The sequence below is a fragment of the Rutilus rutilus genome (assembly GCF_951802725.1).
Source record: "Rutilus rutilus genome assembly, chromosome: 13".
NCBI classification, from domain to species: Eukaryota; Metazoa; Chordata; class Actinopteri; order Cypriniformes; family Leuciscidae; genus Rutilus; species Rutilus rutilus.
In genome coordinates, this window is record NC_140218.1 from 37,591,929 (window position 1) to 37,664,017 (window position 72,089).

The 72,089-nt window shown below is 41.1% G+C and overlaps 1 protein-coding gene across 1 annotated transcript; it reads left to right on the forward strand.

The window, feature by feature from the left end:
• The first annotated feature begins 20,731 nt into the window (after positions 1 to 20,731).
• Positions 20,732 to 55,939, forward strand: slc6a1a (solute carrier family 6 member 1a). The gene is made up of 15 exons (XM_084427229.1): positions 20,732 to 20,893; positions 21,223 to 21,527; positions 21,668 to 21,799; positions 22,058 to 22,158; positions 22,274 to 22,383; positions 22,488 to 22,620; positions 22,860 to 22,994; positions 23,075 to 23,178; positions 23,568 to 23,692; positions 23,816 to 23,928; positions 24,441 to 24,572; positions 24,653 to 24,755; positions 48,997 to 49,097; positions 53,966 to 54,133; positions 54,235 to 55,939. The coding sequence occupies exons 2-15, from the start codon at positions 21,293 to 21,295 to the stop codon at positions 54,814 to 54,816; spliced, it is 2,274 nt and encodes a 757-aa protein (XP_084283355.1). The 5' UTR covers positions 20,732 to 20,893; positions 21,223 to 21,292; the 3' UTR covers positions 54,817 to 55,939.
• The last annotated feature ends 16,150 nt before the right edge of the window (positions 55,940 to 72,089 follow it).

Sequence of the window (72,089 nt, forward strand, 5' to 3'; positions counted from 1 at the left end):
TAAAGGCTTTTTAACTTTTTTCCTTCTCCTCCTTGGATTTTTTTTGAGTGCCTGGGACTTGTTTTACTTTGGTAGTACAAAGGTGTTTACCAGCCATTGTGAACTTTTCCGGAAAGTTTACTTTGGCAAGCTGTTTCAAACTCCCAAAACTAAATCCAAATGAACTCCGTTTTGCCCTGATTTTGTTCTAAATTACATCATATCAGTTCGTTCTTCGATTTCACTTGAAGTTTATTAAGGCCTTAAGGCTCAGAAGACTGAAGCTAAACATGAGGAAAGTAAAACAGTGTTTTTGTTCATTGTTATGTGGGTTTACATATGCAGATGACACAGCTGCCCAGTTTAGGCACTTATGATCAAACCTTCTCATATCATCATAGGCCTGGCTCCTGGGGCTGGGGGGTGATTGCCGATCAGGGGCTTGCCCCACTCCACATAACAGCCAATCACAAAATTGGTGCGATATTCAATTCAACTCCAAATATTTTTCTTTTCTGTTTTCTTCCCAACCCCCTTTTTTTCTTTTTTTGTCGAGACAGCCGTAGCTCATTCACCTCACTACCTTTGAGGTTAACGGACGTGCTGAATAACGATGCAATGTAATAATTATATGATAAATTAACTTTATTGAACTATTAGTGAACTTTATTACCACACTTCTGTAGCCTACAAAAACATGTAAAAATTCCTTGTTCTGAAAGGACAAAAGAAAATCCCTTTAGCTCACTAGGACACAGCTAACATCTCATCCATTTGTGGCAATGAGGTCAGAGAAATAGATGAGCTGAGCTCGAGTTTATCACCAGCTGGTTATGAAATCATACCCCCAAACTCTTTTTGTAGGGGAGGGAGAGATGCTTTTCGTCCGCTTGGTATCAGTCATGACCATGGCTTGAATATTTTGTAGAGCGCAATGCATGCTTTTGTTTTCCATGTTGAGTGTCTGGTGGTGCTTTCTTCAAAAATGACACTTTCGTTTTGACAGCTTTTAGAAACTGGAAAGCATCATTAGAATGTGACCACGGTCTTCAAAAACAAGTGTGCAGCCAGGCTCATTTACAAGCCTCGACCACAAGGACAGAGTTTTGCCGGCAACAGGTGTCTGGGGAGACCATCTCATGTTTTCTGGGCACCCAACAGATAGAAAATAATGTTTTTTAAATAAAAAGCAGTGCAGGTTTTTGTGAAGTCAATGAGCTTCCCCTACGTGGGGATCGGGAAACATTTGACAATAAGGAGGATTGCATAGGCCTAGCTGCTGGGCTTTTTGCCAAGCTGTTTAAATACACGTTGGAAAAAGATAAATACCTTGCTGACATTACATCAAATATCCTACAAAAAGCAAAGTACACTTCCAAAACCATCCAGAATGAAGTGATTGAAATTTTGGCATCAATGGTTCTGAATAAATAAATAAATAAATAAATATGACACTGCTGATTCAGGTGCATTCTGTTAAAAAACTGATGGCACAAGGGATCAGTGCAACATTGAAAATGTTTTAGAAGTCCAGCAGCTTGATGCAGATTACATCATCACTGAAATCTGACAACACTTGTCTGAAACAGGATCCAGTGCTGACAGTATACTGGGCCAGTGTTATGATGGAGCATCAGTGATGAGTGGGGTGCGAGGCGGTGCTCAAGCTTTATTTCAACAAATGTTTGGCAGGCATATCCCCTACATTCACTGCTATAACCAACACCTTCACCTCTCAATCATACATGCATTTCAAAGTGAACTTATGCCAAAATATTCTTTGACTTTGACTCTTTTTTGACTCTGCTGTAAAGCCAAAACAATCTCTGTTACTTTAATTTCCTATTATCACTGTAAAGCTGCTTTGATACAATTTATATAGTTAAAAGCACTATATAAATGCAGGTGACTTGACTTGACTATAAAGCACATTTAAATCAGCCACAGGACTGACCAAAGTGCTGTAGAAACTCAAATAAACAAAGATAGAAAAGTAAACAACTAATGCCTGCGAACAGCGACTGAATGCAACTGTCTCTGACTCGGCGCGTTTGGACATGATCAGTCCTAATTATCAAATTACATTCATAATCGGCCTTACAGACGTTAAGTGTGTCCCCGGCTTAAAGGAGTCATAACCTAGTATTACATTGGATACCTACTGCTGTATTATAGTCTTTCAGGCCCTTCTAAAAAAGAAAAGTGGAAAAAAAATAAACACAGACCTACTTTTACCCTTATTTCTGAAGGCATTATTGTCTCGCGAGATCAATGCGATGTTTTGGCTGTCGTGGACGCTCTATATGGCTCTTCACGCCAGTTGAAAGGGTTGTTGGGACAGCGTCATTAAAAATGAATTTCATCCACTGGTCCCTGATAGTTTCGTCCGATTTTGGGAGATAAAACACATTTACATGTTTTTTATGGCAATCAACCACAGAGCAAGTCCGGTGTGCACTCGGTTTCTCCATCTTTCTCGACTGAACTGAATATGAGGGGGAGAGGGGAAGGGGGGCTTCCTGCTGCGGTGTCCATATATGGTATATCCTACTACCTCATGACGTCAAGAGGGAGCTGAAATCAAAATCTCGTATTTGAGTGGGCGTGCACGCGCGCTGGTTTATTTACCCTGAGGTAAACAAACGCTTCACTTTTAAATATCGGCTTCCCGGCCAGTGTATAATCGTTAGTCGATCATAACATACATTGATTCTCGTGGAAAAGTGAAAATTGCAGGTTATGACTCCTTTAAGAAGCAACATTAACAACATTTAAGAAAACAATAAAAACATACAAAGGAGGGACATTAACATGTTTTAAAAGCTAAGGAAAACAAATAGGTTTCAATAGAGATTTAAAAACTGGTTTTCTAAATATAATTTGTATTAAAGTGGAAGAAAAGACTTTTTCATTTAAGAGCGTCAAAACGCCATTAATTGTTTGAATTTCATGATAAAATGTACAGAATTCGACTGTTTCCTATCAGAAGTAACAGAGCACAAAGATCTTTGCGATTATTGGACGGGAGGCTACAAATAATGTTTGATGTAGGGAAAAACCATAGCTCTGGCAACCCTGGCTTGAACTATAGGGTCAAATAGAGCTGGCATTAACATCGCTATTTGTCAACTGTTAAAACGTTATAGTCGCATTAACTTGCCCTAAATTCAACATGAGAGACATTTTCTTCACACACACTGTGAGTTGCAGTCTGACGTTTTGATTGACAGGATATAATCGGCACTGATCATCGGCTGTTTTTAAACAGTAGGCTGATGGCCGATAGCGAAAATAATAGCTTTAATCGGCCGATACCAATTATTGGTCGATACATTGGTGCATCTCTAATTAAAAGTAGACTGAAACATTTCAAAAATTCGATTCGTATTTAAAAATGACTGAAGTTGGCACAGCACAGCCTTCTCCAGTACCTTAGAAATAGAAGGAACCACAGAGATAGGTCGATAATTATTTAAAACAGATGTATCTAAGGAAGGCTTCATCACTTTAACCTGGTATACACATAACACTTCCACATTTCTATAATTTAAATCCGTTAAAGGATTGTTAGGCTGCATAAATTAAGTCAACCGGAACTGGGAACACTTCCCATAACACCCGATGTACTTGTTACATTGTAAGAAGAATGGCATCTATGCTAATATTAGTCTCATTATATCCTGAGGTTTCCTTTGTCAGCCCGGTCCATATCCAGATCAGATGGAGGCTCTGCACAACGCAGCCCTGAATGTCAGCAGAGATCCTGTCAACTAGACTCTACCCTGTGAAGGCCTCGTCGACACGACAGCCATCGGCACTGATCCTCAGCAAAGACCACAAGAATCAGACAAGTCCTCTGCACAGACCCTATGACCAGTTTCATCTTCATACTGGCTTGATGAATCCAATCATCAAGCAAATGGTACTGAATGAAATATCTGAATGCTACCTATCCACACTCGGATCCAAACAACAGTCCCAAAATGACAGCGGCTGCATTTGTATGAAACGAGAAAGCGAGTCCACGATATTGGATGACATAATTAAATAACTGAACACAATATATTGATTTGACTTTTAATTTATTTTAATAACCATATTTATGAAATGGCAACCCGTGACATTCTACCCGGAGCTGTTTCTCTGATTTATGCGTTTCTATGTCAACACTATCAATGCCGAAATTAATCTACAGCAGTCAGGTGGTACAACTAGAGCTCTGAAAGTTGTTTATGCTCATTATTATTGTAATGTTATGTGCTTTGAGACATGAGGTAATTTATCTCATGACACTTTGCAGACTCTGCTGTGTGCGTTCATGATTTTTTTGGAGGAGGCTGGCTCTCAAAGCTAGCTATTGCTAGCCTCTTTGAAATTAAAGACACAGAACTCTCATTTGACGGTAAAACGCAATGAATGTGTGTCACTCTTTTACTTTTGTTTTCAACAACATTTATCTCTTCAGTGAGACACTCTTAAAGCTAGCTATTGCTAGCCTCTCTGAAATTGCCTACACTACCTTTAATGTGTTAGTTTTAATAAAGACACGAAACTCTCATTTCACGGTAAAACGCAATGAACGTGTGTCACTCTTTTACTTTTGTTTTCAACAACAACATCTTTCACCTTAGTGAAAACCATTCAATGAAAACATATGCCTAGAGCACCTCCTATTGGTCATTATAAAAAAAAACACTGAAAAAGCCTACACGAGATATTGATTAATTGCTCAAAAGCTTTAACAGAAATTATTCTGATGAAAGTTTTTTCCAACATAATGATGGAAATGTGAGCTCGTTGTAACACTCGTCCGAAATAAAAGACTAAATGAAAATAAGGGGGGAACCACATCCAAATATACAGTTCAAACCACATCCAAATATAGAGCCAAACACCAGTTAAAAAAACCAATATATACCAAAAAGAAAAGTTGAAATGAAATACAAAATACAACAACACCAGGAAGCAACAATACCCCACAATCACCCAAAACCAGCCCCAACAAGTCCTGCAATATTAGCTCAGTCCATAAAATGTAAACACAGAAACACGATGATAATAAGGGAATATGGATAATGTGTGTGTAGTGAATATAAGGAACCTGTAATCCAGATTGTCTGTGCACAAAAGTTCAGTTCAAAGTTAGTTCAGTCACGACCACCGTCTCGTCATAGCAAATAACTCACTCAGACAAAAATAGTAGTCCTCAAAGGCAAAGTTGGAAAAGAAAAAATATAATCCACATAACGTTAGCCTCACAGCATAATTGCCTATAAGTCATTTGTTTTAAATAGGACGTAGGCAATTATGCTATGAGGCTAACGATAAGTAATCCAAACTAAGAAAATTTGATGCTGGTCTAAAGTCCATAGTGAATGCATAGATTCTGGGTAGCACACCAAACAAACACAGTTGATGAAATATATGTTCTACATTGAGCGTTGCAAACACACTGTTCCTCAATTAGTGACCACAAGAAGACCTAAAAGTTGAGCCTTAACTCAAAACCCCTCTTTATTTAAGTGTGAGACATTTCCAAGTTGAGCCATCACATGGCTTAAAGGCTAGATCACTTGTTCTTGCTTATATGGGTTTTCTAACCCCCTCACCCGAGGCCATCACCCCCTGGTGACCAGGAATATAATTGCAAAACAGCTATAATCAGCCAGTAACAGTGAAAACACACTGGAACTGTTACAATGTTTAACTTAATTTTCATCAAGCACAAATTTTTAAACTCTCATTAAGATACGCAGTTGCGGGTTTAGCTGAAGTTAGTTTTGATTGATTGATTCACTTCCGTTGCAAAGGTCATTAGTTATATATCAAACTTTTCTTTGATATATAAAAGTTAGTTTTGATTGATTGATTCACTTCCGTTGCAAAGGTCATTAGTTATTAACTTGGCCACTAACACGACACCGTTCTAACAGAAAACCCTTAACGCTCTCCGGCCGCCCATCCGCACAAAACACTGCCTGGGGCTCGAGAACGCAAAGGTTATCTCTGCGCAAACCTCAAAAATGCACATGCGCATCACGTGTTTAGTCTATAGGTATGGCCGTTTGAATATATATATGCGCAGGCATGTAGTCCTTCTTTGCAAACCAACCCTCAACAAACTACTTGTCTGGCCTTAAAAATGTATAATACATAATTATTTATCGCCTCTGCGTAGCCACGTGAACAGGAATTATCCTGACAACATTTTATCTGTACAGAGGTAAAGGGAAGGAAGCCTTCACAGGGGAGAGACTAGTTGACACTTCAGGACTGCGTTGTCGTCGGGTTCAGGTGCAGGTCCTTCTGGGTCTGGATCTGGATACGGCCTGGATCCGGTGGACTGCGGTAAACCTCGGGATAAACAGAGAGACTACTGTCTACTGATCTACTGTCCCGCACTACTCCACCCCACCCTGCCACGCACACACACATGGACTGGGTGGAATGGGACATCTTGTCAATGGCTCACGAGGGCCACCTGGGTATTGTGAAGTTGAAACAGCGCTGCAGAGACCAGGTTTGGTGGCCAGGGACAGATAAAGACATTGAGGCCCTGGTGAAAGACTGTGCCGCCTCTCTCTTGAGCGGTAAGACTAGTCACCAGGCCCCCCCCCCACCCTTCCAACCTTTTGCTTGGCCATCGCAGCACTGGGATCACCTGCAGCCAGACATATGTGGTGAGATACAGGGAGTTCCTCATCACCAACGCTTCCTAGTGGTTGTCTATGACCTGCAATCGAAATGGCCCGAGCTCATTGCAACTGGCTCTGTGACCTCTCAGGTGATAATCAACTTTCTGGACTCTGGACTATTTTCTCCCGCTGGGGCCTTCCAAATACTATTACTACTGACAATGGCCCGCAGTTGATCTCAGCAGAGTTCACCACATACCTCAAAAACAAGGGTATTCGCCACATTCGGATGGCATACTATCATCCCCAAGCTAACGGTAGTGTCGAACGCTTCCACCAGTCGCTGAAAAACATTCTCAGAGCACTTCCTGTTGACGAATGCGCATGCGTCGCGTCTGAACACGTTGTTGTCTTTGGAGCTCCATCGATTTGATTTATAAATCTTGAATTTCTCTTTAAACTCACTTACAACGAACATTTTCTACTTTTCCTCACTGAGAAGCACTGCTGATCAAACCTCATAGTTACAACGCGGACTGTTGAGCAGACGCGTCTCAAGCCTATTAGTGATCCAACACCGGATACTCTTATAGGTTACTCCCGTGGATCACGGCTGAACGCGTCTTCTCAACACTCACTTACAAACAAAAATTGTTTTGCCTATCGTGCGTCTACTCTACACCCGTACCACTAAAAAGACGGATTATATCCAAGACTTCAGTCATAAATTAGTATTAATATTGATAGCATCACTGGTAGCGTCGTTGCTAACTTACTGTCCATCTGTTAAAATGGCGAATATATCAGATGTAAGTAGTCTACCTTTTGGTGCAGGTGATGACACATTTGAGCTGCACGCTGTGCAGTCTGAGCTGGAAGCTGTTGAGAAACAGATCCACGACCTTTTAGTGAGACAAGCCGAGCTGAGAGACCGGCGTTTAGCTCTTGAAACATCACGGGCCGATGCACACAAATCAGTGATTAACGTTACTAACCCGCTGACCCCGACCTCGTCTACTCCGTGCGTTTCTCAGCATCGGTCCCGAGCGCAGAGTTCGCGATCAGCCATGGTCTCGTTCACTCCAGCTCTAACACGCCACCACGAAGCCTGGGTGGTTCCGCAGCGGAAGACGCAGGCCAGGACCAGAGCAAGAATCTCTCCGCCCCTCCCGGTTTTCGAGATATCCACCCAAAACCGCTTCTCCCCTCTTCGCGAAACAGAACGCGATGCTGTGATCATCGGCGATTCCATCGTTCGGCACGTACACGCTACATTAGGTAAAAGTAAGGTGCACAGTCACTGCTTTCCTGGTGCTCGTGTTTCTGAAATCGCTGCTCGCGTTCCCGAGATCCTGAACGGTGACGAGCGCGTCGGAACTGTGGTCCTGCACGCGGGAGTGAAAGACATCAGGTTGCGCCAGACGGAGGTTCTGAAGAAAGACTTCAGGAATCTGATCGATACGGTACGCAGCACATCACCTGAAACAACGATCATAGTGTCAGGACCGCTTCCCACGTATCAACTAGGACATGAAAAGTTTAGCAGATTACTCGCGCTAAATGAATGGTTAATGTCATGGTGCAATGAGCAGAAACTGCTCTTTGTAAATAATTGGAATCTGTTTTGGGAGCGTCCTAGGCTTTTCCATGCTGATGGCTTACATCCAAGCAGATTCGGAGCGGATCTTCTGTCGGATAACATCTCCAAAATGTTAAATACCGTTTGACTAGTAACCAAAAGTCCAAATCATAGTCTCTGCTGCACCAATTTAACTGATATGAATACTAGTGTAGAACATTGCATAGAAACTGTGTCTATTCCTCGTTTAGTGAGATCAAATAATAATTCTACTGCAGGATCTAGGAAAAATCTAATTGTTATTAAACCAGAAAATGTTGCTATTAGTAAACAAAAACAGTTTCTAAATGTGGTGAAGTGAGTGACTCGTTGCCACGTCACCCTCATTACATATATGGCCAATAGGGTTCTGCCCCTTGGGGTATATAGACTCTTTGGATGCTCCCTGGGATACGTCATTGAAAGCCCGCCCCTTTGTCATTCATTCCAAGAGACCGCGGAGGTATGTGTGTCAGCCGTGTAGCCGGTTGTTTTGATGTTAGTATTAAGTGATGTTTCATTGTGCCTTCATCTGTATCTGTTTAGTGTGACACTCGGCCATCGAGGCTGTGCACGTTCTCGTGGCGACACCCACATTGTGGTAAGTTCTAATGTTAGTTTTTAACTTTTTGTGTAGTTTGTTTGTTTGAGCGACCTGCAATGCGTTTTAGTGTGGCGTGCCTTCGGTCTCCCATTGGTGTGACGTCTCCTCATAGCTGCGTCGGAGTATCAGCTGTTTATTGACTCACTAACATCAGATGACTGTCATATGATTTCCGTGTGCCTGTGATTGTTTGTGTGCGCGCGCCGAAATTGAATCAGGGTGAGTACATTTACGATCGTTTCTTTTAATCTGCAACTGTTTTTAATTAGATAGTTAATGAATATTTGTGTTTAGGAGTTCTCTTTTGCCCGTGTTAAAGCCAGGCTGAGCAGCTACTTTAGCAACTTGCTGTCAGCAATCCATGCTTCATTGAGCCACGTTTGCTGCTTTGTGGAAGCCGAATATCACTGCTGGACTCCACTTTATCTATTGCTCAGGCAATATGTTGTTTATGTTGTATGAATGTGGCTGGTTTTGTTACCAGTCCTTAGCCGCATGATCATCACTGTTAAATACCTGTGATTTATTACATGGAGTGATAATTAGCCTACCAAACTGGTCCCATCATTTGTGTAGGTTGGACTGATTGTGTGATTTTTGTGTTGTGACCGTTTGAATGGTTTATATTTATTTTCTTTGTCTTTATTATAGATGACCATTTATCTTATAACTTGATTTTTGTTTTCATTATTTGTCTCATTGTGATTTGGTTTATCTCTAATCATTTCTATATTTATTTCTTTTCTGTATTCTGCAGGAGCTGGGTTTTCCTGGAGGCAGGCTGGTGGTTTTAGCTGCAGGCCTTCACCCTAAGTAGGGGTTATAAGTGTGGTGTGACTTTTTATCACTATTTTGTAGTGGAGTGATTCTTCAAAGTGTGTTTGATTGCCATATGCAGCTATAGCTAGCCTGCTTCTCTGTGGTCTCAGCCCCTGCAGTGATCATATTCTTTTTGTTTTGGTTGCCTTTTTGATTACGAAATGACACAATTGATTGTGTTATTTGTTTAATTGCTTTCTTTAATAAAAATTGCCTGTTTCAATATGAACTCACGTCTCTTGCCTCTCCTGAGTAAACGGACTTGTGTCCTATTTATTAGATTATTTCCCCGGTAATTCGGGGTGGCGTAGTCACTACTAGACGGCCACGTATTGCTACATAAAGTTAGGTCTTCTAAACATTAGATCACTCACACCTAAGGCAGTTATTGTAAATGAAATAGTCACAGATAATAGCTTCGATGTACTTTGCCTTACTGAAACCTGGCTTAAACCAAATGATTATTTCGGTCTAAATGAGTCTACTCCATCAGGATACTCCTATAAGCATGAGCCCCATCTGATTGGTCGTGGCGGCGGTGTTGCGACAATCTATAGAGATATTCTCAATGTTACTCGGGTTATACGTTTATTCCGTTTGAAGTACTTGTACTAAATGTTACGCTCTTAGATGTTAGAAAAACATCCCTATTATCTCTAGCCTTGGCTACTGTATATAGACCGCCTGGGCCTTACGCTGATTTCCTAAAAGAGTTTGCAGATTTTCTCTCAGACCTATTAGTCAATGTCGATAAAGCATTAATTGTTGGAGATTTTAACATACACATAGATAATCCAAATGATGCGTTAGGGGCTGCGTTTACGGATTTATTAAACTCCTTTGGGGTCAAGCAAAACGTTACAGGACCAACTCATCGTTTTAATCATACACTCGATTTAATTATATCACATCGAACCGATCCAACCGATATAGATATCATTCCACAAGGTGATGATGTCACTGTCCATTACATGGTAACTTGCATATTACATACTGCTGTAATGTCATGCTGCGCCGCGTTATCGATCAGGCAGAACAATCCTTCCATCCACCATAGATAATTTTTCAAATTGCTTATCTGATCTGTCTCAGCTGCTCAGTGAACCCAAACAAACAGATGAACTAGAGGAATTAACTAGCACTATGAGCACCATTCTCTCTGGAACATTGGATATTGTTGCACCTATTAGATTAAAAAAGGTCAGAGAAAAAAGTAAAGCACCATGGTACAACAATACTACGCATGTTTTAAAGAGAGAAACCCGTAATTTGGAGCGTAAATGGAAACAAACTAATTTAGAGGTCTTTAGAATCGCATGGAAAGACAGTATGTCACGTTATAAAAAGGCCCTAAAAGAGGCCAGGGCTGAGCACCTCCGCAAACTAATAGAAAACAACCAAAACAATCCTAGGTTTTTATTTAACACTGTGGCTAGACTAACAAATAAACAGATGTCACCTGAACAAAATATTCCGTTACAGTTTAGTAGTAATGATTTCATGAAGTTCTTCACTGAGAAAATAGAAAACATCAGAACCACAATTGTAAACGTTCAATCTTCAATCGCGCCTTATAATTCAGCCTCAATTATCACCCCGCAAGAACAATTACAGTGCTTTACAACTATAGAACAAAAAGAGTTAAATAAACGTATTACTTCATCTAAAACAACAACATGTTTATTAGATCCTATACCCACTAAACTACTGAAAGAAGTGTTACCTATAGTGGAAGAGCCTCTCCTCAATATTATTAACTCATCTTTATCTTTAGGTCATGTTCCTAGAACATTTAAACTGGCAGTTATAAAACCTCTCATTAAGAAACCACAATTAGACCCACATAATCTAGCAAATTATAGACCCATTTCAAATCTTCCTTTTATGTCTAAAATACTAGAAAAAGCTGTGTCCGCCCAACTGGGCTCTTTCTTGCAAGAAAATGACATCTATGAAAAGTTTCAGTCTGGATTCAGACCGCATCATAGCACTGAAACTGCGCTCGTTAAAATCACAAATGATTTACTTTTAGCTTCTGACCAAGGCTGTATCTCAATATTAGTTTTACTTGATCTTAGTGCTGCGTTCGACACTATAGATCACACAATACTCTTAGATCGACTACAAAATTATACTGGTGTTCAAGGACAAGCATTAAGCTGGTTCAGATCATACTTATCTGACCGCTACCATTTTGTCTATTTAAATGAAGAAAAATCGATCATAACTCCAGTAAACTATGGAGTGCTGCAGGGATCTGTGTTAGGCCCTCTGTTATTCTCAATATACTGTATATGCTGCCACTTGGATTAGTTTCCATTGTTATGCTGATGACACTCAAATCTATATTTCATCACGGCCAGATGAAAACGCTAAATTATCCAAATTGACAGAGTGTGTTAAAGATATAAAAGATTGGATGACGCGCAATTTTCTTTTATTAAATCCAGACAAGACAGAGGTACTAATCATCGGTTCAACAAACCGCCCACAAAACCTCTCACTCTACAACTTTAACATAGTAGGATGTCCTGTTACTTTATCCTCTACAGTAAAAGACCTGGGTGTTATACTAGACTGCAACCTGTCTTTTGAAAATCATATTTCATATGTTACAAGAACAGCCTTTTTCCACCTAAGAAACATTGCTAAGCTACGTAATATGCTATCAGTTTCTGATGCAGAAAAATTAGTTCATGCATTCATGAACTCGAGACTAGATTACTGTAATGCTTTATTAGCTGGTTGTCCTGCATCCTCAATAAACAAGCTACAGTTAGTCCAAAATGCAGCCGCTAGAGTTCTTACTAGATCAAGAAAATATGATCATATAACACCAATTTTATCATCACTACATTGGTTACCTATAAAGTTCCGTATTAATTACAAGGTATTGCTACTGACTTATAAAGCCCTAAACGGCTTAGCTCCAGTCTATTTAACGGATCTTCTATCGCCCTACAATCCATCGCGCTCTTTAAGATCACTAAATTCAAGGCTTTTGGTCATACCTAGGATATCCAGATCCACCAAAGGAGGGAGAGCATTTTCACATTTGGCACCAAAACTCTGGAATAGTCTTCCTGATACTGTTCGTTGCTCAGACTCGCTCTCCCAGTTTAAAACTAGATTAAAGTCGCATCTCTTCAGCCAGGCATTCATATAATACTTTTAATCTTACAGTTAAATCCTGTCTCTAGTTCATAAACGCCAGAGGAGAACTGGCCCCCGACTGAGCCTGGGTTCTCCCAAGGTTTTTTTTTTCTCCATTAGGTCACCTGATGGAGTTTTTCGGTTCCTTGCCACTGTTGCCTTTGGCTTGCTCAGTTGGGGATATTTGGCTATATTTAATTTAATTAATCAATCAACAATACTATTGATCAGCATTACCAAACGTGGACGTTTTCCACTAGAAACAAACATTGATGTATTATTTTAATTTAATACTGTGAAGCTGCTTTGATACAATCTGTATTGTGAAAAGCGCTATATAAATAAACTTGACTTGACTTGACTTGACCTGTTCCAGGGATGGACCTTCTCACAGGCCATCCGTCACACACTGCTGCACTACAGGGCCACCCAACACTCTACAACGGGGGTCTCTCCAGCTTTCCTCATTCTTGGCCGTGAGCTCCACCTTCCCCTCGACAGGCTCAGCCCAGCACTGCCTCAGGGACCACTACCAAGGGTCAGGGCCTCTGTTGAACGCCAGCAGAGGCGGATGAAGGAGAACTTCGATTTCTCAGCACACGCAAAGGTCCCTGACATACAGGCCGCAGATAGGGTCAGGGTTCGCAGGCCCCACAGAGACCACAAACTCGCTTCGTATTCCCCTCTCCAAGTTATTCATCAGCTGGGCCCAGTCACCTTCTTGCTCAGTGACGACACGCGATGGATGCAAGCCGCCTCCGCAAAGTACCGGCCCCGGCACATACAACAGGTGTCACATCTCAAGCCACACCCTCAGCTTGGCAGGACACCCCAGCGCTTCAGCCAACACCTCAGATAGCTCCCGCACAGGCTCCAGACATCCCTATCAACCTGCCTGCTGAGCCCATCACACACTCGTTCTCGCCCGGGGCACTTACAGGACTTTGTGTCAACATTTCATATTTAAAAACCCACTGGAGGGGGGGAAATGTTGTGTTCTCTTAAGTGGGGTTTAACAATGCATTGAGTTAGTGTTCAGTGATGCATAGAGTTTGATTGTGCTTTAAGCATTCTGTTATGCCTGATGAATGTATACGTTCATTTACTTGGGTCTGAAAGGACAGTGAGATTGAAGTAAAAGTTACAATAATTTGATGCTCTCTGTGTCAGTGTGATCCTTACCAAACACAACAGACTCGCCTGAAGATTCAGTCACTCTAAACCCCTCCTTTCCATGAGCCTGCTGATTGGTCAACCGCTTACAGCTTAGTCGGAAAATAAATTTCCATTACCATAACTGAATTTCAGCTCCGGAGGCTTCGTAAATCTTCAGCATATGTGCACCAAAGCCACTTGAAGGCAAGCCCACATAAAAAGCGTAAATGCCTGCTAACAAATTACAAGAGGAATTTTTTAATGGGTGTCAATGGTGGAGAGGCTTCTCTACGCTGAATAAACCACTTTTGTGAGGAAATAGCTTATTTAATGAATCGACAGCCCATCGGCTAATCTTCAACATGTCTGCTCTTAAACATTTGTTTTGGATTGCTCTATTTTTTGGGTTTAAAACAAAAAAAATGCTGTTTTATTAGAGAACTCAGAAAATTGCACGACAGGTTTGATTCAGTATACGGCACTTCTCATTCATTTCTATGTTATCCGCAAATAGTGATTGACTGTCGCACAACTCAAGGCGACGTCAATGCTATAATGGGATCAAGGCACACAGGATCTAAGTTAGCCGTTACCCTTTTTCCAATGGTAGAGCCACAGACCCTTGCGTCTCCCTATAAAAAGACCATCTCTGTTGTACACACTGTAAGGACAGTAACGATGGTGTCGATTATCAATTCGAGCACTAGTCCGATCAATGGAAGAACTAGTTATTCAACCTGAACCTCCATCGCAAGTACGACTTGAGCAGGACGTTTCTCAGTGATACATTTTTACTCTGCTTGTCATACATTATGAGATGCCTCTAACACTATTACCAGAGTATGTCCATCAACAAAACCATGTGTATATCTATAATTTATTGTGGTGCACATGTGGGAACTGTATCATTAAAGGAACACGCCGACTTTTTGGGACTTTAGCTTATTCACCGTATCCCCCAGAGTTAGATAAGGCCATACATACCCTTCTCATCTCCGTGCGTGCCGTAACTCTGTCTGACGCACCCACCACTAGCCTAGCTTAGCACAAAGACTGGAGGTAAACGGCTCCAGCTAGCATACTGCTTCCAATAAGTGACAAAATAACACCAATTGTGGCAATTTTAACCAATGACCATTCATATCCTCATCCTTTGTAAGTTTATACAAAGAGAATTTGCTTTTGCCGATCAGAAAACAGCGTCTTCTTGAGATACACAACACAAGCGTTTCTGTCATGGAACAGAAGATGGCAAACACAGGTCAATTCCAAACAGAGTTTATTGAGTGACATAAGGGACTTGAGCAGGAGAGTAACTGGATTGCAGATCAATATGGTGATACCGGCAGGAAAGTGACAGTTCTTATCTGTTGCAGGCGGTGATGAAGAACGAGAGGAAACCCGGAAGACAAGATGATCCCAGAAGATGGATGAAGACTGGACAGTGTGGTGGATTTTTCCTAAATCTGACTATCTAGAATAAAACTGTTGCGTCTACTCATCGACACAGAGCGTCTACAAATCGACACTTAATAACCTTTATACTCCAGCTCTTGCGTCTTCAGTCGACAACTGGCCGAGTCTACTAACCTAACTTCTTTGCTGCGCAGCATAAAAACAAATGAGACAGACTTCAGTAAATGTCCCTTTACTGTCCCGGTTTATTCAAAACGGCCGGGAGTTCTTGAGCAATACTCAGAGATTCTCGGCCCAACATAAGAATACAATAGGCTTTATAGGACAGACACATCAAAATAGAATCATCATGACTAACATGTCATGCGCTATCAATATGATTGGTTAAATTGTTTAAAGCAAGCCCCCCCCTGTCATTACCCTTTGTTAGCTACATCAGCAAAATATCAAAAACATTGTAAGGGGTTAATATTTCAGTCAATCATTTCACAATACAGTCAAAATAAACAGAACATTGAGTCCTTTCTCAAAGTTCCATTCGACCAAGGTTACATTGAGTCAAAAGTTTGTTAGAAGGTTAGATCATATCGAAAGTTCGTCTGGTGGCTACATCCTAAATAAAAGGAAGTAAAAGTTATCCTGTTTTATTGTTAGATCTGGAATGGAAAGTTAGTCACCATCAGACATAGAAAATGGGAAGTGTAATAAAAAGTTTATCATAAGATGAAAATCTAAGTTCAGATTTTCATGGTTAGTAACATAATTAATCTTATCTAATTAATTCCACTGCAACAGTTTGGGACAGGTGAGTAGTCAGGTAGGTGTTCAGCGTTTAACAACGAGACCAGACAACTGTGAAGTGGAGCGTGCCTGCTTATGTGTGAGACTTGAAAAGGTGATCAAACGTGGCAGGTATGATGATGGCGGACTGTGTGCAGGTGGGGACCAGAAGGGATGCTGGGAAGTTCTGTGGTGACTGGGCTGGTGACTTAGAATCAATTCTTTCTTTTAGGAGACAATAGATTTAATTGATTGTGCAATGCACTTTGATATTTATAACTTTGCAGATCTTTTACATTCACAAACAACTGTATTACACACTGCATAAAAGGGAATATCTGAAACAGCATAAATAAATGTTCATTTAAAAGCTGCCTACTTAAGTGTATTATATTGTCATATCATCACACTTAACACTGAGAATTATAATAATTGTTATGTGACGATCGGGTGCAGATTTCTAAGTCAGAGAAATCATAGGTTCGGGTGGATGATTTATTTTTAACAGCGGATTCAGGTGACGTTAAAGCTGATCTGCACATCTCTAATCCCAAAATTCAACATATCTAACAAAATAGTAACTGCCATGTGTTGCTGCCTGGATTCCAGTTGTTTCTGCGAACTGCAGCGATCCATTTGCTTCTCTTTTCTGTAGCTTTTGCAGTCTGTAAAAAGATGGCTCTGATTTCTTTTTGAGTGTATTTGTACAGTCAATCTCAAAGCTTTTTCTCATTTTAGATGTTTTTTTTCAGCATTCAAGCTGAATACCAATGCTGCCACTCAGTCCTTTTGCCACTCAGTGGGTGTAACCGCAGTGGCCCCGCCTACTGTGATGTCATGTGCTTACCCACGATATAAAATGTGTCTGTTTCTTTATTAACCGGAGCTTCTAGCAGCAGCTGCAGTGATGAGATGACTTTAATAATTCACGGAAAATCTCGTTTTGTGTGTGAAGACAGATTACACTGTATCATGCCATGTCACACCACACCATTGACTTTGCCATTGGTTCCCAGCAGTCTTTGTGCAATTTGTACATTGAAAAAATGTGAAACACTAATGAGATTAAAGCTATAGTGAGGGGAAGATTTGTAGTTAATAATGATTGAAGATTATTCTTCTCAGTGCATCCCAGTACCCCCATTTACCCCCAGAATTATCATCTCCTTGTCTGCCAAGTGAGAAGTGCAACTAGCTCTCTAATTTGGTTACACCATATTTTTAAAAAGCAAGATGAAGCTTGAGCTCTAAAATTAGAGATACCTTCACAGGCTTGTTTTTTCTGTCTGAGACGCCAGAGGAGAGAGCGCAGCTCAGCGATGCACCTCAGGCAGCAGCGAACGCAATGATGAGTGCATTGACTGAAACTACTGATAGACATTTGGCACAAATCCAGCCTTATAATGTAGAAGAATCCCTAATTAAGCATCATGTGATGTTGGAAAGCGCCGCTGGCCTCTCTGTGGGCACAGATTCCACTCATCAGCCTAATTCAAATGCGAGGCACGCAAGTGGCGGTTTTATGAAAAGATCCAGGGTGACAGCAACATGCACAAAGAGGGAAGGATCATTTTCTCTTCAGATTTAGGATGCTTCCCTTGTGTTTTTACTCCACAAATCCGAATGCAGCAATTATGCACACATGCCATTTTATAACCAATCAGAATGATCTATCAGCAGTCAATTGTAAACCCCCCCCCCTCGGGCTTTTTGCATTAAGCATTTCTTTGCTTTGATGCATTACACTACAATCATGAATCAATATCATGATCACAAATACAGCAATGCTTTTTTTAAATGCATGCTAAATTTAAATGCATGCTATATCTCTGGCAGACTCAAGTGGAAAATGCCTTATTTTTGAAAATGTTTTTTGGGAGGGGGGAGGGGGGAAGGGGGAGGTGGTGTGCAGAATTAGAGCTGACATCATCAGCGCGTGTAAATTTGCCTTATGTAAAAAGCGAAAAAAAGGGAAGCCTGTCTCCTGAATGAGGACTGAGCTCAGAAACTTGTCCGAAGGCTTGAGCGCATTCTCTCTGGGGCTGGAGGACTGCACGGTCAGAGCCGTGCCTTTGAAGCACATAAACCCTTTACAACCATGAAGAGCATTTTCATACACTTTAGCCAGAGGCAGGTGGTTAGATTAAAAGGGTTTCAATGTGTTAGCTAAAGTACGCCTTTTGTCCAAACCTCTGTATGTTAACAAAAAAAAAAAAGGTCTTGCGGTTTTGTGTCAAATTTGCTGTGTGGATCTAGTTTAGAATTTGCAGAGTAATTTGAGAGTTGAGACTCATTTCAGCCTTAAAATATGCTACACTACTGAAGTACTGAAGGATTTCTTCTTAAGTCCTGTAGTTAGAACTACAGAAGAGACATGCTAATGTTGCTGTTGTCTACAAGAAACACTGATTCAGACCTCCATGTAAACATGCGTCACTGGACAATTGCTGACAGCATTTGCTGCATGTCTGTTCCAGTAGCGGCTGTGTGGCAAAAGTCAGTTTCCATAGTGATTGCGGTGAATGCAGTAGATTAGTAGCACAGTGTAGTGAGGAGAGAGTGCAGACGTTGTGACGTGCCCATAGTGTTCTGTGCATGACGAACCCTTAAAAACAGAAGTCCGCATTTCAATGATTCATTCAAAACGATTGATCTCTAATGTTAGCAAACACACCATATGTTGGTGTGTGTGCGTAGATGTTTATTAACAATGAAGGGGGAAGTATTGCAATTTTTTGAAGAATAAATGATGAAGCTTATTAAATTCTGGCTTAAACGTTTAGTCCTTTCTGCAACTCGAGTGCAATTTTGAAGCCAATTTTTGAAAAATGAAACAAATGAAAGTTTACTATTTGCTAATGAAAGGAGACAAAAAACCTGAAGATATCAATGGGAGCAAACCCCAGCAGAAACACCAATATAACAAGGAGGCTGAGACCATTTTGCTGTTGCCTAGCAACACTTGAACAAAAATTTAAAATGATTTCGATGTATATTTTTATATAACCCTCCTGAATGGTCTGCAGTGCTCACACAGAACCTGGTTCACTTAGATCCCACTGCACTTATAACCGACAATATATTGGTCAAGATTGGCAAACTCAGGTCAGAGACGCTGGACACGAGCATTCTCAGATACTAGCGGCACTAGAAGGATTGATCACTCTCTTACAGCCAATGGGATTTGCATATTTCATTAGAACAAAAGTCATTATGGGTTAAACAAATCAATTGTGTCTTTTTTTTTTTCTGCAATTGCGCAAACTATGAAGACTTCCTCAGTTTACAGATTAACTAAATAATCCACTTAAGATGATCTATACATAAGTCTGATAAACAATAAATGGATATCATAGTTATTTTAGATCGTACAATTTAAATGTATTTGTCGGTTTATAATTTACATAATATGAAAGTGTATTTGTTTTTTATGCTTTGTATGATGGCATCCAAATGAACAGTATTTTTTTTTACACCAAAATGATATGATTTCATTTGACTGCATACACCTGACTGCATTAGGTTACGTCACAGAAAGTCAAATCAGTTTTTTCTTTTCAAAAACACAAAACAACAGACTCCAAACTACAGTAAAGTTCATTTTAAATCATTACTTTGAAGATCCTTGATAGGCAGCACTAAGATGATGATCACATATATCTCTCTCTAAATGAGTCCGTCTGGGAATATCATGGGTGTCACCAGCAAGCCAAAAGTACTCAAGCATCCACAGCAGGTGCATAAATATGTCATGTTTTCTCAGCCCATAACCGAAGGGAGATGCAGCCAGATGGAGTGCAAATACTAAATTTCATGTAGTATCATTAGTAGGTTAGTTCACCCCTCATTGGTTCACCATCTGCTTCCAATTGAGTTCTCCAGTCTGAGCCAAGCTCCGAGAGAGGAGGTGAAATCTATACCACTCTGACCCAAATCCCACATGGAGTTCATTCACTTTTCATTAACCAATGTTTACTGACATTCACAATTCTGTCCTTTATGGTTTTAGAATAAATCAAAAACCTAACTAAAAAGTAAGGTCATGACATATATTCTGGACGGACTGAAAATGTTGAAAATGCTTACCACATATTTCTGGTCAAGACTGCGCTGTGTGCCAGGACATTTATGCGTCCGATAAAAGATAGTGTCCAAGACTTTCTTCCTCTGAAGTGTCCTCAGTTTCAGATGAGGAACGATATTTCCCTGCTCACCTGTTCTGCTCCTCATCTGCCATATTTATGATAATATATTTTGATATGAAGTGGGCTGGGTTTGAGGATTGCAATTCTTCTTCAGAATGAGCAATGAATGCATGAGTTCATTTGTACCTCGTGGCAGCCCCAGATGTGTGTGAGCAAATTAATGAAACATGAATTTTGCATTAAATTCCAAAATGTTGGTAATATTCTACTGAGATCAGAATCATTTTCTTTGTGTACGAAGTTAACATATGCACATAAAGGTAAAGACTTGCGTGCCTGACCTGAATATGTGTGTGTGTATCCGTTGGGGGGTGTTGACTTTCACATGACATTGACGCTCTGTAAATGTTGAGTAGCTGCTGATCTCAGACAGGATTCAGCACCAGTGGCGTGTGGACAGCTCCCGCAGGACCGCTTTACATGGACACAACACTCATCTCTGGAAGTTTACAACTCAGAGAGCAATCCACGGACACCTCGCTGCATGACACACGGGCACATTTCCTTTGGAAAACAGTCATAATTCACTGTAAGTAGATGGAAATGATTTTCAATGTTTCACTGATTTGAAAATGTTCAAGTGTGTGTGTTTATGTGCATGCATTACAATAGTAAATACATCAAAAGATAGACGAAAAAAACATAATTGAGAAGCTAAATCGTTCTATCGAAAAAATATATATTTAAATTGACTGTCATGAAAGACAGTTCTGTCTCAGAGACGGCAGATCTCTTAGTGTGTGTGTGTGTGTGTGTGTGTGTGTGTGTCGCCTTCGAATTCAAACCGCGGACTGCGTTTGCAGGGGGAAAAAACAACAACAAAAAACACAATGATTTCGTGTGATTCGGTGTCTTCAGGTTAACCGAAACTGTGTCGAGTTCGATCGGGGGTTTGTGTGGATCTCTACTGCTGTCTGAAATCAGAGACATGGCGACAAACAACACCAAAAACACCGATGGACAAGTTGTGACGGAACTCAACGAGATCACAACTAACGACAAACCCAAATCAGAGGACGCCAAACCAGAGAAGAAGAAGAAAGACATTCCAGTCAGAGAAACTTGGGGTGGGAAATTTGATTTTCTGCTGTCATGTGTGGGCTACGCCATCGGCCTGGGGAACGTGTGGAGATTTCCTTATCTGTGCGGGAAAAACGGCGGAGGTAAGAGACGCTTCTCCAAGAGAGTCTGAGTCTGAGATGTTGTGCCAGGGTGTGTGTGTGTGTGTGTGTGTGTGTGTGTGCTTTGTGTTGCTGTGCACAGCCCCACTTGGTGCTTTCATGTATTTCTGTGTTGATTCCAGGGGCTTTCTTGATTCCTTATTTTTTGACGCTATTTTTTGCGGGAGTTCCTCTGTTTTTTCTTGAATGCGCTCTTGGACAGTACACATCCATTGGCGGCCTTGGGGTTTGGAAACTAGCTCCAATGTTCAAAGGTATATCATTTCTATTCAGCAAAATACGAGCTGGTTTCTTGAAGTGTGTGAGACCTTCAGTAAATGCAGTAGATGAGTAGATTTAAATGCATGAGTCATGTGTTGTAAGATGCTCGCAGATCTTCCAGTTTGAAAACAAATGATCTAATAAGGCATCTATAATGCTGGATAAAAGCCGTACTGTACATGCTGGCTTTGACCAGGTGGTTCACATTCTGCTTTGAATGTAAGTTATAACACAATCTGTCATAACTACAGGTGTTGGTCTTGCTGCCGCTGTTCTCTCATTCTGGCTGAACATTTACTACATTGTCATCATTGCCTGGGCCATTTACTACTTATACAACTCCTTTACCACTGTAAGCATTCCTCGTCACGTGTGCTTCCATATATATACATATATATATTGGCATGTTTAGGTCTGGGGTATTTATTAAATAAAAAAGATGTAAAGCATTGTTCTACTCTTTGTAGGAGCTTCCATGGAAAACTTGTAACAATCCATGGAACACAGACAGATGTTATACAAACTACAGCATAGTAGACACCACCAATCTCACCAGTGCTGTCATGGAGTTTTGGGAGTAAGATTTGATGAAAAAATGGATGTGCATGACCTTCTTTGACCTTTGTACATTAATCTGTCTTGTTGTCAAGTGTAATTGTGTTGCATGATGTGCTTATACAGACGCAATGTGCATCAAATGACTGATGGCTTAGAAAAACCTGGTGAAATTCGTGCTCCACTTGCAATAACACTGGCCATTGCCTGGGTCCTCGTGTACTTCTGTATCTGGAAAGGTGTTAGCTGGACAGGAAAGGTGAGATGTCTTTGTTGGTCTGTCTTCAGGGCTTCGGTCTGGAATTTGAGTGAGTTCGTAATAATTTCACTGCATTAACTGTAAAGCACACATGGTTGCATTAAACTGTGTGGATCTATGAGTTTCTTGTCCCGTGAAAGCAATGCACAATATTTCCTGCAGTTCCTTTTTTTACAAGCATTTACATGCTGAACAAATACACTTTGGGAATATCTGATAGAGAAATCAATGTTTTGCAGGTGGTTTACTTCTCTTCCACCTACCCGTACTTCATGTTGTTCATTCTGTTCATCCGTGGAGTGTCCCTGCCTGGGGCTAAAGAGGGAATCTTGTTCTATATCACTCCTGACTTTGAGAAGCTGAAGGAGTCTGAGGTAATTTCACACGTTTAATCATTCAAACGAGATCCAACAGACCCAGTCTAGCTGATAAATAGCTTGATTTTCCGTCTTAGGTTTGGCTGGATGCTGCAACACAGATTTTCTTCTCCTATGGTTTGGGTTTAGGCTCCCTTATTGCTCTGGGCAGCTACAACCCTTTCAATAACAATGTGTACAGGTATGAATGACGCAGTGACATGATCTTTTTAAAATTCAGTTAGTATAACTTGACCCTGTTTCAGGCAGGCCCCTAAACTTTGATTTGACCTCGAGCATTTCTTTTTTGATGCTGTGAATAATGTTTGCTTGAAAATGTGAACAAGCCAGCCTTCTAACTGTGACTGACTGTCACGATGTTCCCTGTCTTCAGGGAATTTGAGTGAGTTTGTATGAATAGTGAGAATTAATGTCAAATTAAACAGTTGATTCTGGATTTGGCTATATGTCGTTTACATAATCCATCTTCTCCTTAAATGCCAAACTGATGTGCGGTTTCCAGGTCAGGTGTGTTTTATAGATGCTTATAGCACATTTGAAGACCAAATCCTTTCCCCCTTTTTTCTGCAGGGATTCTATCATTGTGTGCTGTATAAATTCCTTCACTAGTATGTTTGCTGGATTTGTGATTTTCTCTATTGTGGGCTTCATGGCACATGTCACAAAGAGACCAATAGCTGATGTAGCTGCATCCGGTAATCAATTTTACATAATTTTTTACAATATTTCACTTTAAAGTAGTGCTATTTAAAAAAAGTTCAAATCTAGACATTTCTTTCCGATAACTGAAATGCTTTGTTTTTTCATGGCTTACACAGGTCCCGGTTTGGCATTTTTAGCTTATCCAGAAGCTGTGACGCAGTTGCCCGTCTCCCCGTTGTGGGCTATTCTCTTCTTCTCCATGCTGCTGATGCTGGGAATCGACAGTCAGGTGAGAATATCTCATATTCAAGCTCTGACCTAGAAACAGAAGTGAACGGGATCTGTTTGGTACTCCAGCATATCCGTGGCGGTGTCCCTGGTGGCCACACAAGGAAACATAAGGAGCATTAAAAGACTTAATTAGCCCTCAGCCCAATCGAATCTTTTGATGCTGATTTCTGCCTTTATGGCTACAAGATTTTAAACTGATGTTCTTTATCCCTTAAGCTGGAGTTTTGGTATTGTTCAGTGGCAATGTTCAAATAAAACCAAACTGAATCCCGACCCTGTGGCATAAAAAAAAAAAAAAGTTGTGTTTTATTGTTTTTAGGTTTTTTTTCTTTGTTTTTGGGAAGTCATAAAAAAGCTACAATCTGATTGGATAAGCCATGTTCAAAGTGTAATAGCTAATACACACACACCTGTGCTCATAGGTTTATTGAATGCAACAACAAAGAGCCATGAAAAAAGTTTGCCATATAAACGCAATATAACATCCTCATTGTTGACACTGTCCTGCAGTTCTGCACAGTGGAGGGCTTCATCACGGCTCTGGTGGACGAGTTCCCACGGGTGCTCAGGAAGAGGAGAGAGATTTTCATTGCATGTGTTTGCGTTGTGTCCTACGCCATCGGGCTGTCCAATATCACACAGGTAATCAGTCTTGAATATGATGAGGAGTGATTGCAGGATACAGGGACTTAAATGACACGCTTGTGTTTTTCCTGTGTTAGGGTGGCCTCTATGTGTTTAAACTCTTCGACTATTACTCAGCCAGTGGGATGTGTCTGCTCTTCCTGGTGTTCTTTGAGTGCATCTCAATCTCCTGGTGCTATGGTGAGTCCTTTTTCCGTCCTGTTACACTGTGTCTGTGTTTTGCATTGTGCTCAACCTTTGCACTGTACAGCATTATAAAGCTGGACACAAAGGCTTTGGTCGTCAGTCATTAATAATTCTGTCATGACAAAAGTGCACCCAGTGGGACAGGACCACTCTGATTGCAAAATTATGGTACATCAACGCCATTACTGTGACAAAAAATACTTTTGTATACATTTGCATATTGTATATTTTTGTTAATTGCGTGTGATGTGTGCAAATGTATGTGTATGTATGTATGAATGTATGTGCAAAGTTTTATTTTACCATGACAATAAATCTTGAATTTTGAATAGACCAGCCAATTAATGTGTACAGTTGGTACTCAACCAGAATAATACTTTTACCGCCGCCGTTCCCGCGGCCGTAAAATTGCGGGTGTGCATTTGCTGCCTTTTACCGCTAAGAGGCGCTACAACCACAGAGTTTATTCCCTTTGCGATGCAAAATAAGAAATACAGAATCTTATTCTTGCGACATTTTAAATTTGTATTGCCAAAGATATTGCAGCTAAGTTAAACAATTAAAACAGTACAAAATGAAAATATTTCAAAGCAAGAACAGGCGCTTTTCTTTGCCTCTCTCTCGCAGACGCGCTGGATCTCTTTTTAGGAAGTTTCTTTTGTCTGCGCGCGGGTCTCTCTCGAAATGAAACACTTCAGGGTAAAAACCCCTCATACAGCTGATAATACTGTATATGTCGCTGCGTGTCGTCCACACAAATCACGAAAGAAAAACTGTAACAAATTATTTAGCTTTTGTTGCCTCAAAGACACAGAATGCCTAGTTGAATTCACCTTACAGTAATACGAGGTTGATCGTGAATTAAAGCGCTCTGTGTCTGCTGATCACTCACATTCTTTTGTCAACAGTTCATGTTTAGATAATGCCAGATTGTTAACAATCACACACACTGCTCAAACACTAATACTCTACAAAACCAGTTGAAACAACTGGATTGAACACTTCACTTGAAATTTTGTGTAAAAAACTTTAAATACAATAAAGAAAACTACAATATTTAGGCTATAATTTAATAAGATTGAGAGATTTATCCTTAAAATAATTTTGCCTTTGCCTGCTCATCAGACTATCCGATCAAAATAATTCAGCAGAAGCTGGGATGTTTAGACCAGAAGGAAATCCCCGTCCACCCCTGGCAAATCGCCTTGCTTAAAACCATGTTTTTAAAAACTCTTTCTGTAGCCTATAGGAACCCCAATATATATATATATATATATATATATATATATATATATATATATATATATATATAACAGAAATGCTTTTGAAATTACGATTGGAATTATTATACAGATCTAAATTCAGTCATTCTTTTGGATAATATTTGTTCCTTAGTGTAAAATGGAAATGCATGCTAATTTTATTTTATATATATATAAGCAAAAACCGATATAGGGTAACAGAGTTTTAGAACTAGACAAATATCTCTGCTTTAATAATATAAAATGCATTAATAATATAAAAATGACTGTAGTCCATGTTTGAACCCGTGTCATCTAAATGATCGAAACCTTGTTCTACCACTCGGCTACGAATTTACTCACTGAGAAGTGCCCAAAAGTTCGTTTCTCCACCAGAGTGTGTTCGCTCACACGAGCGAGAAACACTCTTCATTCGTCTCATTCCTCATTAGAATACTAAAAATAATCAGCTTCACTGCACCTAATTTATTTTTGTTTGTTATTTTTGTTATTTTTTGTTTTTTGTTATGGCGCTGCTCCCCCGGGGAATAGGCTTCTGTTGCCCACCGACGTCTACAATATGAAATATAGGCTATATTATTGTCGTCTCTATTTTGAACTTTTTTCTATTCTGTTTACCATAGTTGTAGTATTTCATCCTCACTGTTAACTTGACATTAACCCCACTTACATTTCAAAATGCGGCAATTGCTGCTGTTTTGCACAATATCCCTTTGCGCCCCCTGGCGGTCATTTCGCGAATGACTTTGAAATGCGACTGGTTTATTTTTACCGCGGTGGTTTTGCCGCGCCGGCTGGTGTTCTGGTTGACTACATACTGTATGTAAGGAAACAGAATTGAATTACAAACTGAAGTTGGTAACCATCATAAATTCAAAGTTGTGACAAGTATGACAAAAATATTGCTTAAGATTGTCGTTTTCATTGATATTGACATGTCATTCATTGAAATTGATTTGTCATTCATTCATTTAGTCCCTCTCCTTCAGCACTACATTGGCCTTGGTTTGTCTGTAGCTTCTATTTCTCAAGCTCTTTTTTCCTGTTTATGGCACGGTCATTTGGGACTGCTACATCCCCACTTCCTTTTTTCTGCCAGTTTCTTGCCATTACTTGGTTATGAATTAGTGTTTGATGCTTCTGCCTGCAGGTGCTGAATAGTCTCATGAGCTTTCTTCTAGAGTCTCTGTACCTTGAGTTACTGACATTGTTAACTCTGTATATGTCCCCCGATATGTCTATTGGCATCATTAGTGCTTTTGCTTTCCCTCTGTCCTCAACTAAGGCCATTGGTAGGATTTCTCAGTGTTTGCTTCCTTTGCTGTCTGCTAGTTTGACATTTCAGGGAGGGGCCTATTTTTCCATGGATCTTCCTGGCATTTTTCCCATTAATCCAATCTGTCAATCAGCAGCTGCCTGGGAAATTGTATTAGCTCCTCATCTTTGAGAGTAACGTGTCTGATATGCAATGAAGCCTTCACAATTTTGAATCCAGTTCAACCCTTTCTGTCCTTATCATGTTTTGTTTTTTTTTTTTTTTACCTTTATTTTACCAGGTAGGCCGATTGAGAACAAATCCTCATTTGCAACGGCGACCTAGCCAAGATAAGGCGAAAAATGTGCTAGACAACATAGAGTTACATAATAAATACACAGAACACAGGAGTGCAAATTTACAAATTACAGTGAAACAAAATAAGGCAATACAAAATCAAGAAAAAGGATAAGATAAATGTGGTTCTGTTGAGCAACATAAATAAGGCACAAGCAAATGTATTTTAAGATTTAAAAAAAAATGTTTGCCCTCTTTACAACCATCCTATCACACGTTTGTTTTAGTTTTTTTTTTGGTTGAATGACATTTCCATGTCTTTGCTCTTGATCAGAGGAACTCAAATTTAAATCTTTGTTGTCCATTCAACAATTTTCCACTGAGCTGAGGGTCCGCAGACTCCACAGGACTATATTACCTCTAGATTCTCAATATGAATCTCTCGTCTCGTTAAGGTTTTTTTTTTTTTTTTACTTCCATGTTTAATGGGTAATTTTGCTCAAAATACATTTGCTTTGATGATTTATAGTGGTGCTTATTGTTAGCACTCTTAACAATCGCCACCATCTTGGTGCAAATAAAGCACATGCTGTAGGTTTGGTGCTTCTTTTGGTAAGAATGTCTTCCAATCTTTTGCGAATGCACAATTTTCCTTGTCAAGTCAAGTCACCTTACATTTACATTTAGTCATTTAGCAGACGCTTTTGTCCAAAGCGACTTACAAATTAGGACTAAATTAAGCGAGTCATAGTGAAGAGGCAAAAACAATGCAAGAAGTGCTCAAAATACGAAGTTCAGGCATTATTCAGAGTAGCATCAGCCCGATAAGCGACGATTTAAAAGAAAAGGAATTTTTCTAGCCAGTGCAGAGAGATGAACAGAAGAGTGACGTGGGCCCTCTTGGGCTCATTGAAGACAAGACGAGCTGTAGCATTCTGAATCATTTCTAGAGGTTTAGTTGCACATGATGGAAGTCCAGCCAGAAGAGCATTGCAGTAATCAAGCCTAGCGATAACCAGGGCCTGGACGAGAAGTTGTGTTGCATGCTCAGTTAGGAAAGGCCTGATCTTCCTGATGTTGTGCAATGCAAACCTGCATGATCGAGCTGTCTTTGAAATGTGGTCTGTGAAGGTCAGCTGGTCATCAAATGTTACTCCAAGATTTCTGACCGACCTTGATGGGGTGATTGATGATGAATCAGGCTGGATGGTGAAGTCATGCTGTAGAGATGGATTGGCAGGGAGGACGAGAAGCTCAGTCTTTGCCAGGTTGAGCTGCAGGTGATGTTCCTTCATCCATGTCGAGATGTCCGCCAGACAGCTTGAGATACGTGGAGCTACTGTGGGATCATCTGGTTGAAATGAGAGGAAGAGCTGTGTGTCATCAGCATAGCAGTAGTAGGAGAAACCATGTGCCTGTATGATGTGTCCCAGTGATGTGGTGTAGACGGAAAAGAGGAGGGGACCAAGAACTGAACCCTGAGGAACCCCTGTGGTCAGTTGATGTGCTCTGGATACCTCGCCTCTCCATGCGACCCCTGAAGGACCTACCTGTGAGATAGGACTCAAACCATTGGAGTGAAGTTCCTGTGATGCCCAGTGATGAGAGGCTGGACAGAAGGATCTGATGATTCACAGTGTCGAAGGCAGCAGATCCAGGAGAATGAGAACTGAAGATTTGGAAGCAGCTTTTGCGATCTGTAGGGCTTCTGTGACCGACAGTAATGCAGTCTCAGTTGAATGCCCTTTCTTGAAGCCAGATTGGTTGACATCCAGCTGGTTGTTCAGAGACAAGTAGGATGTTACTTGGTTGAAAACAGCTCTTTCAAGTGTTTTCGCAATGAATGGTAGGAGAGATATAGGTCTGTAATTCTCTACTGTGGAGTTACCCGAGCCTGCTTGAATGCAGTAGGGAAAGTGCCAGTATGGAGGGATGAGTTGATGATGTGTGTGAGTGATGGTAGAAGTGTGGGAGAGATGGCTTGTAGAAGGTGTGAGGGGATGGGGTCTAGAGGGCAGGTGGTAGGATGACTGGAGAGGAGAAGTGTAGATACTTCTTCCTCGGTTAGCGAGGAGAAGGAGAACAGCGGGATATTGGCTGTGGAAGGGGTCGGTCTGGGTTCCTGTGTGTGTGGAGCTGAGAACTGACTGCTGATAGTTGTTGTTTTGTAGGTGAAGAAGTTCGCAAAATCGTCAGCAGTTAAAGAGGAGGCGGGTGGTGGTGGAGGTGGACAGAGGAGAGAGTTGAATGTCTTGAAGAGTGATCGTGTGTTGGAGGAGCTGTTGATCTTGTTGTGGAAGTATAAAGATTTTGCAGCATGAACATCCACAGAAAAGGAAGAGAGGAGAGATTTATACATACTCAGGTCAGATGTGTCATTTGATTTGCGCCATTTCCTCTCCGCTGCCCTGAGTTCGGTCCGGTGTTCACGAAGAACCTCAGATAACCAGAGGTTAGAGGGAGTAGCGCGTGCTGGCCTGGAGGAGAGAGGGCAGATATTGTCTAGAGAAGAGGTTAGAGTGGAGCATAAGGTATCTGTTGCGGTATTCACATCCAGAGATGAGAATTGTGAGGGTGAGGGAAGAGAAGATGACACGGCAGAGGAAAGATGGGTGGGAGAAAGTGAGCGCAGGTTTCGTCTGAAATAGAGGTCTTCACGGGTCCAAAAATTCATGCCCGAACCCGAAAGAGACCCGTAATGTGCTACACCGAACCGACCCGGACCCGTCTATTTTTTCAAAAGCTGGACCCGGACCCGTGCAAAACCGAGAAATGCTTAACCGGACCCGACCTGGACCCGTCTATTATTTCAAAAGCTGGACCCGAAACCGCCGGGAAGACACAGACCCGACTGGACCCGATTGTCACATATTCCACCTTAAACTGCTATTACAAGTCAATAAACCTGTTGCGAAAAATACAACTTTTTGTCTTACCTTTAGTTTGTCAGATTCAGACTCGATGCAGAGCAGAGAGCACGGAGATGATAGCAAATAAATAACGTCAGCGGCCATGCCATGGCACTGAAAGAGCAATCGTTATTATAGTTCAAAAGGGCAAATAGTCAAAGTTATAAACAAGACGGTTAATTTATATTGTAAAATCTAAAGCGAATTTATATTGTCCCTCACTGAAGCTCTGGTAACTGGTTGCCATAGAAACATGGCACGCGCTTGAGACTGCACATGCGCGCTAGCTGGATCAACCTAAAATATGCTTTTTAACGCAATTTATTTTGAGCGTCAAAGTAAATATTCATGTGACAGTTCACCTCAGATTATGTTGCTGATTTGAAATATATTAAATATGAGTGTGTCTAGACTCAAGTCTGCAAGCATTTTTGAGATTTGAACTTTTATTTACTACTGTCACGTAATAGGAACAGAAACTCAAAATGACACTTAGCTACATAGTAGTAGCCTAGTACATATATCAATAATTACTGCCAAAAATAAAACATATAAATAAAATAAACTAATATAACAAAATAATGATCTGATTCCCCACTGCACACAAAACCATGCATGGCAACAAACCATTTAATGATGGCTATATGACTTAATTAAACAAACATGAAACATCTTGAACTGTGCATTCTGTGCAATCAACGTGCATTCAATTATTTGCTTGCGAGTTTATATTTATATTCAACATAAATGTTCTTGAAGCCTTGCCCTAAAAAAATTTTAAATTAAATATTCAATGCTAATATGCAATGCAACAAAAAATAACATCAGCTCTCTAAGCTGTGCTTGTCTTATCTTTAATAAAGTGGTGCATAGACAGAGGTCTAGTAGGGCTGCTTTAATTTTCATGTTTGGCCTACATGTTGCTATTCAGAAACAGCAAAGCATTTACACTAGCAGTGCTGAGGCAGGTCCGACGATTCTCCAACGTGCGACCAGAGATGCTGAAGGCTGACTCACGACTCACACTAGATGCAGGCACACAGAGTATTTTTCTTGCCAGTTGTGCCATTGATGGAAACATATTTTGGTTGTGTTTCCAAAAACTAAGAATGTCTCTATCATTTTCCATTGTGGGCTTGTGCTTTAAATATTGTTCTAGTTCATCAACCCCGGTATCCAGTTACGCATCCTCGACGTCAGCCCACTGGCTAAAGTGTTGCACTGGTCCTGGTCCTGGTGCTGACCCAGCCATCTCCTCTATATCCTCCTCTTGCATCTGCTGGGCATTCACCTCAGTTGTAGCTTTTTAGGGAAGCTGGCCAACTCTCCACGTGCACTTTCATATATTTCCTCCCTCTCTTTTGCGGTGAACATCCGAAGCTGCTTGAATTTTGGCCAGAGCAGCTTTTCATGTTGTCCCAGAACTATCCGTTCAGCCAAAAGTCCCATGCACCTATTAAATAGAATAGAATTAGTTGAATAATCCATCAAAAAACACACTAAAAAATATAGCAAACAGTGAAAAAATTAAATGCATAATAATAATTATTATTTTATTTTATTTTAGCACATGTACATATACAGGCAATCTGTTAGAAAATTAGAAGAGTAATTATTAGACACTTACCTGTGTTTCAGTATCCTGAGCGGCACTGGATCAGCTTGGGACTGTGATATTTGGCAGTGTGTCATCAGCGTGGTTTTCCAGAGGGCCACTAAGTTAATTGTACAATATTTTGAGCCACTGAGCTCTTCAGTTGCCTGCTTAAAAGGCTGCAGGAATTGGACAAGCATCTGAAGAATGTCTTTGGATATGTGACTCATGCGATGCATCTCTCCTCGTTCAAGCAGAATGGACTGAATATCTTCAAATGCATTAAGCACAGATTTGACCATCTCCAGTTTAGTATTCCATCTTGTTTCACATTCTTGTTTCAAAGACTGCTTAAGTCGTAGTTGTAATCCAGAGTGTTTAAAAAATTGTGTCAGGGTCTTGCATTGCTCAATGCGACTTCTTACTTTTTTCAGTTCTTCCTCATCTCCATCATGCTCTTCATCACCTTCCTTAGACTTCATAAAGGTGTGCTTCAGCACTGTATTCAGTACGTGTGCTATACAGCTTTTGTGCACCCATCGGGAGAGCGCTGCCTGCACATTTGCACCTTGGTCACTGACAAACACAAGTCTGTCGATCTCATCTGGGACCAGACCAAATTCACCTAGTTGCTTGAGCAGTTCTGTCTTCAGGTTTAAAGCTGTTTTCTTTGCCCCGGATGGAAATGCACATGTACATATGATCCTGGTATTAAACTCCCAGGCATCATCTATATAATGCAGTGTGATGCAGGTGTAACTGACCTTCCTATGGTCATCTGTCCACATATATGTGGATGCTCCGCATGCCAGTCCTTCAGCTATGGCTTTCCTAACTGTTGGCAGGAGCTCTGCTCTGAGACTTTCGTATTTTTTCTGTGTGAAACGAGATACCGTCACACCAGAAGGAAGTAAGTCCTTCACATTACATGTGTTGCTCCCGTGTCTAATATTGTCTGCGCCAAGTCGGTGAACGCGGGAGTTTCAAACATGCTAAAGGCCCTTAAATCCTTTGCGCAGACTTTAGTGCATTTTTCCAAAATCGCATCCTTTGCTTTTTTTGGAACTACACCCAATCTAAGAAAAGGCGCCACTGAAGATTGGGTCAAAACAGTTTTACCACACGACCTGGTGTGCTTTAAAAGATGCGATGTGCCAGTTTTTGTTGAATCAAACTTCAACAGTGCGTCACACGTTTTACACTTAACTGCACTTACTTTTTTCTGATGTTCGTCTACAATATGCATGAAGGATGCCCAGACAGAAGAGGTGCCCGTAGGTTTTACTTCTTTATATTCGTTGTTTTTTAGCTTTTTTCGCACATCGCTCATGAAGGTATCCATTATTACCGTGCGTGCCGTGCACTTGCATTAACTCTGAGTCTGCGCGCTCTGCTTCTAACGGCAGGGAGAGAGAGAGAGAGAGAGAGAGAGAGAGAGAGAGAGAGAGAGAGAGATCGCCTTGCACTCACAGGTACAGCTCACAGTTTTCTTTTCCTAATTTTACAAGTTGCAAGTTACAAAAAACACAAGCAGTGTGATCTGACTCCGATCGCACGGGTATTACACAGAATGTTAAACAGACCCGGGACCCGAAGTAATAGATTCGGACCCGACCCGGACCCGGCTGATCATTTAAAATATAGACCCGAACCCGTACGGGGCCCGGGTCGGGTCCCGGGTCGACGGGTCTCGGGTTCACTGTGAAGACCTCTAGTCTGAAAGTGACTGGTGGGGGGGATGGTGGTGCAGGGGTAGAGAGTTGTAGACTGAAAGTTATGAGGAAATGATCTGAAACATGGAGTTACCCAGCTGACCTGGGGGGCGATAAATGACTACAATATGGATCTTATTGGGATCTGTAAGTGTAATAGCATGATATTCAAATGAGTTGTTGTTGCATAGACAAGAGAGCGCTGAGTATTTCCAGTTGTTAGAAATGAGAAACCCTGTACCCCCACCCCTCCCAGACTGGCGAGGGGAGTGAGAGAAAGAGAAATTGCTAGAGAGAGCAGCGGGGGTTGCTGAGTCTTCTGGACGAATCCAGGTCTCAGTCAAGCCCAGGATACTAAGAGTAGAATGAGATGCAAAGGCTGGAATAAAGTCAGCTTTATTGACTGCTGACTGACAATTCCATAGACCCACGGAAAGAGAGAGAGGTGTGTGTGAGGATGAGAGAATGGGACGCAGATTAGCAGTATTGCGCTGCCTTTTGCGCGTGATGAAAGGGCGTTGCCGAGAGATAACAGGAATGTATTGAAAGCACAGGTTGCGTAAGGTGAAAATACGATAAAAGAGGGAAAGGAAATGGAGAAGAAGATACTTAAGTGCCTTCCTGGTGTCCTTGCTCAGTGGAGTCGCACAGTTAGAGTCGATGGTCTTTACACGAGTCGGTCTTCACACGAGGAGGCTGAACATGAGAGCTGAACGCTTCCGCGACAGCGCGCAAATTGCATAGATATAATGCTTTTACAGCTTGAGTGAGGACAGCTGTCTCGGCCGAGCAATTAAGTAAATAAAGCGAAAATGGGCCAAATCGAAACTAGCTGCTAGGAGCCAATACTTAAGTGCAATTAAACTGCAATCATTTTCACACACGGCTGTTATTTAATGTAGCAACGCGTCTAAATAAAATACAGATTTGTGTGAAGTTAAAAATGAAAAATAAGCAGAGAATCGAAGATAGGCTTACCTTGAGTCAAATAGAACATTGAATAACAGGAGAACTGAGTATTCAGATAAAACCACTAGCGCGCTCTTGCCGTGTCCACTATACTGACCGCTTGTCCTGAAGCTATTTATATAGCGCTTTTAACAATATGAATTGTTTCAAAGCATCTTTACAAGCATCTTTCCTATTACCTGATAATAGGAAATTACAGTAACAGAGATTGTTTAGGCTTTACAGCAGCTCTAGAATAAAGTTATTGTCCAGCTAAAGTTAGTTTTGATTGATTGATTCACTTCCGTTGCAAAGATCATTAGATATTAACTTAGGGGCCGCTAACACGACACCGTTCTAACAGAAAACACTCAACGCGCTCCGGCCCGCTCATCCGCACAACAACAGTGCCTGGTGGCTCGAGAACGCACTCCCTGAAATAGGTTCCAAGGTGCAAACAATTATCAGTTATCTCTGCGCAAACCTACGCAACCTGTGCGCAAACACAGATGTCGCACACATACGCATCACGTGTTCAGTCCATAGGTATGCGCGTTTGAATGTATATGTGCGCAGGCGTGTAGTCCTTCTTTACAAATCAACCCTCAACAAACTACTTGTCTGGCCGCGTCCGTTTTATCTGTACAGAGGTAAAGGAAAGGGAAGGAGGCCTTCACAGGGGAGAGTCTAGTTGACACTTCAGGACTGCGTTGTCGTCGTATTCAGGCGCAGATCCTTCGTCAGATCTGGATACAGCCTGGATCCGGCGAACTGCGGTAAACCTCGGGATAAACAAAGACACTAATATTAGCATAGACGCCATCCTTCTTATGATGTAGCAAGTACATCAGGATTTATGGGAAGTGTTCCCGGTTCCGGCTGACCTAATCTATGCAGCCTAACATTGAATTATAGAAGTCTATAATGTGTTATGTGTATGCTAGGTCAAAGAGATGTGTTTTTAGTCTAGTTTTGAACTGAAAGAGTGTGTCTACGTGCAGACTAAGTATCACTTCTTTAGCTGCCCATTTCGCTACTTCATCTGCAAGTCTGTTTTCATTAGCCTCATCCGATTCACCTGTTTTATGACCAGCTACTTTAATGACAGCAAAGTTTCGATGGTTGCTGTGCTGCACTAATGAGCTTGGCTACAGTGTTATGGTGTGAAATTGGTTTTCCGTCTTAGGTTTTGAAATTTCTTTCCTCCCACAATTTAGCAAAGTCATGGACTACGCCGTACGCGTATTTAGAGTCAGTGTATATGTTGATGCACTGACCTTTTGCCAATTGACAAGCTCTCATTAGAGCAATTAAGTCTGCAACTTGTGCTGATTTATATGGCAAAGGATACGCCTCAATTACACGATCAGGTAATTCAACAATAGCATAACCACACAAGTATAAATTGTCATTTGGCTTGAAACAGGATCCATCGATATACCAATGCTTCCCCTCCACCCGGACAGATGTAGACACATCTGGCCTGCAGGCAGTTGAAGTTTGGATTCTGGTCAGGCAGTCGTGGTCATCACTCTGAAATTCACCTTGTGTCAGCAACCTGTGCAAATGTACAGTAGGGCCATGAATAACAGATGTTACTTTCAACGTTAAATTAGCAGTAGCTAACAATATAGCCTCATAGCCTGAACGGCGTTGGGCAGTCATGTGTTGAGTAGAAATGTTATGCATAATGGCTCCTACCTAGTGAGAATTGTGAACTGTGAGTGGATGCGATAAAACAACCTTTTCAGTGTCCTGTACCATGATCGCTGTAGCAGCCACTGCACGCAAACAGGCAGGGAGTCCCCTAGCCACTGAATCAAGGGTTTTAGACAAATAAGCTATTGGACGAAAGGTGCCCCCATGCTCTTGGGCCAGGATTGCAGCGGCTGTGCCTCCACCTTCATGCACGTACAGGTGAAACTCTTGTGTGTAACAAGGAAAGCCAAGGGGAGGAGGTCTTAAGAGGGAGGATTTCAAATGTCTGAATGCTTGATCCATCTCAGTTGTCCATGTAATGTCCTTTTTATCATCCAGCGTAGCTTCTCGCAGGATTTTGTCATACATGGAGCAATAAGGCACCCATAATTGACAGTAATTGACCAGTCCCAGAAAGCTTTGCATTTGCTTCCGTGTTGATGGATGCTTGAACGTAGCGATGGCTTTGACCCTGTCAGCCTTGAAACCAGCCTCTGCTAGAATGTTGCAGACAACTGTAGAGGCAGCAGCACACATGTCCTCAGAGGCACCAGTGACTAGAATGTCATCAGCGTATTGGAGCAGGCAGGTGTCTGGAGGGAGTTTGACATCTTTCAGCGTTGCATGCACTACAGCGGAGAAAACAGCCGGAGAATCTCTGAACCCTTGTGGGAGTCTCGTCCACATGTATTGACAATTCTGAAAGCAAAATGCAAAAAGCGCCTGAGTTTGGCAATCCACAGGAATAGTGAAGAAGGCGGAGCTTAAATCAATGACAGAATAGAATGCATGTTCTGAAGGGATAGAATTTATTATAGTTTGTACATCTGGTACAATAGGAACAAGTGGTTTTATCAAATCCTTCATTTTTCTCAGGTCCTGCGTTAAACGGCAAGAACCATTTGTTTTCTTAATTGGATTGATTGGTGTGATATAAGGTGAATGAGTGTGAACCAGAATGCCTTGAGCCAGTAATTGATCAATGAGGGGTCGAATTCCCTCCCCTTTTTCCTTTGAAAGTGGATATTGCTTTTGAAACACAGGCCAATTTGTTGTCAAATTGGCCACGTATGGATTTACATCAATGAGTCCTACTTCATCCTTATGGGCCGCCCACAACTTGGGATTGACATCAGCTATGTCCTGTCTGAGCTCAGTTGCAGGCACATCCTCAAAGAGAGCACTTCCTGTGTCGGTCGTGAGGGAAAAGGCTGCAGGAAACATGAGTTATAGAGTTAAGAAATAGAGTTTTTTCTTCAAAATGATGTGAAAATCATCCTGCCTAATCATTCACATAAAACAATACATTGATTACAATTTTGTAAGACACTTTGAGGTGTCACATACATGATGAGCCATTCAGTGAGGTGTGTCACTGAGCCACAAGAAAGAATGCTAGGACAATATATATATAAAATTGGTTCACAGTTGGAAACACAGTTGTTGTTGTTGTTTTTTCACAAATTGTGCTTGCAAATTGTATAATATCCAAGGTAAACATTTCTAGTAATTGTGCAGTTAATTGTTCTCATATTGTATTTTCAGTAAGTTTTGGAATATATTCTCTACCCAAATGTGTCACTAATAAAACACAATAAAAATGATTTAAAGAGAAGGCTTATATTGACCTTTTAAGATTTTGTTGACATCTATCCTTATATATATATATTTTTTTTTTTGCTATTTTATTAGAAAGGTTATACAATTACAACAACAATTAAAAAAACAAAACATAATATATATATATTATGTAACATATGAGCAGAAATTGACAACATTATAAACTTATTTGATGTGGCAGTATTTTACAGTAAAAACTTTATAATCTATCCGATTTTTGTAGTCGATTTTTACTCATCTCAGTATAGCAATAGAGTTTGGTAAAAGCTGTTCATTCATTCACACACAAAAACACGATTCATTTTAAACAGTATTTTTGCCAGCTGTAGTAGCTATACAACAGCGCGCATCTGTGCATTCATTCACACACAGAAACGCGATTCATATTTAAACAGTCTTTTTGCGTGTACAGACACTATTGCGATTAGAACAAAGCAAATATATAACTGACCTATTCCTCAGCCGGATCCGTTGCTCCTTGAAATGAAACTCCCAGCACTTCTAAGGTAAATTTTCCAGGATTATTATTAAGATCGTTTTATTCCTCACATCGTGGTAAAGTACATGAGTCTGAAAGTGAACTTGCGGTGTGTGTTATCCAGCTGATGTGGGCGTTCACAGGTTTGCCTGGATTGGCTCAGATCATTTGCGTTTGAATAGCGCACGCTCTCCGTGGGCGGGGTCACATTAAAACATAATGAGCTGAGATGAGAATGACTGACATCTCTCTCTTTTCATACATATTACATAAACTGAGAATATTTGTTTTTTATAAAAAATACTTCATTTAAAAGAAGAGAATTCAAGCTTCATGCCTGTGAGTATTCGCTGAGTTATGGTTCATTTTCGGACGCGTTTCAGAATTGACTTCACTGACAGAGAGAAAGCAGAACTCGCATCATGTTTATTTTGCTTTATTTGGCAAAAAGCACAACACTTTGTTTTTATTGTGAGTATACACAAAAATAATGCACACTTAACAGGATCGATTGATGTATGAAACTTGTTTGTAATATCAAAGTCAACAGAGTATTTTGAGTCTCTTTTGAACTGATAAGAAAAAAGCGAGCCAATCCAGCCGGCGCGATTGTCGACCCCAGGGGGTTAAGCTATGAAACTTGTTGGAAGTTTTAATGGTACAAAGACCTCTTATATACCAAAAGATCAAGGCAAATTTGGTTTCTCATGTCATGACCCCTTTAAAAGGGTTCTATAATGGGGTTACTGTAGCTTAATCCACAAGGAAGATGCGTGATGCTTGATATACTATTTTTATTAAACACAGAGATAACTCAAACACAAAAATCCATAAACGTTAAAGTGTTAGTTCACCCAAAAATGAAAATTCTTTATTCAACAATTTCCTCTCTTCTGTGTCAGATCTCCTACGCTATTTGCGTAGTAAACACAGTACAGCGCTTCCGGGTTCTACACCAGAATGTCGGCTAATTATTGGCCCACGCTGTTCACATAAGCATAACAACACGTGTGTGATGCTGATGCAGGAGCCGGCCAATACTGAGCCAGCGTTCTGTTGAGAACCCGGAAGTGCTGTACTGTGTTAACTACGTGAATGGCATAAGAGATCTGATAAAGAAGACAAGAAATTGTTGAATAAAGTCATTATTTTGGGGCTTTTATGTGCACAAAAAGTATTCTCGTCACTTCATAACATTAAAGTTGAACAACTGTAGTCACATGGACTATTTAAACGACGTCTTTACTACCTTTCTGGGCCTTGAAAGTTGCAAAGACGTTGCTGTCTCTGGAGGGATCAGAAAGCTCTCGGATTTCATCAAAAATATCTTACTTTGTGTTCTGAAGATTAACGAAGGTTTTACATGACTTGAGGGTAAGTAATTAATTACAGAATTTTCATTTTTGGGTGAACTAACCCTTTAACACAAGACAAAGAACCAGTGGCGTAGGCAGAAATTGTATTTTGGGCGGGCCATTGAAAAAGTGAGTGGGCCTATAGTTTTTCCTAGAAAAAATATTACTTAAATAATAATTAAACCTTAGAGAGTATAAAAAATAATAGAGAAACTGCAAAAACAGTTACACCTTTAATTTGCAATATTCGGCAAAGGCAATAACAAAACACTGTCTAATCGTCATGTTCAACCAACAGATATCAATAAAGGCTGGACAAACCACCAGCATAGACAATAACCTGTCTATTTTATTCAGAATGAATGAAAACTCTCAGCAGAGCACGGTTTGAAATAAATAACAACACACTCCCTAATTTCTGTTAAATCAACCATATACAATTCAATCAGCCTGGTGGAAATTAAACTTTTGTGCCAAAAAAAATAGCAACACATTTAAACAATGTGTTGAAAACAGAAATCATCTCATCATAGTCCAAAGAGTCACAGAGTTCTTTTTCAAAGGACAAAAGGCACAGGTTGTTGAGGCGGGTAGTACTCATGGATGCTCTGAGGTCCGTTTTTATCCTACCTGCAGTGGAGAACAGTCTCTCAACACTACAAGATGTCATGGGAAGGGTGATGATGACTTGAAGTAGTTTGTTGAGGTTTGGAAATATGTCAGGAGCACAAATGTCCAATACTTCCATGAGGGACGGAAATTCCAGGCTATTGGCTACTTTCCGACGCAGTTGCTCAATGAATACTGTTAGTTCAGCATCCTCAACCAATATATGAAAGTGATCACATGGGGCCCACAGAGAATCCTTCTCTGCAAAAAAGTCTTAGACTGTGGGAGAAAAGTTGCTGCTGCCTTCATTATTCCATACTGATCCTCTTGGAAACGATTGTCCAGCTCTGTCAGCTGTCTGTCAAGGATGTTGTTCCATATGTGTCTTAGGTCATCATCATTTCTCACACTTGTTGCTTTCCGCAAACTAGTTGTGACCACTGATCCTGCAAACCTTGCCGGGACTTTTCTCACTCTGGTCCCAGATGTGATGTCCCAGCTCGTGATTTCATTTTTCTGCATCAACTCTTCTGTTAGCTTAATTACTTGCTCAAAATCACACACTGAACTGTCTCTAAACCGAGCAAAGCTCTCTTTTAGTCCCTCAATTAGGTCGATGCACTCAGGAACTGACAATGTTGGGCTTTGTAAACCTTGTGTGGCAAAATCGCTCGTCTGAAATAATTTTCCAAACGTGACGAGTAAAAATAAGAACTTTTTTGTTTGTATTTGTTGCAGCAGGGACTGTGCCTCAACCTTCGATTGGCCGCGGCTTTGAGCAAACTCAGCAAGCACTTCTAATATTACGTCGAGTAACGTCGGTACTTTGCTCACTGCTCCGGATTTGGAGCTCCAGCGCGTGTCTGCGGATCGCTCAAGTTCCAAGCACCGGCGTCCTGGATGAAGCTCCTTTTGCGCTGTCGCAAACTTTGCGTGTCTGCTACTGCCTGTCATGAAACTGTGAATATTGTTGAGTGTATCAAAAAATGTGCTGATGTGCCCAGACACCTTTGATGCTGCACAGAGTACCAGATTCAATCGGTGAGAATTGCAGTGGACATACAACGCTTGAGGAAAAGTTCGTTTCAAAATCACATGCACACCTCCCTTGTTTCCTGACATAACAGAGGCTCCATCGAAACCGAAGCCAACGCACAGAGATGGGTCAAGTTGCAGTGGTTCAATCACCTGTAGTATCTTTTCTGAAATACCACTTGCCCTCAGGTCACTTGTGTCCATGAACCCGTTTGCCCGTTCTTTTATTTTCCCTGAGTGAACATATCTCACACAAACAGCCACCAGTTCACATTTTGACTCATCCTTATATTCATCTGCCATAAGAGCATAATAGGTGCCCGGTGTTTCACAGACTTCTGCTTTGATTTTACGCAACAGCAAGGACTCCAGCAGCTCATTTTGTATATCTGGGCTCATCAATGTTCCGTTTCTGGGCAGCTGCTCTAGACGATTTCGGATCTGTGGATCATATTTGCACATGAACTTGAACAGTTCTATAAAGTTTCCTTTATTGAGAGAATCTTCATTTTCCCTGTGTCCACGTAGGGGGATGTCCTGCTTGGCACAAAACAGCACAATGTCTAAAACAACCTTTAGATGGTCCCGATTCCTTTCAATAAATGAATAGTCCATGGCATCACGGTTCATTTGATTTAACACATTTCCCCGGCCTGCAGTTTGGTTGGCCCTGTAGCCTTGAAACGTATCCAGTGAAACGGAGTGGGGTTTGCTCATCTGGTGTTTTTCACATGCTCAGGACTAGATATATAGGATAAGTGGCATTAAGCGTCAGGAGCAGTGGTTAAATTGGGCCGGGGCTCTCCGGGGCTCAGCCCCGGCACATAAGCCTGCTCGTTTGCAGTCAGTTGCCTATAGGAAATTATGTCACATAAAATTTGATAAAAGTGATGCTTTTGAAAACATATTTATGATTATAAATGAAAGATTTTGAAATGGCATGTCTATTTTGTCTCGGCGGAGCTGAGATGAGAACAATCGGAACACGGCCGTGCCCGTACTCTTGTTCAGCTGCTTAATCTCGTTGTCAGTCGACCATGATCGCGCACCGCTCGCGCATGCCATGCGCATCTAGGTAGGCTCAGAACTCCGACATGGATAAATGTACGCAGCAATAATGAATGTTCCTGGGAGATCCGTAGTTGTGCGGGATGTGGAAGCGCGCAAAAGTTCCAGAACCTTCTACTGCCTTGAAAAAAAAAAAAAAAAAAAACCCGAGCTGCTGGCCGCCGCTGCAGCAACAGATCAGTTTTGTCAAGTTCAGCACAACGTTGGTTGTACAAAAAGTGCCCTGGCCTTGAATAACAAGGTAAGGAAAAAATGTTTGGCACATTGTATGGGTCACTATATCATAACAAGGTAATACAATGTGTAATCAAGCGTTTTATATTTAATATGAGGGAAATAGGCTACACATGCCGTGGACGTGACACAAAAAATCTTTAACTTTTAGGTGGCAAAATATTTTTTTGTAATTCTGTGAATTACACAAAGTACTACCCACCGGATGAAGAAGGGTTGGCTCTCCACAGAACATAACATATTCATTTTATTTTATTTTTCATGTTCGCATTTATGAGGAAAAAAACATGTTACGGACGGGACCGCTCTGAATGTGGCACTAAAAGACTGTTTAAAATTTTCACTGAGACCTCAAACAGAAAGCACAAAGCCTTTCTTTAAAATTAATTTCGTTTTGTATTAATTGTTTCTTAATTTTAATCAATGTTTCATTTCAAAAATAAGAAGTAGGCTAAATATAGTATATAGACAATAGATAGGCTAATCACGACACGGACGCGCCGGCGAGTGAACTGGACTCTCGTCTCATAAATGAACCGAAACTCAGCGTATAAGGGAGCCTACTTGCCTGACAGACCTGATAAATATATCTATAGAAAGCTTGGAAGGTCTTCTTTTCAAAACGAAAGAAAACAGACCGCTGCTTGTGTAGCCTAATCCGTATGAAATGTGCATTTCTCTCTGGCGAGTTTACTACTGCGAAGATTGCATCGTCAACTTCATCTATGCAGGGCACTGACACAGAAAACACTTGTTTATTAATAAACAATTAAAATGTCTCCTTGCTATATTTTACATATTCATAATCATTACTTTTGATGGTTCTTTGTGACAGCTTTTAGGTGCTTTATTGGCAGCGCCACCCTTACATGAACGCGTCACCACCGCATCAGCACCGAAAACAGGACATTTTTTTCAATCCCTGTTTTGGCAGGGGGAAAACTGATCAGAAAATGTAACGAAACGTTGTAGAAATGTAGTTGAGTAGAAAGTATAATAATTGCTGCAAAATGTAACGAAGTAAAAGTCAAACGTATGCACTATTGATTCTACTTAAGTAAAGCCTACAGAAACGAAGTATTTGTACTTCGTTACATTCCACCACTGCTGATTAACAGTAATGTAAATGCTAAATGTCCTAATACCTGTTGATACTACAACAATGCAAATATGCTCTTAACCTTGCAGTTTTTCACATATCATGTAAGACTCAATTTCTCCATTTCTTTGCACAAAACTCTCCAGAAAATGCCATTTAATAGTTTATTTTTCAAAAAAAAATTCCGGGGGGGCATACCCCCGGACCCCCCTAGGGAGAGCCCCCCCACATAATAAATCCCAATTTAACCCCTGGTCAGGAGGTTACAGTTTTTTTGCTAAGGAGGTGTTTGTTTAGTCTCTTCTTGAAGGCCTGAACATTCTTTGAGGTGATTTCACCTACTACAGTACAGGGGGGGAGGCAGTTCCAAGTTGTTACAGCCGAATGAAGAAAACTCCTCCCCAAGCATTTGGTGTTGGACTTGGGGAGTTTTAGGGCATGACTTGGTCGTGCTCTCCGAGTGGTTCGGCAAAGGAGATCAGGTGGGGGTAGCAGAGCTTTGAGATCTTCTGGACAGTTTTCAGTGTGCATTTTGAAAAGCACAGTTGTTGCTGCAACAGTTCTACGATGGCTGAGCTGGCTGATCGCAGATGCTTCCAGTCCACAAACCCCTCTCTTGCAAATGGGCTGTCAGCTCCGCTGGGAAAATGTCTGCACATTTTACAGAAAATCGTGTCCTTAATTACACTGTACTCCAACCAAGAAAACTGTCCATAACACTTTGATGAGAAGCTCCTTGATTTTCCATTCTTGACAGTGCAGGGAAATACCTTCAGATTGGGTTGTGAAGGTGGTTCATCTATTGCAGTTAGATCGGCGGGTAAACCCACGTCAGGCTGACCGGGAGAGATCACTGGCACTGCCGCCAGGGAGCAAGCGGCGGCCGCCACCAGCGCCTGACTAGCCTTCTTGTGAGTTAATGAGTCTGAAGAACTGGGCTGGGTGGACTCGGCAGATGAAGGCAGTGGCGTGTCTTCTTCCTCAACTCTTAAAAAAAAAACAAAAAAAACATTAACCCTCTGGGGACCAAAAACGCGCCCGCGCGTTTTGCTCGTTTTTTTTTTTAGCAATGAAAAATAAACACAAAATGCTCTGTTAATTTTGATCTTTCATTTTCGTGTAATACCTCAATCGATCCTGTTCAGTTTCTATTTTTTTTCTGTATACTCACAATAAAAATAAAGTGTTTTGCTTTTTGACAAATAAAGAAAAACTAACATGATGCGATTTCTGCCTTCTCTCTGTCAGTAAACTCCCATTTGAAACGCGTTCGAAAATGATCTATAACTCCGCGAAAATTCAGTCAAACAGGGAAACAGACCCACGGGCATAAAGCTTGAGATCGCAGCTTTTAAATGAAGTAATTTATATAAAAAACAAATATTATCAGCTTCTGTAATCTGTATAAAAAGAGAGCGACTCCAGTCGAGCTCATTACGAGCCATTCAAAAGTAATTTGACCACGCCCCGGAGAGCGCGCGCTATTCAAACGCAAATTCTGAGAACCATTTCAGTCTGTGAAACGCCCCCACATCAGCTGTAAACAAAGAGGCATAATGTAGCCTAAGTTACCTTATGGAGAAAAGTTTCCGTGCTGATATGAGGAGCAGATCCCGCTGAGGAGTGAGGTAGGCTAAGTTATCCTTTCTCAAGTGTTAATGTGGAATAACGTTATGGAATAACGTTAGTGTAGGCCTATGTAAACAAAAAGATGAATCGCGTTTCTATAATATGACTCGCGTTTCTGTGAGATGAATGAAGGGTACATATTTGTAAAGACTGTTTAGCCTAAATATGAATCGCGCGTCTGTGTGTGAAAGAATAAACTACTTTGCTATAGCCTACTGAGATGAGTAAAAATCGACTGAAATATGTTGAAATAAAATGTATTTGTATAAGCAACGTATTAAACTGCAAATGAACATTTATAGGCTATGCCCTAATATTTCATAAAAACAACGTTACAGTCAGGCGAAGTATGAAAGACAATATTTTGTTGACTAGATTTGGGTACAGTTTTTACTGTAGAATATACTGTCACATCAAATAAGCTTTTCTGCTCATATATATAAAATACTATTTTGTCAAAAATAAAGTCATAGACTAAGATGTTCCAATGTTGGCTATATTCAAACTAATGAATACATATGATAAAATGTAGGCCTATAATCTTTTTTTTTTTTTACAAAGAAAGAGTACTTTTTTGCAGAAATATTGCTGAAATTGTAATTATTGTTGTAATTGTAACCTTTTTAATAAAATAGCAAAACATATTTACAAGATAGATGTAAGCAAAATCTTAAATGGTCAATATAAGTCTTCTTCAAAATATATATTTTGTCCTTGCATTGTGGCTCAGTCAGTGTCACACCTGAATGAATGGCTAATTATGCAGAGTCATTATGCAGAGTGGGTGGGACTAAGGTGTAAACTACTCCTCCCCCTCGCATATTGGCTTTCCAAGCAAAACCTGTTTTACACCATTTAAATCAATGTATTTTTTTTTGTGAACGATAAAGCAAGACTATTTTCACATAATTTTGAAGCTAGAACTCGAAGAGAAAACATCCATTAGTCAAAAGTCTTGTGGGCACATATTTTGTATGAGTTTTGTGGTCTTATTTCAGCAACTTTCATTTTTATTTTTTTAAATAACCACGCATAAACATTATTCTCTTAAAAATACAAACATCTACATACATGTTGCTCGCATATTATGGTAGGCCTGTTTGTGCTAAATAGAGTGAATTTACACCTTTGCCATTAACATGTTTATAAATAACTGAAAAAAGCACAAATGTCAGAGCATGTCAGAACATCTCAAGGGCCCCAAAAACAGCTTGGTCCCCAGAGGGTTAAAGAATTTGCACAGTATTGTATTGTGGCGATGTTAATACATTGGCTAAAGGCCGCCAGAGCCTGTCGTGCAGAGAGTCTTCCTGTCGCCCTAGCAACCATAACAACCAATTAGGCCTACGTTCCGGAGGGAGGCTTTCTACAACTTGCTTCAACAATTCCATTTTATTCGGAAATGAATAAATAAATCAGGTTTATATGAATATATTTTCTTAAATACATTTGAATAATAAAAATAAACTAAAAATGTATTTTGATCAAACTTGCCTGGGCGGGCCAGTGAGTAATGTGGGCGGGCCAGTGCCGCCCTGGCCCATTACTGGCTACGCGCCTGCAAAGAACTGAGGAAGACTGAAGGCTGAATACAAAGAGGAAGGTAATCAACAGAACGGGGAACAGGTGTGGACTAATTAGGGACCATGGCAACTAATGAATGACTAAACAATAGACTGTAAAAAAAGATGGACGACGCACCTTCACTTCTTCCATTGTGGAAAAGTGAAGCTGCCAATGTCCCAATATGGTGCTGACATCTTGTGCTGATTACGCAGACTCTGAGCCAGAGTAGTGAGTGTGAAGTGGAGCCGCGGTATGAAGGCCGCACTCCCGCTGAATTGGTTAGTAGAGTTTACTACAGAACAACCGTAATTTGATTGTTTAGTTTGTCTCACGTCCCATTAGATTACATCACTTCTCAGGACTTGTGCTGCACACTTGGACTAAACAGTAATAATAAATTACAATAATAAACTCAGACAAGCTCAGTACCGACTTGTTTTCCGTCAGCTTATTTTCATGAAGTGGAATGTGTGCAAAGGATTGTGGGTGATTTAAGGCCGCGAAGGATACATCTGATGCATCCTTTAAAACAGGCCGAAAGAAAGGCGTGAAACAAAGGCTGCCTTCCTAGATCCTTCAAATTGAGATGGCCTTCAGCGATGTTTGATTACGTGGCAGCCAAGAGACTTTCACAAATACTACGTATTCGGAAATACTACTTTGTCGGCATACTGTTTTTTTTCGCATAATATAGTCCGTGTTAAGCTTGTAACTCAATTTTTTTTATTAATTACTCATTACTCATAATATTATTACTTTACTTATTACTTTCTGGCAACAGTTATTCATTACACTACTTGTTAGTTACACCCCACAGAAGTGGTAATTGTCCATTTTCTCCTCAAAATTCTGACTGAAAAGTATGTGTGCCTCTTTGTGTATGTTAGGGTATATTCAAATTATTTAGTTTGTATTTCTTTAGACAGAATCATCATTTTGGGATCTGCTGTTATGACTTAGAGGAAAATCATTCGTTGCTCATATCTCACATATTACGTGTTCATCATAACCTGCCCTGTCTCTTCCTATGACGAAGTTCCTCTACACTTCTGCGTTCTTTTCCGTGAAAAAAACTTTTCCTAGCTCAGAGAAACATTTCTATACATGAAACATTAAGCAAATAAACACACGATTATGACAGCAAATCATCATTTGTCATATGATTTGGATTCTAAAAAACAGCATAATTCACCTGTTGCCCAGATACGATTATATTTCATGATGTATCAAAAGTATTCACGTAAGGTCGTAAGAAAATGTTTTGTTTTCTAGATTTTTGAGAACAGGTGGATATATTGTATATCAGGATAAAAGCGATATGGATGGGCAAGCCATGTAATGCTAGAGTAAATTAATGCCACAACTTACTTTTGATGATGGTGTTCTTGTCATCTTTTCTCCTGACAAAATCAAAGTAATGTCAATATTTCCAGCTGCTGAATGTAAGCTTTTACATATTCCAAGCTTGCTTGCAGCAATGGTGACATTACGTGCACCCGCAAGTCGTGAAGATTACAAAATGAATCTAGGAATTATGAGTTATTTTATGGACTGTAACTGTAATATTATTTCTGAAATCTTATTAGAAACTAGTTACTACTAGTTGTTGCAAAAAGTAATCTTATTACTGTAACCCATTGATAGTAACACATTACTGCCCAACACTGTATGTTTCGAGTGTTCGATTTCGGACACAACAAATGTCTTGGTTTGGATTGTATTGAGTACCCCTGAATCCTCAGCACTGCTACAGATAAAGATGAATGGATTGGTAGATGGCTGTATTCCAGTCTATCCGTCAATCCAGTTGCTGCAATATAGTTGCAGTGAATTGATCTAATCCCTATTAAATGTTATGTTTTTTCAGGTGTGAACAAGTTTTATGATAACATCCAGGAAATGATTGGATACAAGCCTTGTATATGGTGGAAACTGTGCTGGGTTTTCTTCACCCCTCTAATTGTTGCTGTAAGTAACCTACTTTATTCTTTTTAATGTGATATAACATTTTCTAAAAGCTCTTGCCATTTTTGTGACAAACATTAAAAGAAATGGATAAAAGTAGAGTATACTGTATAAAAGTGTATATATATACAGTAAATATATATATATATATTTTTTTTTATGTGTGGAAAATTACTGTAAGACAAAGTTAAAGTTAGTCAAGTCACATTTATTTATAGAGCACTTTATAATATACAGATTGTTTCAAAGTAGCTTCACATTAATAAGCAGGAAAATAATACTGTTAATGTTGTAAATTACGTCAATTATGTAAATTTAGTTCAATATAGCTATAAGCAGCTCTACTAAATGCAACAGTGTCATTATTCAGCTCGAGTCAGTTCAATGTTGATGCAATTCAGTTCAATAACAGTACAGATGTTGCAAGGTTATTCATTGTCCAGCTCAATTCAGTTCAAAATGAGTTGTCTTGCAATAGTTTCAGTGCCAGTTAATCAACTATTCATTATTAAAGTCTTTATTTGCACATAAAAATGAGACAAAATTCAAGCAAGCAGCGTTTCAAGATGTTTCCCTCTGATTCATTATATGCACGTTAATGAGGGACAAATAAGAATTGCCCTTGTCCTTAATCAAAACGACCAAACTTCCAAACTGTCACGTTTAGTGTTTGTCAGTTCATGGTTGGCTGTTAATTTGACCCAGTTTTTCCAGTGTGTCTCTTTGATTCAGTATCCTGTTTACCTGTGCATCGTTAGTCATGTCAACTGTGTCTTGTTTTCTTGATTTAGTCCCTGTGTATTTAAACCCTGTGTTTAGTCCTGTCTAGTTGTCTGTCGTTGTCCGTATTATATGTTGGTTGTTCTGTGCCTGAGCTGTTCTGAGTGTTTTGGTTCATTTTGAGTTTGTTCAATAAAAGCCTGCTGCATATAGATCCTGCATCCTCTCTGCTTCAACCTGCATGTGACAAAACGACAGACCTTTAAAATATGGATCTTCACTGCTTTGGCCCGGAAGGGTCTAAACTTTGGGGAATACTCTGTGGAGTTCTGCCATCTTGCCATTCTCTCCCCCTATGATGACGAAACCCTTAGAACACTATATTGGGGCCAACTACTACCACCAAATTGAACTGGATTGGTATCGGGGGTACATGTCTTCCAGACACTTGAGAGGCCTCCCTCCAGGGAGGTCCTCGGGTGTCTGGAAGACATGTACCCCCAATCCAGAAAACAGCCAGCTCCAGAGTCTTGTTCCCTCATGGCCACCGCCACGCCTGAGCTCTCGGTCAAGATGGCCGCCGCCACGCCTGAGCTCTCGGTCAAGATGGCCGCCACCACGCCAGAGCCCTCTGCCAAGATGGCCGTCGCCACGCCTGAGCTCTAGGTTAAGATGGCCACCGCCACGCCTGAGCCCTCTGCCAAGATGGCCGTCGCCACGCCTGAGCTCTAGGTTAAGATGGCCGCCGGCACGCCTGAGCCCTCTGCCAAGAGTGCCGCCGCGGCGCTTGAGTCTCCAGCAAGATGCCGCGTGCATTCCCATCCCCATCCCCATCCAGAGACGACTCCAGTCCCAGAGCTCACCCCATAATCCCTCTTGGCCTACAAACACCTAGCTCCCCCCAAGAAATTTGGGGGGCCTATATGACCACTGCCATAGTGGCCGGGCCTGGGTCCCTGGGCAAGGCCACGAAGGTGGATCATCTCAGTTCCCCCGAGTTGCCAGCTCCGCCCTGTTCTCCCAAGTTGCCGGCTCCGCCCTGGAGGCTTCCTGCTCTGAGTAAGCCACACCCTCGTCAGCCTCCAGAGCCCCCACCCGTTGATGTAATATGGCACAAGGCCGCACCTTGTGGGAGGGGTTGTGGTCTGTCACGTTTAGTGTTTGTCAGTTCATGTTTGCCTGTTAATTTGACCCAGTTTTCCCAGTGTGTCTCTTTGATTCAGTATCCTGTTCACCTGTGCCTTGTTAGTCATGTCAGCTGTGTCTTATTTCCTTGATTTAGTCCCTGTGTTTAGTCCTGTCTAATTGTCTGTCATTGTCCGTATTATATGTTGGTTGTTCTGTGCCTGAGCTGTTCTGAGTGTTTTGGTTCATTTTGAGTTTGTTCAATAAAAGCCTGCTGCATATAGATCCTGCATCCTCTCTGCTTCAACCTGCATGTGACAAAACGACAGACCTTTAAAATATGGATCTTCACTGCTTTGGCCCGTAAGGGTCTCAACTTTGGGGAATACTCTGTGGAGTTCTGCCATCTTTCCATTCTCTCCCCCTATGATGACGAAACCCTCAGAACACTATATTGGATCAGGGCCAACTACTACCACCAAATTGAACTTCCAGACACCCGAGGACCTCCCTGGAGGGAGGCCTCTCAAGTGTCTGGAAGACATGTACCCCCGATCCAGAAAACAGCCAGCTCCAGAGTCTTGTTCCCTCATGGCCACCGCCACGCCTGAGCTCTCGGTCAAGATGGCCGCCGCCACGCCTGAGCTCTCGGTCAAGATGGCCACCACCACGCCAGAGCCCTCTGCCAAGATGGCCGTCGCCACGCCTGAGCTCTAGGTTAAGATGGCCGCCGGCACGCCTGAGCCCTCTGCCAAGAGTGCCGCCGCGGCGCTTGAGTCTCCAGCAAGATGCCGCGTGCATTCCCATCCCCATCCCCATCCAGAGACGACTCCAGTCCCAGAGCTCACCCCATAATCCCTCTTGGCCTACAAACACCTAGCTCCCCCCAAGAAATTTGGGGGGCCTATATGACCACTGCCATAGTGGCCGGGCCTGGGTCCCTGGGCAAGGCCACGAAGGTGGATCATCTCAGTTCCCCCGAGTTGCCAGCTCCGCCCTGTTCTCCCAAGTTGCCGGCTCCGCCCTGGAGGCTTCCTGCTCTGAGTAAGCCACACCCTCGTCAGCCTCCAGAGCCCCCACCCGTTGATGTAATATGGCACAAGGCCGCACCTTGTGGGAGGGGTTGTGGTCTGTCACGTTTAGTGTTTGTCAGTTCATGTTTGCCTGTTAATTTGACCCAGTTTTCCCAGTGTGTCTCTTTGATTCAGTATCCTGTTCACCTGTGCCTTGTTAGTCATGTCAGCTGTGTCTTATTTCCTTGATTTAGTCCCTGTGTTTAGTCCTGTCTAATTGTCTGTCATTGTCCGTATTATATGTTGGTTGTTCTGTGCCTGAGCTGTTCTGAGTGTTTTGGTTCATTTTGAGTTTGTTCAATAAAAGCCTGCTGCATATAGATCCTGCATCCTCTCTGCTTCAACCTGCATGTGACAAAACGACAGACCTTTAAAATATGGATCTTCACTGCTTTGGCCCGTAAGGGTCTCAACTTTGGGGAATACTCTGTGGAGTTCTGCCATCTTTCCATTCTCTCCCCCTATGATGACGAAACCCTCAGAACACTATATTGGATCAGGGCCAACTACTACCACCAAATTGAACTTCCAGACACCCGAGGACCTCCCTGGAGGGAGGCCTCTCAAGTGTCTGGAAGACATGTACCCCCGATCCAGAAAACAGCCAGCTCCAGAGTCTTGTTCCCTCATGGCCACCGCCACGCCTGAGCTCTCGGTCAAGATGGCCGCCGCCACGCCTGAGCTCTCGGTCAAGATGGCCACCACCACGCCAGAGCCCTCTGCCAAGATGGCCGCCGCCACGCTGAGCTCTAGGTTAAGATGGCCGCCGCCATGCCTGAGCCCTCTGCCAAGAGTGCCGCCGTGGCGGTTGAGTCTCCAGCAAGATGCCGCGTGCATTCCCATCCCCATCCCCATCCCCATCCAGAGACGACTCCAGTCCCAGAGCTCACCCCATAATCCCTCTAGGCCTACAAACACCTAGCTCCCCCCAAGAAATTTGGGGGGCCTATATGACCACTGCCATAGCCTGGGTCCCTGGGCAAGGCCACGAAGGCGGATCATCTCAGTTCCCCCGAGTTGCCAGCTCCGTCCTGTTCTCCCAAGTTGCCGGCTCCGCCCTGGAGGCTTCCTGCTCTGAGTAAGCCACACCCTCGTCAGCCTCCAGAGCCCCCACCCGTTGATGTAATATGGCACAAGGCCGCACCTTGTGGGAGGGGTTGTGGTCTGTCACGTTTAGTGTTTGTCAGTTCATGTTTGCCTGTTAATTTGACCCAGTTTTCCCAGTGTGTCTCTTTGATTCAGTATCCTGTTCACCTGTGCCTCGTTAGTCATGTCAGCTATGTCTTATTTCCTTGATTTAGTCCCTGTGTTTAGTCCTGTCTAATTGTCTGTCATTGTCCGTATTATATGTTGGTTGTTCTGTGCCTGAGCTGTTCTGAGTGTTTTGGTTCATTTTGAGTTTGTTCAATAAAAGCCTGCTGCATATAGATCCTGCATCCTCTCTGCTTCAACCTGCATGTGACACAAACATGATCGATGGTGGTTTATGGTAAATAAAAATGTTGTTTACAGCTTGACAAACCTAAATTTGCAATAATATTTATAATAGAACAAAATCTTAAGGGTTTATTTGCCATACAACAGTGTTCATTTTACTACACAATTATTTGTCATATTGACTCAGTTTACTGGGTATCTAGTGTAATTACAACTGTAATACATTTTTGTAATGACAATTTTACTGCTGACCTTCCCCTACATTTTAACCCACCCTTAAATCTACCCATACCAGCAAACCTGCCCCTAACCTTACCCGTATCACACCTCAATAGCACTGTACATTGTACTTATTTTTTTGATGCAAGTACTTAGTAATTAAAGACACCTAATATAAAGTGGCACCATGTTTCTAAAGTCTTGTAGTCTTCACTATAAAAGTAAGAATCGTTACAGATTATGGTGTGCAGTAATTGTGTGAAAACTGCAGTATTTTTAAACAGAGCTTTCCTGCAGGGTGTGTTCATCTTCAGCGCGGTGCAAATGGTTCCTCTTAAATTGAACAACTATGTGTTCCCTAAATGGGGGCAAGGAGTGGGCTGGCTCATGGCTTTATCCTCTATGGTTCTCATTCCTGGTTATATGGTCTACATGTTCCTCACCCTGAAGGGGACATACAAGGAGGTAACTGTTTTCATTTACGTATAAAATAATGAACAAAGATAACACAGGCATTACATGGTATATCTTTGCTTACTGGTGCTGGTTCTGGGGCCTTATTTTAGCGGATCAGGATAATGCTGCAGCCTCCAGCAGTGAGGCGTGCTCAGGAGAATGGGCCAGAGCAACAGCAGCTTCAGTCACCGCCACAGCTGCCGGAGCAATCACCGCAACAACCGGACCAGGCACAGCAGCAACCGCAATCACCGCAACAACCACAAGCACCACAGCAACCACAAGCACCACAGCAACCACAAGCACCACAGCAACCACAATCACCACAGCAACCACAATCACCGCAACAACCGCAATCACCACAACAACCGGACCAGGTACAGCAGCAACCGCAATCACCGCAGCCAGAGCCACAGCCACAGTCTCAGCCTCCATCTCAGCCTCCGCCTCAGTCTCAGCCTCTGTCTCAGCCTCCGCCTCAGTCTCAGCCTCCATCTCAGTCTCAGCCTCCGCCTCAGTCTCAGCCTCCGCCTCAGTCTCAGCCTCCGCCTCAGTCTCAGCCTCCATCTCAGCCTCCGCCTCAGTCACAGCCTCCATCTCAGCCTCCGCCTCAGTCTCAACCTCCATCACAGCCGCAGGTGCAGGCTGATAGTTCATCTCCAACTAACCCTGGTAGCGATGCCAATGTCTAAAAGCAGTAGAGGTGAACCCCAGCAGAGAGCAATCAACGATTAACAGCACAGAAAACTTCCATGTTTATACAGTAATAGAATCATCTACCTCCAGGGGTCATAAATAATCAAACTAAACATAAAATAATTAAAAACACAAACAAACAAAAAACACTTGCATTTGTAAAACTTACACACCAACACAAACTCTGTAAGCTTTCCAAATGTGAAGCAACGAGTGTCAGTGTTAAAAAAAAAAAAGAATTAAACTATGTATTATGTGAATTTGTCTCTACTAAGGTTATACTGTGAGTTAGATTTAAGGACAGTGCATTGTTTTGCAATGCATAAGCTATTTATGTAAGGTATAAACAGTTTCTATGTTGCACTGGGACAAAGCAGGAGTCCATGATTATGATTATGTTGTATTGTGGGTCATTTGGAAAAACCAAGGTGCATCAAGCAAGCCCTGTGTCCGAAGCACAATGAATTTTTATTCGGTAGAGCCCTTGGATGACCCATTATATGTTGTTGAATATCTTTGTCGAGAGAGACTGTTATTATCTTTTTCTTTTTCGAGCTAAAAAAGAGAAAATACTTGTATGTGATTTTTAGAATTATTTTTAGAATGCTTTGTACTTTAATGTTGAGACCAAGGACCAAAATCATAGACTAAAGCAAAAACGAATCTATGCCTGGCAGTGTGTAGTTTGTAAAGCACAGGGTACAAAAATACAGAAAATGAGAACACCGCAAAACACAGGGTGAACATTTTTGCCGATTATTCTACAGATTACTGATGAGTGCTGTCAATTCAGTGTCCTGTTTACATGTCCCCTCAGGAAAAAAAAAATAAAATCTCAGATATGTCTCTGACCCTGAGTGCATATCAGCTCCTTAAGCCTGTGATTTATGTAGTCGCAATTTGCATGACCATTAGTTACTTCATGTGCCAAAATGTTGAATCGTTAAAACAAAGCAGAAATGCACACACGAACTGGCCACTCGATAACAATGGTTTACACTGTACTATATTGTGCCATACCTTTTTGAAAAAGGATACAAAATATTTCTTAATAGTTAATATCATATTTTAAGTAGCATATACTAAAACATAATTAGGGCTTATGTTTTATGTCCCCCCACCCCCCAAAAAAAAGAAAAGAAAGCACAAACCCTTGAGTCCAGGGCCAATGATGTGCTGACAGTTTCCGTCAAAGGCAGCTACACGTGAAAAGCATTCGGTCATGTTAAACATGTTTACTAAGAGGAGATACGTACCTACATAAAATGTGAAATGGCTATGTCCTGTGAGTTTTGTACAAAGATACTTTACTGCAGTTTTATCTGGAACTTTATTGTAAAATTGTATTGTGTAAAACATGTAACCGTGAATGTCTGTACTCCATTAAGTTTTTTGTCTAAATGTTGAAATATTTGAAAAACAATTGCTGTTTTCTGCAATAATATTTTGAGCTCTGAAGCACATACCTTATGGAAATTATGAGTGATGATTATAAAAAGGATTATAAAACAAATAAGATTTATGTCTCGTAAGAAAAAATATTGTTTTGTATATTTTTAACTGTTACACTGCCTAAAATTATAACATAGGACATGTATTTAAATGGTGTCATATGAAAAAGCACGATTGTTATGTAAAATGTATGAATAAACAGAAAATATTCGTAGTCTATAATCTGTGCGTTGATTCTCAGTCTTCACTATTAGCCATTCAGAAGTCTGTATGACAGCCCAATTGTTTCAAACAGTATCCCTTTAAAAATGCTATGAATAAAGACATCATACAGTCAGTAACCAATAAGCAGTAATTAACTGGGCTTAAAGAATGAATGATCATGACATAAAATCCAGCTCTTTCTGTGGTATTACTTTGTTTTGCAGGGAATCGTAGTCTCATGAGTAATTATCAAAGGAAAGAAACAATAGGCAGAATACAGAGTAGTGTTTGCATTTCAACAAACACACTGATCGTGCCAGCTGAACAGTTATCAAGCTTAATCAGAAACAAATGAACCAACCAGTGAATGTTAATTTTGTTACCATACATTTTTATTGTGTGGGTAGTTTGCGCTTGCTGTGCCCTCTCCTCTGGTCTCACTGTGGGCACTTCTCCATTTTAAAAATAGGGTCTTGACCAAACCAAGAAAATGCTAAATACCAAACCATGTCCTCTGTTTTCATTTTCAAATACCTTTGCTCCTGGCAGATTATTTAACATTATGCGATAGATAAAGCTAAAGGCATTTATGTCCCTTTCTAATGTCGATTTTGATGTGATTATTTGCTGTGATTATTTCCATATTACTTGAATGTGCATTGTTTTTAAATAGAAGTAAAAAAGATGGCATGTAGCTAATGGAAGTACAGTGGCAAGAATAAGTTTGTGAACCTTAAAACCAATTCACAGAAGTTTTACAGAAAATGTAAGTTTCTTCATTACAATTTAGAGTAATCTGTTATCATCTATTACTATGTCATAGAAATGTCCATATACTGTACGTCAAAAATGTACAGGTCTAAGAATACAAAATTAAGTTAGCTAATATCTGTTTTTTTTTTTTTTTTTACAGAAACATTGAGCTCATTAAAGCAATCATTATAAGTTGTGATCGTAATGATTACAATATATAGATAATTTGGCAATGGTATCTAGATTTCTACATTGATTACATTTAATTAGTGGTCGTATCTTCATCTCAAAATCACAATTATATACAAATACAATCGAACTAATCTAATAATACACAAACAGTTGTATGGGGCAGCCAGGAGGTACTCAGATGTTCCACAGGTTGAGCGTGTGATTGCGGTGCACATGTACCTGTGAAACGCTGCCACCTTGAGGAACTGTCCAAGAGCCTGTAGTTCACGTCGTCAATGATGGCAAAAGGTTGCAGGCCAGGCATTAAGAGACATGTATGAGGGTAGTCTCACCGATCTGCTGCTGCATGTTCAGCCCTTGGACAGACCTTGCATTTCTACACCCGGGAGTTCCCTTAGAACAAGTGTCTAGGCATGTTGTTGTGCACAACAGACGCATCCAAGACAGGCTGAGGTGCCGTATGCAACAGGCACGCAGCCTTGGGCTCCTGCACAGGACCTCGACTGCATTGGCATATCAACTGCCTTGAGTTGTTAGCAGTATTGCTGACCCCACGGAGGTTTCGGCCATTGATCCAGGACAAGTACATGTTGGTCTAGACGGACAACACGGTGATGGCGGCATATATAAACTACCAAGTTGGTTTACGCTTACGTTGCATGCCGTAACTCACCCGCCATCTCGACGAAGCACAGGTAGCCTTGTTCGCTTCCCAGCACAGACATGCTGGTACATAGCTCGCCCCAGGGCCTACGCAAATATGCACCCGTGCTCAGACCTCTGGCCCCTGGGCGCGACAGGGAAGAACCAAGTCGTCTTTCACCAGCGGTCAGGTGGTGACACTGTCACTCAAGCCAGAACACCCTCTACGAGGAAGCTGTATGCTTTGAAGTGGCATCTGTTCATAAATTGGTGTTCTTCCCGAGGGAAAGACCCACAGAGATGCACCATTGGGTTGGTGCTTTCCTTCCTGCAGAAGAGGTTGGAGGGACAGCTGTCCTCCTCCACCTTAAAAGTGTATGTGGCCGCCATAGCGGCACATCATGATGCAGTGGACGGTCAGTCCTTAGGGAAACATGACCTGATCATCAGGTTCCTCACAGCTGCCAGGAGGTTAAACCCTCCAAGGCAGTGCCTTTTCCCTCTTGGGACCTCTCTGTAGTCTTGCTGGGCCTTCAGAGAGCTCCTTTTGAGCCCCTGGAGTCAGTTAAGTTGAGTGTCCTCTCTTGCCCACGCTTGAAGATGGCCCTCCTGACCACGCTCTGTATTTTGGTACTGATGTGTGAATGGTTTCTTATAGGTAAAACGTAGGAAAGATTTTGCTTGTGAAAACAGCACATTTTTGTATTTACCATAAAAGTCAGTCTGGAAATTTTACAGTAATTTACCAGGATAACGTGTGAAAGGGGCTATAAAAGTAGAAGGGGACCAGAGGCTTTCAACTTCTAAACAAAACAAAAAAGCTCCATAAAGTTTCATAAAAGTGTGAAGCCCTATGATAGCTTTGTGTGAGAAACATGCTAAAACATTTGATCATTATTCACTGAAAATCTTGCTTGACATCTATGATCATGATTCACTCTTATTGCTTATATGTTCAACAATAAACAGCAACATTAGTTTTTCCATTGGTAAAAAGGTCTCATATTTTTATGTGAACCAGAGCACGTGAGAAAGGCTGCAGCGAACGATTATTTTTATTGTCGATTAATCTGTCGATTATTTTCCCGATTAGTCGACTAATCTAATGATTTTTTTGGGGGGGTTTGCTGAATCACCGCTCTTCCGTTCCGATTACCATAACAAACAGGTTCTCTCCTCTCAGTGAAATACCCACTGTGAATCCTGTTGAATGTGCCCTAGTTATTGGCGATTCTATTACACGAAACGTGAAAATAGAGACACCAGCCACCATAGTCACAGGTTTGCCGGGAGCCAGAGCGCCTGACATCAAAGCAAATTTAAAAGTGCTGGCTAATGCTAATCGTAGATTATTATTCACGTCGGCAAAAATAGTGTTCGACTCCGCCAGTCGGAGATCACCAAAATTAATGTTAAAGAGGTGTGTGAACTCGCAAGTACGATGTCAGGCACTGTAATTTGCTCTGGCCCCCTTCCTGTTCGCAGGAGTGATGAGATACTTAGTAGATTGTCCTCACTCAATGGCTGGCTGTCTAAGTGGTGTCTGCAAAATAATATAGAATTCATAGACAATTGAAAAAGTTTTTGGAGCAGACCTGACCTGTTGAAAAGAGATGGTATTCATCCCTCCTGGGATGGTGCTGCTCTTCTCTCTAGTAATATGGCACATAGTCTTAGAGCTAAAACATGACTTGGGGCTCAGGTCAGGAAGCAGACAGACTGGCTAAACCGACCGTCTGCTAGCTGTCTCACGTCACCCAGGTCAGATAAATCCCATCACATAGAGCCTCTTTCACCTAGATATCATCATTTAGAGACTGTGTCTGTTCCCTGAATTAGGACATACAAAAAACTTCCAAACCCATCTAAGGGTAAAAATATAATTGATGTTCAACTAATAAAAAACAGATAAAATACAAATGAGCAAATGATAAAGCTCAGGTTGCTGAATATTCGATCCCTACTCCAAAAGCACTTATTGTTAATGATATGATGACAGACTTTAACATAGATGTACTGTGTTTGACAGAAACCTGGCTAACCCTTTTTTCAAAATTACTAAGAAGTCTAGTTTCAAATATAATTCTTTTGAAGTGTTGGTGCTTAATGTAACACTATCTAGTGTAAATGATAAATCACGTTTGAGATTTGTGCTGGCTACTGTTTACAGGCCACCAGGGCACCATACAGACTTTATCAAAGAATTTGCTGATTTTCTATCAGAGTTAGTACTGGCTGCAGATAAAGTCCTAATTGTTGGTGATTTTAATATACATGTACATAATGAAAAATATGCATTGGGATTGGCATTTAAAGACATTCTGAACTCTATTTTTAGACAAAAGGTGTCAGGACCTACTCATTGTCGTAATCATACTCTAGATCTAATATTATCACACAGAATCAATGTTGATGCCGTTGAAATTATGCAGCAGAGCGATGACATCTCAGATCATTATCTAGTCTCGTGTAAACTTCATTTAGCCAAGGCTGCAAAGCCGACTCTGTGTTACAAATATGTTAGACCAATCACTTCTGCCACTAAAGATTGCTTTATTAATAATCTTCCTGATCAGTTTCATCATCCCAGCATCCCAGATAGCTTATAAGAACTCGATATTGCAACAGAAACTTTTAACTCTCTCTTTTCCAGCACTTTAGACACAGTTGCTCCGTTGTGCTTAAAGAAGATTAAAGAAAATAGTCCAACGCCGTGGTACAACGAGCACACTCGGGCCCTTAAGAGAGCAGCCAGAAAAATGGAGCGCAACTGGAAGAAAACAAAACTAGAGGTATTTCGCATTTCATGGAAAGAGAGTTCGATTGCATACAGAGAGGCTTTAAAAGCTGCTAGATAGAAGAAAAACAAAACCCTAGGTATTTATTTGAAACAGTGGCTAAACTAACGAAAAATAAAGCTTCAAGCCCAGAAGTTTCCAGGCAGCACAGCAGTAATGACTTTATGAACTTCTTCACTTATAAGATTGATAATATCAGGGAGACAATTATAACTATGCAACTGTCTACTACAGTATCGCATCAGGCAGTGTATTGAAGTCTCCCTAAGGAAAAATTCGATTCATTCATTGCTATAGGAGAGGAAGAATATACTAAACTCGTTAAATCATCTAAATCGACAGCATGTATGTTAGACCCTATACCGACTAAGCTATTGAAAGAGATGCTCCCAGAGGTCATAGATCCTCTTCTTAATATCATTAATTCATCTTTGTCTCTAGGATACATACCAAAAACTTTTAAGCTGGCTATGATTAAACCGCTTGTTAAAAAAACGCAACTTGATCCTACAGAATTAGTCAATTACAGGCCGATCTCGAATCTACATTTTCTGTCAAAGATACTAGGCAGTAAAAGCAGTATCCTCACAACTATGTTCCTTTTTAGAAAGAAATTATATCTGCAAGGATTTCCAGTCAGGATTTAGACTGTACCATAGTACCGAGACAGCTCTCATTAGAGTCACAAATGATTTGCTCCTATCATCCGATCGTGGTTGTATCTCTCTATTAGTGTTACTCGATCTTAGTGCTGCGTTTGACACCATTGACCACAACATTCTTTTAAATAGACTAGAAAACTATGTTGGCATTAGTGGAATTGCACTAGCATGGTTTAAATCATACTTATCTGACCGTTATCAGTTTGTAGCAGTAAATGAAGAGATGTCTTATCAATCACAAGTTCAGTATGGCGTACCACAAGGCTCAGTACTAGGACCGTTGCTGTTCACTCCAGGGGCGTAGCACCAAATTGTGGGCCCTGGGTACATACCATCTTGCTGGGCCCCCGTACCAAATACCATAGTGATACCAATGGGTGGGGTATTGCATTTTTATCATAAAAACACTTAAAATGTAAACAAAATAAGCCACACTCTGATTAATATATTTTTGTTTTATTGTCAAAAGTGCAAGTTAATTGATGATTATTTGTCTGTTTAAAATAAATGCAGACTATAGAATCACAGGGTACACTAACCGCCAAACTAGACATTCAGTCTTTGAATTACGTTTTTAAAATAAGTCATTTTCAATCATTAAGATGTGCATTAAACTGAGAACAATCCTGTACTTAATGTAAGAGCGTGCGCGAGCTAATTTGCATAACATTGCGGTAAAATAGGCGCTAACGATCTGTGTTTTCGCGGGTGTTAGATTTTGACAATGGAGGGAAATATACAGTGTTTTGATGTAAACTTCTGACTCTGGGGAGAACTGCAGCAGAAGAGGAGACAAGCTGCGCAGCTGCCTGGAGCGGCAGTGTGTTGAGCTCCCAGCTCCGCCTCCGTCTGCTTCTCACTCCGTTATTTACCCAGAAACATTGTTTGCTCGCTATGTAGGTTGTGATACTATAAAGTATTGATTTATAATTCAAATAGAGTACGAACATAAATGTATGCTATTCTACCTGGAGTAGATATTTATGTTAAAACAATGTCAATGCTCGATGATGCATTTGGAGCTCACCTTTCTTTTCAAAAAACTGAGTGAGCAACTGCTTGCCCTCATTTGCCTTTCTCTCTTTAATCTTCTTTTCTTTTCGTTTTTGAGCCCCTGATTTTCCTTTCTTAAGGAAAGACATGACTCTTCCCCTGTCTTCCTAGTTCCTATCACGGCTCACTCCAGCTCCTGTCTCATCAACTGATTCACCGACCGCAGGTCCGCAGCAGAAGCACCTGAACTGCGGGTCGTACCATTTACATTGATTCGAGAGGGGTGGTGGGGCCCTACACAGCATGAAAATGACTTTTTTTATACCAAACCAGTGCCTAACTACAAGTTTAGTTTTGCACAGGAGCTTTTTTATTTGTACATAAATGCTATACAAATGTTAGTGCATATATATGTATGTATAGAAAACTGACTTCTAAGGGAGTCCCCCCCCCCCCCCCCCCCCCCCCCCCCCCGGGTACTCGGTACCATAGATATCATAATAATAATTCGTTACATTTATATAGCGCTTTTCTAGGCACTCAAAGCGCTTTACAAGGAAGGGGGAATCTCCTCAACCACCACCAATGTGCAGCATCCACCTGGATGATGCGACGGCAGCCATATTGCGCCAGAACGCCCACCACACACCAGCTTACTGGTGGAGAGGAGACAGTGATGAAGCCAATCAGTATATGGGGATGATTAGGAGGCCATGATGGACAGAGGCCAAGGGGCAAATTTGGCCAGGATGCCGGGGTTACACCCCTACTCTTTTTCGAAGGACATCCTGGGATTTTTAATGACCACAGAGAGTCAGGACCTCGGTTTAACGTCTCATCCGAAGGACGGTGCTCTTTTGACAGTATAGTGTCCCGATCACTACACTGGGGCATTAGGTCCCACACAGACCACAGGGTGAGCACCCCCTGCTGGCCTCACTAACACCTCTTCCAGCAGCAACCTATCATATATAAAGGCTAGATGTCTCGTGCGCACTGCTGGCCAATGGAGGTCGACGTCCGCACGTGGCGGCCATCTTGCCACAGTGTACTCGCTCACTACTTCAATGGTGCATGTACTTTTAAATAACCATAACTTGCTCATTTTTCTACCGATTTTCAAACGGTTTGGTTTGTTATAAACGTCAGAGATGTAGTTATGACACTGCATACATACACTGCATACATATGAAAAATTATAACATACATGTTCAAGCATTCGTAATTATAGCCACGTTAATAACGTTTGTAAGAAACCAAACCGTTTGTAAATCCGTCAAGATTTCAGCGAGATAAGAGGATTTGTGTGCGTGCTGATCATTCACCTTAATGCACAGAGCACTGTCACAAGATGGCCGAACGATGATGCCGGAAGTGACTGCGCCATAAGACATCTAGCGTTTATATATGATATCTATGCTCGGTACCCTTTACCCCCCCCTGGTTCACTCTGTACATGCTACCCTTGGGAGATATCATTAGGAAGCATGGAATTAGTTTTTTACTGTTATGCTGATGATACTCAGCTCTATATTTCTTCACGCCCAGACGAAACTTACCAATTCACAAAATTAACGGAATGCATAGCTGATATAAAAAATTGGATGACTAGTAATTTCCTACTACTTAATTCTGAAAAAACAGAGATTCTAATTATTGGACAAAAAACGTCCTCACGTAATAACCTAGAATACTGTCTAACACTTGATGGCTCATGTCACGTCTTCATCGTCGGTTAGGAACCTGGGTGTGCTCTTTGATACCAATCTTTCATTTGAAAGTCACGTGTCTAGTATCTGTAAAACCACATTTTTCCATCTTAAAAATATATCTAAATTACGTCATATGCTCTCATTGACAAATGCGAAACAATTAGTTAATGCGTTCATGACATCAAGGCTAGATTATTGTAATGCTCTACTGGGTGGTTGCCCTGCACGCTTAAAGTAACACTAAGTAACTTTTCAACCTTCATAATATATTTCCAAAATCCTTGTGATGGTACATCGACTTAGGTTGAATGACACGTCTGCCATAGCCTGACGGGGTTTGTATAGTTTTTAATCGTACTTTTAAACTTCGGGGTTCGGGTAGTAACACCCGCGCACAGAAAGAACTACAAAATTCGACTGCTTTACGGCATAGGCTACCTCACTTCCCCCAACACGTCCTCACATGCTGTTGGACTTGTAAGTATATTGCTTATTGTATATCACTCGGACAAGCACCTGGAGTTCTTGTTGATGGATTAGTAGACATCTTCGGAGGCTAGCTGTGCTTGTTCGATGTCCGACGATTTGTAACGCGTTGTGTTTATTCCCCAATCGAACTCGTGTAACTGTCTGTCACACGTTCTACCGTCCACAGCATTACTTGATAGACAAAAATAGGACAAGAATGAGCGTCAAACAGAAACAACCCGCTTACGGGGTGTTCGAGGCGCACATACAATACAGACTGCCGACAGTTAAACAGGGCGCGCGCAGCTCTTAAAGGGGCCACACCTTATTTCCACTCGTTACAGCTTCTATCCGACTGAACGGGGACCGGTATAGGGATCTCCCAGTCACGTGACCCCTAGCCGCGTGTCAGCCATTTTGACGGAATACTTCAGCGTACCTACATGCATGAGAATGCGGATTATCACATGTTTTATGGCTGCGAATTGATTAAAATAATATAATGGTCACTGTATTAATTATCTTGAGCCTGCTGAAATGTTCCTATAAATATATTTTCTTTACAACTGTGCAATCTGAATAATAAATAGGCTAAATATCCACTAAGCTGCAGCAGTCATATGCTCGTCTTCCCATTAACAGTTTTTTTTCTCTTTCTGACATTTCATACCTGTTGGGTTTACATTTTTTTATTAAATTGACTATAAAAAGATTGCTTGTGTGTGCTGGTGTTTATTCCAGTCTTTTAAAATAGTTGAATGAATGAATGCTCGTGAGGTGCCTGTAACGATGTTAAATAGGCTAGGCTATTTAATCAATAACGTACACAGCGTAGAGGAGAATGACAGTCACCTACTTTGAATAATATAGCATTTTGGGAATAAACATGTAAATAAAGAAAAGATTGACATTGAAAAATGACACAGAATGATTAAAATGTAAGTATTTAATCCAAATAAATAAATGTTCGTGGTTCACACTGATGTTATTCATTTGTTCTCACACACTTCAGTGTCGCGGTCACTGGTTTAGACGAACACTGACCACTATCTATTACTAGCACAGCGGCCGTCAGCTAACTGTTCACGTCATGTCATCACAAAAAGAAATATACAAGAGGAAGATAAAGGAATTAGGAATCATAGATCCATATTATGCACCACAAGTTCTTTTTACAGGCATAGAAACATACATTTTATGTGTAGAAAAACTTCCTGACATTGAGTTCGGTGACATTTACAGCTACCTTATTCACTTCCCATCACGCTATAAGTTACCGGAGCTTCATTAAAAGCATACACAAGCTTAGCAGGCTATCGGTATCACAGCATCGCTCGGGCATGATAGAAGAATAGATGAATATTTCGCGACGAGCTGTATCAGGGCCCGTCTCTGGCTGTATTATCACCAGCGGTTTAGCATTTTCTATTCCGTCAAGATGGCTGCTCCAAATGGCGTGACGTCACGCGGGATGTCCCTATACAGGGGGGAGGGAATCAGGCCGTGAGTGAAGAGACTGCTCTGCGTGAGTGGTATTTACGACAGTAACGTTAAATACAAATAGTCCACAGCGACTCTAGGGGTCGTTGTTTGACCAAAACGGAAATCCTACAAAGTGGGGCTTTAATAAACAAACTACAGCTGGTCCAAAACGCAGCAGCTCGAGTTCTTACCAGAACCAGGAAGTATGACCATATTAGCCCGGTTCTGTCAACACTGCATTGGCTCCCTATTAAACATCGTATACATTTGAAAATATTTCTGATTACTTACAAAGCACTAAATGGTTTAGCTCCGCAGTACTTGAGCGAGCTCTTAACGCATTATAGTCCTTCACGTCTATTGCGATCTCAAAATTCCGGCCAGTTGATAATACCTTGAATATCAAAATCGACTGCTGGCGGTAGATCCTTCTCCTATTTAGCACCAAAACTCTGGAACAGTCTTCCTAACATTGTCCGGGAAGCAGACACACTCTGTCAGTTCAAAGCTAGATTAAAGACACATCTCTTTGACCTAGCATTCACATAACACATTATAGACTTCTATAATTCCATATTAGGCTGCATAGATTAGGCCAGCCGGAACCGGGAACACTTCCCATAAATCCTGATGTACTCGTTGCATCATAAGAAGAATGGCGTCTACGCTAATATTAGTCTCTCTGTTTATACCGAGGTTTACTACAGTCCGCCGGATCCAGGCCGTATCCAGATCTGATGAAGGACCTGCGCCTAGACGCAACGACAACCGCAGTCCTGAAGTGTCAACTAGTCTCTCCTCTTCTGCCGAATCCAGATCCGATGAAGGACCTGCGCCTGGACGCGACGACAACGCAGTCCTGAAGTGCCCAACCAGTCTCTCCGTTTACTGAAGTGAGGTGGACCCCGGTCGTATCCAGATCAGATGGTGGATCTGCACATGGACCCAACCATGACACATCCCTGAAGTGCCAGTCTCATCAGCCCTGTGAAGGCCTCATCGACATGACCAATCTGACTTCTGACCTGTAATGCTGCCTGGATCATAATCATGCACTGTTCGCTCGTTGGCCAGAGGAGAACTGGCCCCAACTGAGCCTCTTACAAGGTTCTCACAAGGTTTTTTTCTCCATTCTGTCACTGATGGAGTTTTGGTTCCTTGCCACTGTTGCCTTGGCTTTTGGCTTGCTTAGTTGGGGACATTTAATATTCAACAATATTACTGATCTGCCTTATTTAGGGTGGACGATGACGCAATTTTCTTCTAGAAACAAACTTTGTTGTATTATTTTCATGTTATCAATGTGAAGCTGCTTTGATACAATCTGTATTGTAAAAAGCGCTATGTAAATAAAGGTGACTTGACTTGACTTGACAGTGTAGGCCTAATTAGAAAATGTGTTGTTTACTATAATTTGTTATTAAATACTGTAGTTGGGAGTATGATTTACTTAATTGACTTGTGTCAATAGTAAATGATAATGCATTTGTATTTATTTGCAAAAGGTTCACATACACTAGCTTACAGCCTACTGTTAATGTAAATCTAACATTAGTCGTTTATTTTTAAAGTCTACATGTGCATACACGACTTCTAACAACTGGCAAATGCACTGAAAGCATTGTTGCCAGATTAAAGTTGAAGTATTAAGTTAAAGTTATAAGTTAGCGATTAACATTAGCATTATTACCTAGCACATAAGGGCGAACTAGCCGACAGCTTCAGCTCTAAGGAGACGTCGATCAGTTTTTGACCAAAACGCAGCAGGTAAGAATGCAACAACAACTCCCAAAACTCACTGAAATAAACACTACTTACCCAGCTGGCTCATCGTTTTGAGGTCGTAGAGTCCCAGGTTGTTTTTGATTAAGGTGCTAGATCACAGCAGTTGTGCTGCCGTCGTATGCCATTTCAGCTTTGCAGAGTGAACAAAGCACCATTCTATTCGGCCTCAGTTTAAAGTATTCCCATACTTTTGATGATCGTGGTCTGGCTTTATGTCAAGTCAAGTCACATTTATTTTTATAGTGCTTTTTACAATACAGATTGTTTCAAAGCAGCTTTACAGAGATAACAGGAAAATAATGCAACAAAGTTTGTTTCCTGAAGAAAATAGCGTCACAGTCCAGCTTAAAGGGATACTTCAGCATTTAGCATTAAGCTTTGTTTCAGTAGAAAACCTGTAGTATTTTCGAATTACTGTGCTTCCCTTCCCTAAATTACTGTGTGCTACATGCACACCTTTTGTTTCAATCTAACTGAATTCATTCCGATTGGTGAATCTGAATGTAGTGTTTACATGAACGCTAAACAAGTGATCGTTTGATGTGCGTTTTAGCATTGCTAAGAAAATTCCCGCTCCTCCATGAGAGATAGCCTATGAGACGGTGCGTCTCACAGGTGTTGCTCATCAGTAATCACGTCACTGGCCTGTCCTGCTGCCACAGTAAACATAATGAATGGCGACTGTACAGGGTAGCCGCGGGGTCTTAAAAGTCTTAAAAAGGTCTCAAGACATCATGAGAAAGTGTCGTTTTGTTCAGATTACAGTGAGCGTGTGTGTGTGTGTGTGTGTGTGTGTGCGCGCGCGAGTGAGCGAGTGTGTGCGCGACTGCGCGTGCGAGAGCGATTGTGAGTGTGTGTGTGTGTGTGTGTGTGTGCGAGTGAATGTTTGCGTGTGACGGCACGCGATGACTGGTCGGAAAGCAACGTGTAGTCTGACATGTTTCTTGTCCAGGACACGACAAGACTTTATGAGTCAAAATCGTGTAATCTGACAGATTGACACCGTGACTATTGTAACAGACACAAAAGTCTTGTAATCTAAACCAGACATTATCTATCTGACTGTCGCACTGTGTCTCTCTCGCTATTCTATCTATATCTCTCTTACCTATCTGTCTACCCCTCTCTTTCTATCTATCTATCTATCTATCTATCTATCTATCTATCTATCTATCTATCTGTCTATCTATCTATCTATCTGTCTGTCTGTCTATCTATCTATCTATCTCTCTCTCATTGTGTGTCTCTTTTTATCTATCTACCCCTCTCTAACTTATGTCTCTCTATCCCTCCCTCGTTTTTAAGGTGTATTTACATTTCTTTTTATTCTTGAAAATGTAAAATGGTTGAAGCAATTTGAATGCTGAGAAACTTTACTAAGGACGATTTGAAAAGTTAGTTTATCTGTTTATTGTTATGAATGTTTGATATTTACCAAAAACATCACTTTGCAGTGTATTGTTGAATGAGTTTTTTTTATAATAAATGTATTTTTAATTAAAACATTTGTTAGTAATAGTCACTGGGATTTGATCTGGTGTTTTACGACTGCATAATGGGTGCGATGTAGGTCTTAATTTTCATTAAAGTGGTCTTAAAAAGGTCTTAAAAAAGTCTTAAATTTGGGGTGATCAAACCTGGGGAAACCCTGCTGTAGAACGCAAAAGCCGAATCCCGGACATTTTGGGCGATCTCAAAATCCCAGGCAGACTCATCACGGAGACTCACGATAAAACGGCGTCTTTTAAGTTTCGAGTCAACTAGTAGCCTAGCCTAGCCTAGTTGTTTAACTGCGCGCTAACCGGTAGGCGTGGCTTGGGAGTGGCCTCGTAGGGCAGCGAAGCAAGTGCTTTCTGGGAGTTGTTGTCTTTCATCCACATGAGCCAAAAAAATAATTTCTGGCTTTTCTCAGTCTAGAAGGCTCCAAATTCAAAAATAATTTCACATTTCTACTACATAAATGACCCATTTTAAATACACATTCATCTTTCCAGAGGTGAAGTATCCCTTTAAAGGGGACCTATTCAGGGCCGGATCTACCATACGGGCAATCTGGGCACGTGCCCAGGGGCCCTTGCGCAGAGAGGGGCCCTCTGTGATCGGAGTTTTTTTTGTTGTTGTTGTGCGCTACATAAAAACAGTATACACATGGCTTGGCCTCGATCTTGATAATTATCCAATCAGAATAAAAAAAGAAAGTGTATATTACATCATATGATCCCGCTCTTATTAATGCAAATGCTTTTAAACAATTAATTTGCGACAAGACAAAAGTGTGACTGTGACACACACACAGAGAAAGACGCGCCAGTATCGTGCGCACAGACAGCACGCCAGAATAAAGTTCTCTTTCGAGCTTGAACTTACATTGACAACACACACAATTATGCCAAAATGTCAGTTTTTTGTTGAGTATCTTCATAACATAAGAGCAGTCTTATGATGAACGTAAAGAGTTTTGAGAGAATGAGGTGCGTGTGAGATCAGTGTCTCTGCCGGCGTCTCTGCGGTCTTAAAGAGACAGCAGCCAATAAAGCTTTCTGTCAGTAAAGTTAATCAGAACAAAAAGAACAGAGAAAATTACTCACTGCTCTTAACTAAAGAACTTTTTTAGCTTTAATAAGGATTAGTCTATATTTAATTTATAATTTATGCAGTGCAGACTGTTTTTTTTTTTCTCACTCTTATCTTTATTGTTTTAGGTAGATAAAACACATAACATGGTGATCTCAGTTTTGAGTATGTTTACAAAATGCAAAAAAAAAAAAGAACAATTAAACATAAGACAGCAACCGGATGTCGTGATAAAAAGAAAACAAAAAAAACATTCAGATTACTCAGTTTCTAATGCTATTTTATATGCTATCCATTAGTCCCATTTTTCTTTAAATTCTACTTCTATCAATCTTAGAATAAAAGTCATTCTTTCCATGGTCCAATATTTCCTGCACAATGTCCATCCACTGAGTATGGCTGGGTGGCTCAGATTTGAGCCATCTTCTTGTTATCGCTTTCCTCCCTGCCGACAATAAAATCTTAACCAAATATTGATCATCTTTCTTTACATTGGACAAAAGACCCAGATACATTGATGTAAAAGTTAATGGTACAGCAGTGCAGACTGTTTGATAACTTTATTCAATATCGGTATATGTCCTAGGCCTACCTGTTAGACAGTAAGGGCACTGGTAAATATGACATTTATTTTTTACTATTGTATTATTGAGACATATAACAAGTTTGCAAAGATGTCGATATTTAATTTAGTAAAAAATTGTATTTTAATTTGAAAACAGTGCATTTAGTTGTTGTTTCTAGTCTGAGTTGAGAAATACACATTTCAGCATTATCACTAATCTATGTGTGCATTTTACTTGAGAACCAAGCAAGTTGACTCCTGAAACCATTTGTATATTTTATTGTAATTGTATATTGCGATCGCAATATTGACCTCAATAATAGCAATATGACATTTTCCCCAAATCGTGCAGCCCTACTTTTCAAAAAAAACAAAACAAATGGTATCATTGTCTTGTGAACTTGTCATTCAGCTTTTGACCAATAGTGATTGGCATGTCAAATCCCACACCTGGTGGGCCTTAGTATTGTGTGTGTGTGTTCCTTTGGAGAGTGTGGTTGTCAGGTAGGGGAGGGGGGCCCATGAGCTGCAGTGCCCAGGGGCCCCTGGGGGTACTAATCCGGCCCTGGACCTATTATGCAAAATTCACTTTTGCATGCTGTGTGGACATAAATGTGTGTTGGTAGTGTGTGTACACAACCACCCAATAGTGATAAAAATCCACTCACTCCTTTTTTATTAATCCCCATAAATCATCAGCAGTCTCCCAACGACCTGTTTTCAGAATGCGGCTTTAGTGACGTCACTAAAGCCACAGGCCCCGCCCACGAGTGTTGACAGACACTGCCATTTTAACATAGACCCGCCCTGATCGAGTTCACAGCGAGTTGGACACATCCGCCATTTCTGCACTGACGAGAATGTCTCCCAAGCGTTGTAGGTGTTGTGTGGCTGGATGTATTAATCCACATAGCTCTCTCTATTTACTCCCGAAATCTGAGGCAGCCGCTGAAGACAAGGTGGAATTATTTTGTTTTCAAAGAAAAT

Coding starts and splice junctions, on each gene's coding strand:
- slc6a1a (XM_084427229.1), top strand. CDS start 21,293: ATGGCGACAAACAACACCAAAAACACCGATGGACAAGTTGTGACGGAA. Junction 21,528..21,667: donor GTGCGGGAAAAACGGCGGAG/GTAAGAGACGCT, acceptor TGTTGATTCCAG/GGGCTTTCTTGATTCCTTAT. Junction 21,800..22,057: donor ACTAGCTCCAATGTTCAAAG/GTATATCATTTC, acceptor TCATAACTACAG/GTGTTGGTCTTGCTGCCGCT.